Source organism: Toxotes jaculatrix, chromosome 13 (assembly GCF_017976425.1).
Source record: "Toxotes jaculatrix isolate fToxJac2 chromosome 13, fToxJac2.pri, whole genome shotgun sequence".
NCBI classification, from domain to species: Eukaryota; Metazoa; Chordata; class Actinopteri; family Toxotidae; genus Toxotes; species Toxotes jaculatrix.
The window spans coordinates 15,845,281-15,917,369 of NC_054406.1; the positions used below are offsets into that span (position 1 = coordinate 15,845,281).

General features: G+C 41.4%; 4 protein-coding genes across 5 annotated transcripts; 3 read left to right on the forward strand and 1 right to left on the reverse strand.

Moving 5' to 3' along the window:
* Positions 1 to 18,452: 18,452 nt before the first annotated feature.
* On the forward strand, positions 18,453 to 23,472 carry gjb9b (gap junction protein beta 9b). The gene is made up of 3 exons (XM_041053114.1): positions 18,453 to 18,581; positions 21,155 to 21,636; positions 22,165 to 23,472. The coding sequence occupies exons 2-3, from the start codon at positions 21,247 to 21,249 to the stop codon at positions 22,591 to 22,593; spliced, it is 819 nt and encodes a 272-aa protein (XP_040909048.1). The 5' UTR covers positions 18,453 to 18,581; positions 21,155 to 21,246; the 3' UTR covers positions 22,594 to 23,472.
* A 390-nt stretch (positions 23,473 to 23,862) lies between these two features.
* Positions 23,863 to 28,756, forward strand: pef1 (penta-EF-hand domain containing 1). The gene is made up of 5 exons (XM_041053115.1): positions 23,863 to 23,960; positions 24,959 to 25,205; positions 26,711 to 26,866; positions 27,489 to 27,632; positions 27,776 to 28,756. The coding sequence occupies exons 1-5, from the start codon at positions 23,940 to 23,942 to the stop codon at positions 28,003 to 28,005; spliced, it is 798 nt and encodes a 265-aa protein (XP_040909049.1). The 5' UTR covers positions 23,863 to 23,939; the 3' UTR covers positions 28,006 to 28,756.
* Positions 28,757 to 31,372: 2,616 nt separating this feature from the next.
* On the forward strand, positions 31,373 to 33,814 carry smim12 (small integral membrane protein 12). Its single transcript, XM_041052558.1, has 2 exons — positions 31,373 to 31,432; positions 32,712 to 33,814. Exon 2 carries the CDS (start codon positions 32,740 to 32,742, stop codon positions 33,013 to 33,015), a length of 276 nt encoding a protein of 91 aa, XP_040908492.1. The 5' UTR covers positions 31,373 to 31,432; positions 32,712 to 32,739; the 3' UTR covers positions 33,016 to 33,814.
* A 6,487-nt stretch (positions 33,815 to 40,301) lies between these two features.
* gja4 (gap junction protein alpha 4) lies at positions 40,302 to 43,634 on the reverse strand. 2 transcript variants are annotated; one of them, XM_041054120.1, is made up of 2 exons: positions 43,500 to 43,634; positions 40,302 to 41,614 (listed from the first exon to the last, which is right to left on the reverse strand). In XM_041054120.1, the coding sequence occupies exon 2, from the start codon at positions 41,603 to 41,605 to the stop codon at positions 40,460 to 40,462; it is 1,146 nt and encodes a 381-aa protein (XP_040910054.1). In that variant the 5' UTR covers positions 41,606 to 41,614; positions 43,500 to 43,634; the 3' UTR covers positions 40,302 to 40,459. The 2 variants fall into 2 exon arrangements, with proteins under 2 accessions (XP_040910054.1, XP_040910055.1); XM_041054121.1 differs by having other exon boundaries at positions 40,302 to 41,611; positions 43,500 to 43,600.
* Positions 43,635 to 72,089: the final 28,455 nt, after the last annotated feature.

Sequence of the window (72,089 nt, forward strand, 5' to 3'; positions counted from 1 at the left end):
GCCCAGAAGTTTCTAAAATCTGAAACTCACTGTTGATTAAACCATCCCACAATGTACACTCAGTTGCAAGTTTATTAGGTAGATGAAGGTAAAACACAGCAGTACTGCAGAGAAATCCTCCCCTCATGAAGGTTGTGATACAGAGAGGTGTTTCTGTTATTTACCATACCCTCAGTTAAATAAAAGTAGTGGACAAAATAACAGAAACACCAGTCAGCATAGCATAGTATAACTCAACAACATCCCAAAATGCATCCTTTAAAATGATCACACAGGTGAATCGACAGCCTTTTACTGGAGGACTGTTGACTGCACTAGTCTTAGCTAGGCGTACCTAATACCTGAACCACCAACAACATTAAAATGCTGCTAACGTATTAAAACATAAAATAAAATAAATAACTATTCTACAGGAGTACTTTTAACACCTAAGTCCATCTTACTGCTGACTTTACTTTTGTACTTGTACTGAAACACCGTGCAGGCCTTTCACCTCCGATGGATTGGACCTCAGCTGTGGTTGAACTATATAAAACACCTGTGAAACATGGGCGCTTAGGGCCGTAAAGTACATTTGATGGCATGGCTTATCTGTAGCAGTTTTAGTTTTCTCACATTGTTATATGTGTTATGCTGGGGCAGAATTTCTAATACTGGGCCTAAATGCAGGACTCAGAACACAGAGACAGTAGACAGTGCAATACAACAGTATTGAGTAAGACAATAGTCTTCATAGAATCAGAATTTTGACTGAGAGAGATGGGCATGCAGAGGAGCGAGGTTGCTCTTGACTGGGTCTGAAGGAGGAGGATGATGAGGAGGTGAGTCCAATTCCTTCCAGTGATGGTGAAGGACAGAGTGAGGGGTGAACATTTCCAGGAAACCAGGTGAGTAGATGCTTGATCTGCCAGGGGAGGCAAATGATTGGAGATCCAAGGGCACAGGTAAGACAAGAGACATGAGTAATCCAAAGAAACAATAAGACATTGTCAGCACAGGAAAGTAATTTCACAGCTCAGTTGGCCAAGGTTCCTACCATGAATAGGGTCAGACAAACTGGCGATGAGTAGATTGAAGCACTGGTCTTAAATAGATCCAGGAAGAGGGTGGAGAGATGACGGGATTCACAACAGCCATGCAGGTGAGTTGGCAGGAAAAGTTACATCTCCACAATTTGCCCTGACACACACACACACCCACCAACAGACAAAACAGACATGCAAGGACAAACAACACACACCAGGAAAGGGAACACAGCAGACACAAGAAGGGGAGGAGGGAGACCATACCTAAACCTAACAATTTGATAGTTTTTTCTTAAGTAAATAATCTGAAAACTTCTTCCACTGCTGCATGTAACAGAGAGGAGGATCTGTTATGACACTGGGAAGCATCACACACTCTCTGCATCCTCCTGCCTCTCAGCCCCGGACAATTTATGACCAGCCAACCCTGGGCAGCAGGGGGCACTTAGAGGTAAAGTGTCAGCACTGGCTAACAGCTGCACACATATTTATCCAACAGTGGCAATTTATGGGGAGGGAGGCCTGTCACCAGATGTGACCCCATGGGACATGGCCTCAGCGGGGGAAGAAAGCAAGGGGACAGCACGGAGGAGGTACTAGTCGGAGTACAACTGTATGCAAGAGGGAAAGAGGAGGCGGCAAATATCTGGAATGTGAGAAATACGCACAGTCTTGCTTTGTCTTTATCTGTATCTTTTCCTGTCTTTCTCTCATTCTCACAAGCAGACACACACATGCACACAGAACAGTGCAATCTCAATGCACTGGGGCCATCTCACTGCAGGGTCAGGCTGAGAAAAAGACAGAAGCGGAGGAGAAAAAGCAATAAAAGATCCCGATAATGAATCCATGCAACAGAATGATAAATGATCGCAATGAAATCAGAACTGGTTTAATGACAGCATAATGAAGATGGGTGAAATTGAGGGTGCGAGGAAAAAGTTAGAGAACATGAAAGTCAAAGCAGAAACGAAAGCGCCAAATGTAATGAAGGTGGCAGTAGGGAAAATCTATACAAGGCAGAGCGAGGGAGAGATGGAATGTTAGTCCTCTCTGCTGCAATAAGCCTCCAGCGGTGAGGGTAAGAGGCAGAGAGGCCAGTATTCCTGACAGAGCCTTATCTCATCTTCAGCCTGGAATAAAACCCATTTTCCAGCACCGAGACAATAAAGCACAAGGTTACCGAACCTCGCACCCGTGACACCCCTATTTAGAGAGAGGCCTCGGCCCAACATAAAAATGCATAACACCATCACCACGCTGAGAGGTAGTGTATGACACCAGGGCCGAGCTCGCTATGGCCGTGTGTGTATACGTATACGAGCTTCATGATAATGCAACAGAAGTGTGTCAAACTCCCATGTGTAGTAGAGTAGATAAACTCTGTTGGGGCAAGTATGGAGACTCAGAATGCACTCCACTGCGTCACGCTTGCTGCTGTGTTTTTTTTTTGAATATACATGCAAGGGTTAATTTAATTGCCTTGTTCATAACCTTGAAGTAGAGGCGAGTGTGTGTACGTGCATGCATGCACTTAAACAATTGAATGTGCTTGCACACTCACAGCACGCATGTTTGTCTGGTTTCCCATGGGATTTTTCTCCTCGCACATTGACGTGAATGTGACAAGTGGCCCCTCATCATCACTAAGTGGATTGAGCTGTGTGATGGGCATATCAGGCGCCCTCCGGAAAAAATGCCATGCGACTCATACAGTGTAATGTGATTCTCCTCTGTGGTAATGTGTGACAAGTGTTTCCTGTCTGTCCACCCACCTTCACTCCATCCATCCATCCATCCATCCATCCATCCGGGAGCACTGCCTCCCTAAGCTGCGCCCGAGGAGACATGGAAGCAGATATGATAAGAAGATGGAGGGATTGACAGGAGAGAGCAAGAAGAAGGGAGGGATGGGGGGAAAAAAAGACAAGACGCCTCTGTGCATTGCTTCGAGCCAGGAGATGCCCACAAGTCTTCAAGGTTCTTGTCTCATTTGCTCACAAAGAGAAAGCAGAAAAATGAAATGTCTGCAGTGACAGAAAAATAGATTCTGGCAAAGGGAGATGCAAACACAGGGTGGCTTAGGCTAACACTCGCCCAGACCTAACGCCTGCTAGATTTAACTTTTTGTATATCTCTTCTCTCTTTCTCCGTTTCTGTCTCGCACACACACATACATATAAAAAACCCATGACTCAAAAGAGATGTGAAAAAAGGCAGGCACAACACCATGTAGAAAACAAGCCTGCTCTATTTCCTCAGCTATGCTAATTAGGTCAATTAATCCAATGCATGTTTGGCATCATGGAGCAGTTGGTGTAGTTCGCAGAGCATTAACAGCAATGTCATGCTAATTGCGAGTTTGTTGCAAATTTCTGCTCAGACACGACCATTTGGCTCAGTCGTGGGCGCAGCTTAGTCTCCTGCATGGTCTTACCTTTCTCATCAGAGGGAGACATGCAAAACTGGCCTAGGACCAGCCACCACCCATTTGAGGGAAAGGCCTCTCTGGCTTGCTCATTTAAATGAAATAGCAGTACTGAGCCAGGCTCTGGCATTCACAGACTCTTTTAATTGCTTGAAACACTATAAAGCAGGAAAAAAAGAGCTATTTGTCTGGAAAGTATGCTTATCTAATCTCTCTTGAACTATTTTGCTTGAAAATACAGCTCTGGGAAAGCCGAGACAATTAGCACCTTTTAGAACACATTGAAATAGATTTTGGGGAAATTTCAAAAGGCGTTTTGGGATGATGTGATCATTTGAGGATTTTGAGTTAGAACTTGGCACTGCTGTTAAAGGTAGCAAGATCCTTCCCCAACATCTGAAGAAGGAGATTACAGTGGGGGTATCCTTTCATTCAGGGACTACAAATTTTGTTCCAGTCTGAATATCATTATATAACTGTTGTAATGGCCATGTAGCTGCTCTTGAAACTACATTTATTCAAAGAAAGGAGCAAATCCACATGAGCCAGAAAAGCTAAACTGAAAAGAGAATTCTTTCAATGCCAACCTGTTAATTGGTTTGGCGGTGTATCAAAACCATCTCCAATACTCCAATCATTTGACATCAAGGCTACACTGCATCAAGTGCTGTTCGAAATATACAGATTTTTTTTCTCTAGAGTACAAATGGGCAACCCAGCAATCTTGTAAATTGCATACAAGTGGGGAAAAATTGACCAGAGTTGCCCAGGAGTGATGTTTAAAGGTTGGGCAGCTCAGAAACTACAACTCCTACCATACATATGAATTATTAGTACAGTCTATAAAGGTTACTAAACTTTTAGTCATGTTATGTAGGGTAAAATCATTTTGCGATGACAGTGTAAAAAAAACGTTTTTTTGTTTGCACACACATTGGTGTGAAAATGAAAGTGTTTGTGCCACCTTTCTTTTGCATTCCACAAGAATATGCCTCATATCTCTAAAGTAATATAACAGCAATTGAAAAAATTGACTGCTATTATTGTGGGATCCATTCTCTCATTATTGCTGACAAAAACAGCACTTGAATGCTTGATATACTTGTGTTTCCATCATCTGCATTCTGAAGTAGGAGCGTACTTTAAGGCAGCATCACCACAAGGCAGTTTGCAGTGTGAAAAATAGCTATACTCAGCTAGCATTATTTGACAATGATGAAATGTGAGCCCTACATTTTCCTTCAGGTGTTTGAGACAGTGCAGAAAACTGTAAAAGGGTGATGGAGGCTTAACTCCTTCCCCAGCATTAGGGAGTAAGCCCAGCAACTTGGGTGTGTTTCTTTGGTAGTGCACATGAGTGAGTCTTTGTGCAAATGTGTGCACCTTATATATATATATGTGTGTGTGTGTGTGTGTGTGTGTGTGTGTGTGTGTGTGTGTGTGTGTGTGCGTGTGCGGGTACAGAAGCCCTTTATCAGATGCTGGCAGAGTGGAGCACAGGGGGATCGATAGAGCTTTGGCTTGAAACAGGGAGACAGTACCTGGATCTCAGCCGACCTCCACCTTTCCTCTCATTGATCTTCATTACCTCCACAGACTGGAGCTCGAGCAAGAAGGAGCTGAACGCAGTGGCTCGTACACACAGGAACGCATACTGTACACACCACCAAATCTAAGTATACACATATGCACACACAGACCATGTAGTCAATCTTTCTGACTTTGTAGAGCCGTATGTGAACTGAGGCAAGACTCAAGCCACTCATCGTTACAGCAAAATAAAAAAAATACTTTTATTCTTCTATATTCTTCTTTTCTGTGTACATATTGCTATACATCTCATATGTATATTTACACACATGTAGTGTGAAGCTACACTTTTAAGTCCAAACAGATTCGTGGAAAGTTTGAACATTTGCAGGAAGACTGAGCAGTGTGTGCAGTCAAAAGCTCCAAAACCAGGAATTAAGTTAACCTTGAGATGAGTTGGTTTTGTCAGCTGCTGTTTCAAGGTCAAGAAGGAACAGTCAAGCTCTACTTTTGGATGATGGCACATTTGATTAATGACCACTGCAGGCCAGCTTTTAAAGGGGTACTTCAGTGATTTAGTAATGCACTTCAATAAAGTTGATGGACAAGAGACATATTTTTTAAAAAAGAGAGCTCAAAAAGTTGCACTACTCAAACGTAGTACTTTTAGTTCCTGGTATGAGCAAAACAAAACAGTGGATCCTACAGTACACTTCCCACAATGCAATTCAGACTCTGGTGAGGAAGTGATCAGGTCTTTCAAACCCCAGACTCTCAGCATACACCCCTGGGTTCCTGTTAAAAAATTAAAGTCTCAAGATCTTCTAAAGCCACAGAAGACATCACACACCTGTTTCCAAGGTGACAAGGTGAATTCAGCTCATGTGTAAAATTTCCCTTTAATGTACATCTCCAGAGCAGGATGAGAATTAATAATTTTATTAGATATTTAAACCTGCACTTTCATATTTATATGAAAACAGTAGTAAATACTATAAAGATGTGATGTTTACAAGCAACATGGAATCATTTAGTAGTAATTCATAATACAACCAGTTACAATAATGTAGCAATGAACTAATGAGCATATTTTTGACAACAATCTTTTATTTATTTTTTTAAAATTTGGTTTGTATCATTCGTATTCAGTTTTTAGAACTGAATGCCAGATCTTTGCAGGAAAAAGACTGAGAAAAGTAGAATATAAAAACAAACAAAAAGGAAAGAAAATTATAAGCCAAACAAGCAAAAACATGCAATTCATCCACCCACACAGTCCAACCCACCCGCCTTGCCACACTACAAATACTTGGTAGTTTGCCGTCTGTACACAGGCAACAACAGTTTATCTTTCAAATATTTTTACATATGCAATTTGACCAAATCATTTTACATGCTGCATTTTATTGAATCAGCAGCAGCTGCCTTGATAGCAGCACTTGCCTTGTCATTAAGAGCCTTTATTGATGCAACTGACATTTCATTTCAGCTCTGAAAGATTATGAAAAGAGGACGCCCACTGGTTGATGTATAAACTATGCGGGGGTTTATATCTAACAATGAGCATTTTCTTGGCTGCAGCACGGCCCAGGAAAAAGGACCTTCTTTTGATATTTTAACAGTTTAAGGAGTGAATCATCGTTCAGCCACACAACGCTTGGTAAGAAAGGTGCATGAATTCCAACAAACATCTGATAACAACTTGACGCCAAAAGTAATAAACACCTGGACATTCTGCCAAATCAACTTTTGATTACAAAGCGAGCATGTTGGACTTGGACTCATCTTTAACTGACAGGATCTGTGGGTTGATAAACAGTATATGTGGATCATTTAATACTGTAATAGCTGATGACCTCCAGAGAACCTTTTTCTAGTTGTTCTGCCTAATCAACAGAGGACTACACACTTAACAAAAGTTGTTTGCGCATAATCCATTCTATTAATTAGAAAACCACATGACTTTGCAGAAAATGTGCTTTGGACTGATTCCGATGTCATTTGTATCTAGGACTCTTACAAAAATATACAGGTTGATCTGAACAGACTTTGAAATAAAGCTTAAACAAAAAGAAAATATCCATTCATGGTACATTCCAAATGGATGCCTTTTCTACTTTATTATTTCCACAAAAAACAACAACAACAAAATTGAATAGAAACACATTTTAGTCAAGCTCCAACTTCCAATTAAGCTGCTGAAGGTTTTGTCTGTTTAAAGAGAGTAGTATAATTACTTTATTCAATTATTGAGCAGAATGTCCTTAACAATGGCAATAACACAGAAGGAAACAAAAGCTTTTTTTAGTCAAGGAAATTGCTTGAAATACCCATGTAATCCATTAAAGATTTTTAAACACAATCGCAATCCAAGACAATTTACAGTCAACAAAAGCAAACAAGTCAAAACATCTGCTGAAGACGGAAGGTCTGGCGCGTGGATTAGGGACTTTGTTTACACATTGCTGGTGTGTCTCTCTTCACCTTGTCTCCAAGAAGCCAGGCATTTAATGCACGCCAGGGAAAGTGAGTTAAAACAAGGCGAGGAAAAGCAAAGGAAGAGAACGAGTGAATGAAAGGTGGTATATTGAATAACCAAAGCTCTCAGGTTCCATTCTCCCCCTGTGACTTAAGTTAATTCAATTCTCCCTGCTGTCCCATCAAGCCTCGTCTGGAAGTAGACGGCATCAAAGCCGAGCCGGAAAACACTAAATGATTGTAACTCAATTGTTGCTGGGCCATCATTGATTGTTTGCCCGGAAAGATGTTGGAAGAGAGACAAGACACTTATTTTCTCCACCTCTCCCACCCTCTGTAATCACTTTTGTTTGGGATGGATGTGTGTGTTTATGTGCATGTTTGCACCTATTAGGATGAAGAAGCTTCCCTGTGCCAAGCTTTCATCTGCACTCGTAAGGTACAGTATGTGCACTCAAAGCACTAATGACACACAGAGTAATTACGCATAAGGGGATACAATTGCATGAAAAACAGAAAGCTCTTTGGTCACACACCCAAACAGATGGACATTAATTAAGTGCCTAAAACAGGTCATTTAGACTGCCTGTTGAAAAGGTTGTATAATGTCTTCAGTGGCTCTTGAAGGAGCTTTCTTAAGTCTAAAAAAAAACCTTATTACATCATAGTGATATTGTTAGGGTTATCTGGTCTTCAACCTGGAGACGCCACATTTGTAGCAGAAACAAACGATGGGTGAGGAGTTTGAAAGATGTGAGCACTTACTTCGGAACAAGGGTCACATTAAATATACTGTTGAGTTGCATTACAGGGAATGTACAGTAGTAGGGTCTAGTGTTACATGAGATTAAATGTCAGAGTATCTTGGTTTCTACTGCTTCAATTTTACTTTGATTTTCTTTTTCTAAATTGTCTTCTGTAATTACTGGAGGAATTACAGGATGTAGCAATGCTTAAGTACCCCTTTCATCAAATCTACACATGCTATACCAGTGATAAATCCCACCTTACGATATATATTTGCCAATGCTCAAACTGAGTTTTTTTCTGTTTTGAAAAACCAGCAAATTGCAATATATAGTCCTAAGCATCCTCCATCCTTAAAACTCCAGCAAACTAAAGTTTGGTGTACTTGTTCCAGAAAAACAGACAAACAAGAAAGACACAGAGGACAAACTTCACAATGAGGTTGAGCTACTGCTAAATGAGGGTCCTCTAGAGCAAAATGTTTTATCTGGGACTTTCACATGAAAAAAAAAGACAGATGTAATGCTGTGAACACTTTGTCAACTGCAATAAGAAGTGTGGCACAGGTGAAAAAAATGGATTGACCTGAAAGTGATTGCAGGAAAAAAACAGGATTGCAGAACACAAAAGAGATGTCAGTGCCACAGGAGGGGGACAGAGTACCACTTCAGTGTCATCCACAGATGACAAAATAGGACCAATTATTGGTGAGACGTCTCAGAGAGACGACATTCCTGGCAGTGATGGAATGAGAGCACAACTCCATCTGCAATAGAGGAGGCAAGGACCACCAACATGTACTGTACTCAGGTTTTACCTGGCTTACTCAATTCAAAAAGAAATTAAGGTATAGAATCCCAAGAGTTCATCTTTAATATAAAATGGTTACAAACAAAAGTCTTTAAAATGTCCTTCAAAATTTGCTGCACCGCTCCACAACCCATGCCGGCTCAAAAAACTGCTGTGTGTGTGCTGATGGTCTAAAGAAGGCTAACAAAGAAAGGTTGATTTGAAAATAAAATATATATTCCATCCTCAAAGATATGTTTTCTTTCTTAAATAAAGGCCTACGATTTTGAGACTTTTCATGCCAGAACAAGACTATTGCTACTTTTAATTAAGAAACATTGGAAAGCTTATCTCATGTTTAAGTTGTGCTACAACAGAACAACACTGGGGAAAGGTCATGGAAGGTCAGGCATTACAGGAAAACATGCTAAACGTCAGCCTTCTAGGGTTTGCAATCAATATTCATCACGCTGACATGACGTTTGGAGTTTGTACGATAAATCCGAACTTGTGCAGTGACATGAACACACATGTAGCCGATAAACAAACCTGATGGTACATGACACTGTCCACAGCACTAAAGAAGGCTTAGCTTGTTTCCCTGTTGTAGCATATTCCTGAAGAGAGAAGGAGTAAAACAACCCCTGAGGAGCAGACCTGGGAACAACTGAATTAAATTATGTTGTACATGCAATGTGAGTCGTGTTGAGCAAATATATATATCTTTTGTTTACCAAAGAGTAAATTATAGGCAATGATGTATGGAACAATAATGTATGGGATGTTATCCTACTATGTTAATATGAGACCTCACACCTCAGTTGGAACTTTGTATGTTTGCTGCAGAAAAAAATATATATACTGACCTTTTATTTTTTAGTGAAGTTGGCTTTCCCTCCTCCTTTACCTACAATGGGAAGGTTTTATTTTTGATCCAGTGTCTAGTGGCCATTAGCAGAGCTGCAGCTCCAAGTGCTTCAATGTTGTTTTCAGCATTTAGATGAGTCTGTTGGTTTCACAAACAGGAATAGCTCTGTTAACTCTCAAGGATTAGTGATTTCTATCAATTCAGCTATTTTTTCTGTTTATTAATCTTCAGCATCTTAAAATAAGAAAAGTGGGCATACTTATTATGGTCTGTAGGCACTGTCACAACAAGGGCAAGGACTTGGACCCAAACACACAACCCCACAAACGTAATCCAAATAATTTTTATTCTAACAAAGTAGCAAACAAAGATCACCCATAAAGGGGAAAAGGGCACAAAAACAAAAACTACAAAACGTGAACACAAAATCACTCTTAGTGAGGAGAAAGACTGAACAAGGAGCTAAAACCAAGCAAGAAACAAAGTAACAAATAAATACACAACCTGAGTGGGGATACGATGACCAGAGACAAGATGGGAAACAAGAGACAAGGCAAAAGACATGCAACAAGGGCAGGAGACAAAAACAAACTGACAAGAACAAAAGCAGATGACGAGACTTAAATACACAAGGCAATGGGCAACAGGTGAAACCAATTAGGGCGGGGCAGACAATCACAAAGGCGGGAAACAAGACAAAGACAGGAAGTAGAAGAAGACAAGATACACAAGGGCAATAATGATTTCAAAATAAAACAGGAACTAAACTTAACAAACTGAATCTGAAAAGGTCCAAATGTCCACAAAAGAGATTATAACATAACAAAAAAGGGCTCAGAAAACAGCCTCCTTAGGGGCTAGTTATGACAGGCACAGGCTATTCAAGTTTACAAGGTATGATGCCACTTACAGTTTCTTACATGTGAATCTGATATCAGCAAGTTGTTCAAATAAGTCTTAGAGACCAAATAAGAAAAAAAAAAAAAGAATTGTAAATACTAGCTCTACAAGTCATTTGTTCAGTCAGTGAAAAGATTGATAAATAATCTGTCAATTTTGTTAAGGGGTAGGGAATGAAGGATTGCAGTGGCACTCAGAGCAGACATTGTTTAAAAAAAAAAAAAAAAAACCCAAACCATGTAATTCCCAGGCCTTTTTGGCACTTGTTATGTGTGTTATTTATTGGAAATAAATCTGTCCAACAGTACTTGTCTATCACAGAGTTCTGTAGCTTGATGATTTCAAACTGGGTTGAAAGCTCAGATCCTTTGTTTACTTGTTCTCCCAGCTATGTTCTCTCCATGCTGCTTCGTTGCACGTATGGCATCTTGCTGAGTCATTTAGAGCCAAACAGAATCGCTGCTGAAAACTCATTACAAAAAAAAAAAAAGAAAGGCTCACAAAAGATATGAAGAGAGTGGCTGTGTTCATTAGCGAGGAACTTTTAAAAGTCATTGCAAAGTTTTAGCAGTTTATTGCTAAATTTATTCTGACTCCTATGTGACCAACATTCACTCAAATTAAAGCTCAAAGGTTTTTTTTCCATGTCATTTCACGTCTGGGGTAATAAGAGCACTGTATGAAGCCAAAACATTTAGGAATGTGTAGCTGTCCAACATCTATAGTATATTAAGTGCCAATGAAGACTCCAGGTCCACGTGAGCATCAGACTTTAGTTTTTAACATCCATGCTGGATTAATGGATATTTCAAGCTTTCTTTTTTTTGCTACATCCATCTCGTTAGAAAGAGTGAAAAGGTCAGTCTCATGACTCAAATCACTGACATGTTTAATAGTCGTCTGAGCAGGCTGCAGTGAGCCATGTAGAATGGTATCTTTCTGAAACTCGCCATGAATGTGGATCACAGATGTACTTAACTTCGTATGTGGGCTGGGCTGAGTAGAAACACGTTAACAAATTCTCTCCTTCATCTACATCACTAGCACTTCACTACAACTCCTCTTGGCCCTCACCAATCAGTTTAACTTTCACACCATGGTACACTCTCTCACATACTCACACACCATTAGTAGTGCAATCTTTTGTAGACGGTATAATCACCTAACTCCACCGAGCATGTCATTCCAATTGCCATGGTAATTAGAAGGCCTTGCGCTGACTGGCAGGACCTGACTAACAGTAGAGTTTGTGCGTGTGTATGTGTGAAAACATCATTTCTGAAGTTGAAAACCACAGCCAGAATAAAAGATGCAGAACAAAATGTACGATATTGACCAGCTCTGCTTCTTTGCTGTGTCCTTATGATCAAGTCATTTGTCAAATACTTTCCATTTTATGGATCCTAAAACATGAAAAGAGGTTATTTTAAAATTTGCAGAGCTCACAGATAGCAGCAACAAAATCTGCAAGCTGCATTTAGTGTGGCTGTTAAAAAATAGCTTGGGATATTTTAGGCGCTAAACAGGAGTCTACTGAGGTACAAACTTGGCTTTGGCCTCGGCGTCTGATTGGAATTCTTTCCAAAAAGCAAACAAATGAATTCAGAAAAATATAGCCACACTCAGAGATAGCCACAAAAGAATAATTAGACTATTACCCACAAAAGCAAAAAGCCCCGTGTAAATTCACATTACGCCTGTTAAAAGGATATTTTTGTTTTATCACAACTTGAGTCTTGTTTTTGTTGCTTTGGCAGATGACGCCAAAAAACAGGAGCTGTCAGCTGATCAGATATGTTGTTGTATGCAGGCCAATGGTGGAGCTAGATTATCTTAAGTAGATTATCTTTATTTAAAACTCAAAGACAATGGGAGCACAGCCAAAATGTTTGGTATGGTATGTTTGTTGGTATGTTGGTATGATCATCTGCTGCTGTTATGTCCTGCCCTGATTTCCTTATTCATTTATGGTCTAATTTGTAAGTCCAGCATGGCAGAATATGTAATTTCTTCATTTCTGCATGCTGTAACAGATGATATTATTTCAAATGGTGAAAAAGGGCTGTGGTGTTTCCTGTCTTTTAGGGTATGTGTGTTAACACTGAAGTTAAGTGACCTTTCTTGTCGGCCATGTCTTCATCCTCAGAGCTGGTCAAGGGAATTGTTTTTTCCTCTGTCGCTTATTCCACTCCAACCACAAAACTGTGTCTCTAAACAAGACCACATACATCACTCTGCAATCCAACTTGTGCAATGCTGCGTCATGATTGGCAGTCCATGATTAACTTTTGTGCATGCTATAGAAGAACAGAATTCAATTATATCAGATGTTTATGGAACATTTGTTACATTTCTACAAAGAAAAATTATATTGTCATCATTGTAGAGCCCAGTCGTACCCACAGACTGGAAGAAGTAACCCCCACAAGAATGGCAACAACTCTACACAAGATCTACCCACAATCCCATTTGTTGTGCATGCAATCCCATCACTTGGCGTCATCCCATGCTGCATTATTATGCAGGCACAGGCCAAAGGCATCACTCTATCTCCAAGATAATTGAAGATAATTTCTGAATATCATCATGCATTATTTATAATATGAGAGGTTACATAATAACAATGTTCAAATGAATGGTTTAATTGATTTTTTATACACCTCCCATAGAAATTACAAAAACAATTTAAGTTTGAAGAACCTACATTAACAAGGTCAACAATTATATTATGAACATCCAATTAATAATCCTCCAATTATTAATAGTCAATAGAGATCACAGACTGCTTAATCACAAAAAGCCAAATGTTCAGCTCTGGCAGACAACAAAACAATGTAGTATAGTTTTACATGCAGCTCACTGCTCCCTCAAACACCACAATCACTGCAAGGCCCACATACAAAAAGGAAGAGCAGCTCTCTGGAATAGCAAATCTTGACCTACTCAAAGTAGCAGAAAAGACAATAAGTGGCATGTGCTGCCATAGTGTGGAACTTTTCTCTAAATTTATCACACGTGTCATTGCACACAGAGTCGGCCCAACGCATGAGCAAACTAAGCTGCTTAGGGCACCCTCGTGGCCACCAGAGGACCCCCAAGAGTGCATGGAATGTCCAACATGAGAGCTTAAAGCAGAGCCAGGCAGCTCCATGCACTCACTACACAAGTTACGTCTCCAACCTCGTGTCAAAGCAGGTGTCGGTTTTTGTAACTTCCATCAAAGGATGGAACGATCCTTCCGATCATGAAAAGAAAAAAATATATATTAAAGTGAACTGCAGGAACAGCAATCAGGTAAACTTGTGCTCTCTCCTCTTCAAGAATGAATTTAGCAAATTACAGTAACGTTAAGTTGAGGTTCTAGTTTTTAGCACATCACTCTCTAGTCTGTCTGTCTCACTAAGTGTAAGTGGGCAGTGAGACTCATGTTCTGTCTGTGTCTTGCTTGCTGTCCAGGGCTGTGTTCTGTGACTTTATACCTGACGAGAGTGAGAATGAAATACAACTATTTATTGTGTTTGATGAACGCTAATGGCCAACAGTGTTTATAAACTGCAGCTTGGAAAAAATAATGGATATGTGTTCATATGCACATGTACAAAATAAATTTCATGTTTTCCAGTAACACAGATCGTTTTTTGCTATTCCCAGAAAATCCCCCTGACGGTTTGACAAACCTTTCTTTCCACCAGCATCCAGCATGGAGTCAGTATAATGGACAGAGAAAGACAGAGAGGGAGATAGAGGAAGAAGATGGTGACCTCCTCAAGGGGGCATCCTGACATCATCCATAGTGGCGGTGGAGACATGATGCTGTCACAACACACGGCGAGGGGGGTCTGGCTCAGTGTCACCAGCTCTGACACGCTGGGGAATGACCCACGCTGGAGCAATGGCTGTGACAGTAACGGGACAGGTCTCTGGGAAAGGGATGGGTGGTGGGGCTGGGTAAGACAGAAACAGGAGAAGGTGGAGGGGTGAGTGGTGGGAGGGTGTTTTGTTGAGGATGATCAGAGAGACAAGGCACAAGACTAGACAGGATAACTGTGTCAGCATGGATGGAAACAACATTGTGTAGATATTTGAAATAAAAAAGTTTTGACCTGACGAGTGAAAAGCTGTGTAGCATTTTTAAACATCTGGGCATCACTGTCAAATTAATAATGATAGTTTTGCAAAACCAGATGAACAGATGTTGTCTATTTCTCTTGATTATTATTTGCACTTTACCTCAAAGAATAACACCATATTTTCCAAAAACCCTTTGTGGTGTTTGTAGTGAGAGACAGAAGCTTGCAGCCTTCTTGGAGAGAATATTTTTTTGAATTTTTTGAAGCATAAAGCTCTCATTTTCTTTGATTCCCCATGCAGATAATAAACTTGTCACTTGGTTGTATTTCACACGTTCTAATGGGGCTTTGCCACTCATTTAGTTGCCTCAGCATCATGAGGATATGTGTACGCATGCTCAACCAATCAGTCTGAGCCTGTTTAATCTTACGAGACTCTGACATTGCGCAGACTATCCAGGGTGCAGAGGTGTAATCCACCATTTGAAGATATACGGCTAAATGGTGCTTTCCAGAAGCAGTGTGGGGAAAGAGGTGTTGATCCAGTGACTTGCTCATTTGGTTCAGTTCTCTCGTTTCTACAACGTCTGCACTTTCATGGGGAGTTTGGAGAAAGGTTGCTTTTTGGCCTCCTTCACCTAAAATGCTTTTTGCTCTGGTGTTCAGGTAGAAAACATCCAGTGATGTGTTCTCCTACCACACTGTGGGAGCTGATTTTAACTCTTCTGGTCCTAAAAACCTTTGTGAACCTACATTATCAGGCAGGTCTGTCTTGACTTGTTGTCACTAAGTCTGCCATGCTGACTCACAGGAGTAAGTGACTTATGTACCTTTCAGTCTATTTCAGGTATCGTCTAATAAAACAAGATCTAAATCTCACCCCTTCCAGGCAAAACCACAGCACTTCGCCTCCAAAACTTTCTAAAAATTCATTTAGGAAGAGTGATCTTTTCTGTATTCAGACAGGTGCGCTGCAGAATAAGCAATGACTCCAAGAAGGCTGCTTGACTGAAATGTAGCCATACAGTACATTTAAAGTATTGACAGTGTGGGGGAGCTGATTTTGTTACTTAGAGTTCATTTAGGTCAAGAATGAATCAGGCAGATGCCTCCCACCTTCGACCACATCACGAGAACAGCAGTGTCCATTTCACACTATACACTGGTTTGTGTTATGTGGAATTCATAGCTAAGTGGAGGCACAAATAATAGCAGGAGAATGTCTGGTGAGTCTGAACCCTACTAAACCCACTGGCTTTGCATCGGTACATCACATGCCTGTGTGTCGGACCTTTCTGTAATTTGTAATCACTCTAAATGTCTTTGTACAGCTTTGACAGCCGGGATCAGCCAAGATCATTGCTTTTTGGACATGTTGGGCCTTTACATGTTTAAACACTACAATGCAGGAGTCATAAGGAACTTTTTAAGTTGCGTAATTCAGTGGTTTTCATAAAAATCTGGCAATATGAACTTTTTTCCAGTGCAGACCAGGAAACCAGAGATCCCAGAGCTGATCCTGTTGAGACTATGAAAACAAATTCTTTGTGTCTTGCACAAATGGTTACACTCTAGTTGTTTGTGCTAATGTGGCACCACCTGTGCATTTTACCTGCGCTAGAGCGACCAACCGACATCATTTCCTGGTGAAACCACCTACACTATGATGATGAAAAATCTGCAAATACTACACGTTGCAAAAACAGTCATGAGAGCAGATTAGCTGGATTAGAGAGAGATGGAGCAATAAAACTCGGACTCAAGATGTCCTCAAGGTACTGTGGCACAGTTGTGACCAGCTATGAATAAGCAAACATGTTCTCATGTAGTGCTCATTCCAAGCTACTTAGGACTTAATGGATGAAGATATTGGCATTACTCCCAACTCATTCAGAGCAGAGCCATATGAGTTAAATAGGCGCACTCTGATTGGCTGAGCATGTGCATGCATGCGTGCTTAAGTGGGTGGCTAAGTGAAGAGAGTCCTAATGAAGAGCTACAAGTGATCAAACAGCTATAGCTGTGATGTGCAACTTTCACCACAAGGCTGCTGATGCTTTAAATATCAAATCGGTTGGTCAGTACAATTAAATAATCTGTTTTTAGACAACACAAACCAATATAGACTCTCAACTCTGTGGCTTTTCTTGGATGCTGCTTCTTTCTTTCTCACAGATGATGTGGCTGTTTATTTTTAATAGGAGGGATGAGATCCTCTCTCTTTTTATGTACTTAAATTTTTTCCTCTCTGTCTCTCCCTCGTCCCCTCTCGGCTTGACAGGAAAAAAAAAATGTAATAAAACGATGGAGCATCAGCATTCTCTAGAGGCCGGGGGAGGGCATAACATATTCTTTGTAGAAAGGCATTCATCTTTCTGTCTTTCTGATCTTCCTCCTGTCTGCTTCCTCTCAATGCAAGATAGTATAATATTTATTGCTGAATCCAGCCCTGTGCAGACTGAACTATTTTGAGCAAGGTGCAGTCCTTTTAAAAGGATTAAATGGCATTATGCAAAAACAGGTAGCAAATGGAAAAAAACCTGCCTTGTGGGAGGCAGGGTTGTCAAACATTACTTTGTCACACCCTAACTGAACTTAGTAATTACCCTGAGATCTGATGATCTTTTCCTTTGTCTCTCCCTCTGGTTCACACAGTAACAACACTGTTAAAACCTAAAAGTTTTAACATTATCCTATGTTAGTTGTCATCTTTCCCATAAAGTACATTCAGGTATGTGTTCCCAGTGTACGTGTGCATAATTTTACATGCCTGTTGTGTACTTACCACATTTTTTTAAAAATGTTTTGGGCGCTCATGGCATATGCAGCCAGCAAGTGGGTGTGTCAGTATATCACTTGGAAACTAAAAAAAAAAACAAAAAACAAACAAACCAAGAGGCCTGGAGCTATTGAGAGAAATTTCTTACTCCTGTGGAACATGTTGGATTGTTTGCCATGAAGACACATTGATTCTACTCTGTCCTGCAGGGCCTGGCTGTCATGTGAATGTTTATTTTCTCTGTGTGTGTGTGTGTGATACTGTATTTGTTTGATATGTGTTTACTGACATCAATAGGCCCATTACAAGGTTCTCTAAAAACTTTCAATTCTGAAATCTCCTCTGTGTTTTCTTTCATTTATGATTAAAAACTATTTAAACATTTGTCATACTTTCATTTTGGGTAGGCTTTGATGGAGCACCTGAAATCCCTAGATTTTTTTTTATGCCTGTACAATCATCACAGTGCATAGTATCGTGGCAGAAAATGCAGGCTGATGAAGCAGATGCTAAGTGGGGTCTAAAGGTTAAATGCCTGAAACCAGGCTCACTCACATCCTCTCGCTTACTCACAGACTAGACTTTGCTGATTGCAACTGCAACTTTTTTTCTAAATGCCTTTGGTCCACCTGTGTTTATCACATCATTTTCTATTCCCAGCATCCAGTTGTCTGTTGCTTTTCTTTCGATGTTATCTCTCTGTCTTCCCTGAAGCAGGTTCGCTCATGCAAAAAGAAAAAAAAATGTCCGGGTTTGAATTGTCACTGTGTGAGAGCATGCAAGTGTGTCTGTCTGTGAAGCTCCACCCACCCTCCCATTCCTCAACTCCAGTCCACACCTCAGAGTCAACGTCCTCAAAATATGCAGGTGAGGCCAAGTGACTTAGCATCAAAACAAGGCCTGCTGGGACACACTTGCTTGCCAGTCAGGAAACATCTTTATTTTACACTGTTTGCTTGTGTCAAAGGTAAGGAGCTTTATCTTTTGTGTGTATTTATAAGAACTGCTAGATCAGTAATGGTAAAATAGATGTAATATAAATGAATTTCAGTTTAATTTCAGATGAATACTAGAAGAATCCAAGAGGACAAAAGATAGTGGAGGAAAAAAATGGGATGAGAACATCATTCTGTTCCTTTTCTATCATACAACCAGGGAAGATGTTGTATGTCAAGCGAAGAGCTCAGCCCTGACGCACACAAAGGAATTAGATTTGAAAAGGCAGATAACTTGAAGCGATACAAATAAAACCATACATTGATTGCTTGTGCTTTACTCCTCCGCCTGACATGTGTTACCTTGAAAAATGGAACAAAGTCAGGTTGAATATACCAAGGCAAGGTGTGCGAAGGACACAAAAAGAAAGAAAAGAGATCTGGGAAGAAGAAGATTAAAAAAGCCACACACTAGAGAACTTCAGCCCCGCCTTGTTAGCGAGGAGCATTTGACTCATCCAGACAATGGTGGATAGGAAAGTATTTGCAACTAGCTCGACCTGTAGAGCGAGTAACAGTTAAGGATCTGTGACATTTGGACATCCCTACCTAACACCTCATCTGTTTGCATGATGCAGAGAATATTTAAGGTTGTTGACTTCTCTCACACTCTGTAAGACTCTTAATAAAGCCAGGAGCACGCACTGGAGCAGTATATGCATCGCACTGAATAGATATATTGGAATCAAATGAATTACATAACCCGCAGTTTCTCAGCTGAGAAAGCATGATAGGTCTCGTCTGTCACAACAAAGAGAAAGACAAATACGCAGCAAAGAGACAGACGAGGCCGGCTGCAGTAGGCAGGGAAAGCAATGCTGCAATCTCGAGCAAATACGCAAACAAATTGTGGTCCAGCTTTGACATCTCCCTGAGACGAGATGTACTGCTGTCTTTGAGGTTTCCTTTCATATCTGGGCTGGATGTCAGCTCAGAGTTTGAGTATGAGTGTGTATTTTGTATGAAACTGAGAGAGAAGTGACATGCTCTGTATGTGTGTGCAAAAGCAAATCATACTGTGAATACGTTTGTGGAAGACTAAGTGTGTTTGTGTCTAAACATGCAATTTTTGAATTTATCTTTGGTGCCATCTTTTTTTTTTTTTTAAATGACATGCCTGAGGATTCAAACTAAGAACACTCCTTATAGCTTCTTCTCAAGGTAACATTGAGGAACATTATAGTTTCAAAGTCACAGACTGAGACACATTTTAAGATTAATATCGCTGGTTGTATTATCCACTTAGAAGCAGAGATAAAGTGTAGATAACATCAGCAGTGAATGAAAATGTCTTTCAGTAGCTTGTGCTGTGATTCTGAAGGCATTCACTGAGTCAAGTCTTTTTATGCTGTGTAATTTAATAGTCAGGAATGCTGGATGAGAGAGAAAATAGCAACTGATTTGACAGCTCAGTGTGTCTACAGTGATGCCGAAATGCTGAAGGAAAGGGTTTCTGAATTCAAATACTCGGGATTAGACGGGGCAGAATTGAAATGGAACAGTGGACAGCGAGGCTGTTATCCAACTTGTTCCCTGTCAGGCTGCGAGCGTTTGTCAGAATGAGATGTAAATGTAGAAGAGAAGCGTTTCTCTTTGTGCTGTTGAAAAGAAATCCTTGAGCAATCTCAACCCTTATGTAGCATAGCAGACCCTCCTTGTGACTACACTCACATAAGAAAGAAGATGTTTGCATGCCTCACTCAGCAGTCACACCTGTCGCTCCGGACATGCCATTCCAAACTAAATCTGTGAGAACTCAGTAACAATGTCATACACATGCATGCACACACCCACATACGACCGCCACTTCATTAAAACATCCACTAAACTCTAAAGAGAGAGAAATACGAGAAGAGGATCCATTACAGCTTGAACTTTAAAGTCTGTACGCGATCAGACCATTAAATCCACATGGCAGTATTTTAACTGAAATTCCCTTCACAAATGAAATGCTCTCCCTTAAAAGTCCTTTGAAGACAGCAATAGGCTTTTGGGATTACAGAGATGATTGTGACTGCCTGATCAGCCACACTGTTCAAATAGCTGACTAATAGAGTTGAGAGTATTGGTTAGTCCTCACAGTAAAGGGAGGCTCCAATGATGACTCACACATTGTTGTATAATGAGTCAGTATCGAAAAGGTAGCTGTGTGTAAGCAGAAATCGGCTCTGACAGGAAATACGTTTGTGCAACCGGTGTCTGGTTGTTGTTTCCTCAGAGGAGATCAGCATGTTATTGCTTTTCGTTTGAAACTGTTTATTCAGCTTCTCAGGGCTGAGGAATAACACAATAGAATGCAAGTGGCTTTGTGTGATATTACAGTTACAGTCTCACTGATATAAACCCAAAAAATAAAACAGAAATCCGTGGTCCTGGAAATGTAGGAAATAGTAGCATTGCATGTAAAATATATTAAATTACATGTGTTGTTTTCTCTGTATATATGATACAGTACCTCAGTAACTACTGTGTTAGCGTTTAAAGGGGTTTAAAGTGCTTGCTGCTATCCTTTCTCCAATCTACTGTCACTCTTTCATTGCTCAGGGTCAAGACCTCCAAATCCACCTTCACTCCTGAAGAGCTCCTCCATCTTCCTCAGCCTCCTCTGTACCCTCCTCCACCTGTCCATCAGTAGTCATGAACTGGTCGGCTCTAGAGGCGCTCCTCAGTGGGGTCAACAAATACTCCACCGTGTTCGGCCGCGTCTGGCTGTCCATGGTCTTTGTCTTCAGGGTGATGGTGTTCGTGGTGGCAGCACAGCGGGTGTGGGGAGATGAGAGCAAGGACTTTGTCTGCAACACAGCACAGCCAGGGTGCAACAACGTGTGCTACGACTACATCTTCCCCATCTCCCACATCCGCCTGTGGGCCCTGCAGCTCATCTTCGTCACCTGTCCGTCACTGATGGTGGTCGGGCACGTCAAGTATCGGGAGAAGAAGGATATGCAGTACAACGCCTCTCACAAGGGCGCCCATCTCTATGCCAACCCTGGGAAGAAACGGGGGGGGCTGTGGTGGACGTATCTGGTAAGAACAAAGGCTATGAACATTTATTTCTTGTTTTGCTGGAGATGCCACACAAAGAAAAATAAAATAAATCCAGCAGTGCTTTGGCACTGAAGTTAGTCATTGTTTGATATTTCAAAAATTAATTGCCATGGATGAGTGGCTATGTACAAGAGGCTGGCGAAGACATTTGCGTAATTACATATTATTTGTTTTGTCTTGATCACAAGCAAAAACAGCTTTGACATTTTCTTTTGGCTTCTTGGCACTTCTACAGTAACAGGTTTTACCATCCCTCCAAACTGGACTGTAGCTGTCTGAGTTACAATGGTTGCAATGGTTGTTTTTATTTGTCTTTTTATTATAAATCCAGTATTACATCAAAAATGCATAATTTCTCCAGACACCATCAAATTCAAACCAGTATTAACAGAGAAATCACTTGCATATTGGTTGAAGACTGGACAGGCAGATGGACTTTTCTATTGTTTAGTTTAAACTTGATAAAAATGTGTTTCCTGGGTATAACCTTCATTTATCTTCTTACAGGCGAGTCTGGTTTTCAAGGCAGGCTTTGATGCCGGCTTCCTCTACATCCTGTACTACGTCTATGAAGGCTACGACATGCCCCGCCTGTCCAAGTGCTCTCTGGAGCCATGCCCCAACATAGTGGACTGCTACATATCGCGTCCCACCGAGAAAAAGATCTTCACCCTCTTCATGGTGGTCTCTTCTGCTGTCTGCATCTTCATGTGTATCTGTGAGATGGTTTATCTCATCTGCAAACGCATCCAGAAACTCATAAGGAGGAAGGCTGAAGCAGATAGGAAGATGTTCGCTGAGACTCACGAGATGGCACCGCTGTCAAAGCCCAGGTCAGAGATGAGGTCCAAAACGTCAATCAGAGTGGATCCTACAGTATCTATTCAGAACCTCAGTAACATCAAAGCTGAGGAGGGGTCATCTGAGAAAAAATAATGCACACCAAGGCAGCAGCTATGCTGAAAAACTGATTAAAGTACTTAAGGTGCCAGAATACATGGAAAACTGCAGCTGAACACCAAAGAGATGTCCACCGATTCAAGGATTTCTGAGGCAGCGGTTTATAAATATTATCAGGTTAAATTACTTTTTGAAGGAAAGCACAAATTAACTCCCCAAAAAGGAGGATTACAAAGGATGTTAAAGGGATATTTTTTTAGTCTTGGTTTGTATGTGTGTGTGTGTGTGTGTGTGAACATGTGTATAAGCGCATGGATGTGTGCATGTCTGTTTTTTGTGTATTATTATTGGCCAGTAGAAAGCTTAAGCCATTCAAATCAGGTACTTTGTAAATAAGATACGCCTTTATTAGTCCCACAATGGGGAAACTGCATGAATAAAACTGTCAGTATAAAATGCTGAAAGACCCCAAGTGATGTCATTACAGAGTAAACCCTTTCCCTGAACATACACACTGCCCCCTAATGAATAAAAGACGATAAAGCACACAGAGCATTTCATTTAGGGGCGACACAATAAGCTGCAGAAATCAGCTGATGGGTTTTAGTTCTCAGATATGGAAATGTAGTAGGAATGCTCTTTATTATGCTCTTCAAGAGGTACTCTGGCCCTTGTTGACATTTTTCCCCTCATACTATTACTGTTACTATTAAATTGTGATTTTTTAATGAATATTCCCATACATGCACTAATTCATATTACTTAAAAAATGACACCAAATGTGTTTTTATACCCATAAATTAGGCTTTGCTTTTCCTTTTGTTGAAAAAGAATGAAGTAAGATTCTAGAGGATGTATTTGGTTTTACATTTTGTATTTATTGTTGTGATCTATAAAGTTATTTCACCGTTAAAATATTTCAGTGTGAGTTTCTTTTGTATCGTACATGACACAGTGTCTAGCTATGCCAGTGAATGTATGAATGTATTCACTGACACAGCTACTGTATCTTCCTTACTGAGGTGGTATGATAAGATTTTTTTTATTTAAAGAAAAAAATAGATGTGATTAAAATAAATCCCTATAACATGATGAAGTCAAAACTCAAATAGACTCCCGGGAAACCCTGTAACTATCACAGGATTAAGTAGTGAGTGAGTAACTCAAAAAGTATTGGGTTATATTCAACAGAGCCACGGACATTGCGATTGACGCTCATCTGTTCTGTCGTCAACACTTTTCCACTCCGCCGTCCAATCAGGAGCTGGGGACGCGGGTGCGGTTTTGACAGATCTGGAAATGCACCAATAGTTAGCCTGAGCCGGACGCTGCTGTATCCGCCTTCAGGACTGCCTTGTTGAAGGAACTGAAGTCAGTCAAACATGAGTTTCCACTACGGCCAGGTATCGAAATAGTGCTCTTTGTGTTTTGTACACATTGATTATAATAACGTATTAATATAGGTGAATAACTGTATTATCTGTTTTATTGCCTTGATATAACGTAAGTAAGGTTTATGTCATAGGAACACGAGTAACGTTAGCCATTCATTTGTTTACTAGGGCTAACAGGGTGTTGGTACAGTGTTAAGTGTTGTAATCTGTTGGTGGTATTTCACTTTGTTGTAGCGTGTTTTGCTTTATAAACTGACACTGGTTTTTAAATTGTCGTTCAACAGTATGTAAGTGTTATAATATTCCTGTTTTTGAAGTGACAGCAGTCACGGTTTATTTCATATGGAAATCTGTGGAACTGTAGTTCCTTGAGCAAAACAGCGTAGATGTGTCCTGTAGGTGCTGGAAGACGTATTCAGATACCTAACCTGAGCAAAAGTTAAAGTTTTGTCAGAAAAATGTATTTAAAGTGAAAAGGTACCCAAAACTGCCCAGCATTAAATACTTATATTTGAGTGAGTGTTTTGACTTTTTTCATCATATTTGCCTGAAAACAACTGAAATATTTGATCAGTTATCAAAATAGATCAATACTTCTTTGTCAATCAGCTAGTCAGTGAATTCACTAATTGTTATAGCCCTGTTTTTGTGTATAACAAGTTGGTAATATACATAAATATATATGATAACAATACATTCGATTTTTTAAACTACTAACATGTTGTGTTAGTAAAATCTTAATCTGTTTTTAATGTATTTCCCTCTGAAATGTAACACTAGTGGTGTGCAAAATTGTAGTCAATGGAAATACTCAAGTAAAGTGCAAGTTCTCCAGCAGGTACAGCTTGCTTACTTTTCACTGTTGGGTACTTCTATACATTTACCCAAAGTACTCTATATATCTGTGGTACTCTGTGGTAATGTAGTACTTCTACCTGCTGCATGTGCTAAGCTTGTTCATTCCTTGTACTTATTACACAGTCTCAGTGAACTTTGTCTATTTGTAGGGCTATCCAGGAAGAGGCCAACCACCACCAGGTGCTTCATATGGGGGAGGCCATGGTCCCTATGGTGCTCCCCCCTCAGCGCCATACGGAGGAGCCGCAGTTCCACCTGGAGGTTCTTATGGTGGTTATGGACCCCCAGGTCATGGAGGGCAATATGGGCCTGGACCACAGGGTGTCCCCAGTGGGCCTTACGGGGGTTATGGGGGACAGCCTCATGGAGGGCCTTATGGACACCATGCTCCTGCGGGTAACTACAAACTGAGACTGGTGCTGCGTTAGCATCTGCGGCTCCCTTCGCCTATAGGAGTTGGACAGGCATAATCTGAACACGAGGAGACTGCAGATAGACTCTCACTCCCCTTCTTCATGGCTTCTCTCTCGTTTTCATCCTCCCTCACTCTCTGGTGGGATGATGGATAGAGAATGACTTTCGTTCCCAGACAGTCATGTAGAGACAGGGTTCAGTTTGTGCCCCTCAGCAGGATTACATAGCTGGAGTGATGACTCCAGTAATACTGAGTGAGGGCTAAACAGAGTAAGAGACAAATGGGTAAAGAGTGTGATGTGTGCGTATGTGTGATTACACGGTTTCCTGTAGCAGCTCAGCCCAAGTCAGAACCTGATAGCCTGTGTTGCCATCACTCCCCACAGGGACAGAATCCATCAGGGTCTGGCGTGAAGTGTCACCTGTCCCTCTCTCCCCATTCATTTCTCTGACAGTCAGCCCTCCCTCCACTCTGCCCCTCGTCAGACATCATATTTTCTAACCCTCCCCTTTCCTTTTCTCCGTGTATCCAGGAAACGGCCTCTTGCCCCGACATTATCTCCCTCTCGCACTGAGATGACTTTTTCTCAACCTCTGACCCTGCCTTTTCCTTCCCTCATGCCTGATGAAAACATGTATGACTAAGACTGGGGAGGTATTATTTAAGAGAATACCAACTGGTTTTGTAGCTGTAAGGAGATTAATTATTCTTGAGTTTAGCTGCTATCCTTTATTTGAAGGACAGTGGAATTATTAAACATCATTATTATTTATATTATTTTGAAATGTTTTGGTTACTGTTCTTTCTCCTATCCAGGGATTCTTCCAGCAAGTAAAATGTAGATACCTACTTACTTGGGATAGCTCAGACACATTTAAAATGTAACTGGTTGTAGGAATTGTATTTGGCAAGTCAGTTAAATGTAGATTATATTCTGTGTTACAGTCATTATATACCATACTATTTTCCACATCAGCACCTTCTAAACAGCAAAGGCAAAAGACTGAGTCAGGCACAGATGTATTATTTCTTATGATCAAGTTTGTGCTTGACAGAGTCAGCACAGCTTCAACTGTCAGACGGCAGAAGTGTGTGTTCTTCATCTCCCAGAAAATAAACAAGTATTTTGCATCAAAACGAGGCAGACGCTTCATTTCTAAGAATCTTCACCATCTCTTTCTTCTTTTCATTTCTTTTCTTCATCCTTTTACTGCTTCCATTGTTTCATATATTCTTCACTCCTCAAAGCCTGAGAGATTCAGTGAAATAATAACTGGTAGAAATGAGGAGGTTGGAAAACAGTAAAGAGAATAAATCAAACCAGTAGATGCAGACAGATTGAAGAAGAAGAGGGAGAGGAAGACAGTCATGGAAACAAGAGCGTGCAAAGAAAACAATCTTCGAGTGATGGGTATCTTCAAAGTCAGTCTGAACCCTGCTCCTCTCCTCACCATCCTAATATTACTCTTGTTGTCCCTCTCTGTAGGGAATATTCCTCCTGGTGTTCACCCAGAGGCGTATCAGTGGTTCCTGACTGTTGACGCAGATCGCAGCGGCTTCATCAACCTCAAGGAGCTGAAGCAGGCGCTTGTCAACTCCAACTGGTCCGTTTTTAATGACGAGACCTGCCTCATGATGATCAGTAAGTCATACGGCTGCCAAGTGAAATGCTCAGCAGAGTGTGAGGCCGCTCTGCGTTGATGAATTGGTTATGAAAGTTTTGACGGAGTTTCTTGAGGCAGAATGACACAATGTTTAACTGTGTGAAATACTTTCTGAGATGTAAATGGCTCCAGCAAAAGGGGGGCGGGGGAGGTGATTTAGGAAAATCAAATGGATGAAGGAGTGTTGAGAAAAAAAAGATCAGCTGGTTTTATATGTGAGTAGCTTCCTAATCTCCCAAGCCTCCAAACAGAAAGCTCTTCTGTTTCTAAAAGGAGAAATTCAGGCAGCCAGGAATCAGCCTGAAAAACGGCTGAGTCATGTTTGTCTTTTTGCCTGTTAGTTGTGCAAGTATTCCCACATTCCAGTTGCACGGTGACTCATGTGTACTATTACCATAAGGAGAAATGTGTGGCTTCTGTGTGCTACTTTTAGATAGTACGAGGAGATGATCCATGATGATGGACGGTGGGCTTGCTGGAAACGTGCTGAAAGTGCACTTCATATTTGTCCACTGTTTCCAAAGCATGTGCAGGAGCGACTGAAGAAAACCGTCCGACTCGTGTTTTTCTGATCGTGCTGTGTTTTGTGTTTCCTGTTAGACATGTTTGACAAGACACGGTCAGGCCGAATGGACATATTTGGCTTCTCAGCACTGTGGGACTTCATGCAGCGGTGGAGAGCCTTGTTTCAGCAGTATGACAGAGACGGCTCAGGGTCTATCAGTGGCGCCGAGCTACATCAAGGTCCGGGGACAATTGGTCGTTTTAATCTCACACCAGTTTTTCAAAATAAAGACCAAAGTAAAACCCAAGGGGGACAGAGGACAGAGAAAGAAAAATTCACTCCTATCTTGTCTCTCTTTCTTTCACCCTCCTTCTCTCTGCAGCCCTTGCTCAGATGGGCTACAACCTCAGTCCCCAGTTTTCTGAGACGTTGGTGCATCGATTTTCCTTGCGAGGTGCACGACCCGGCATCCAGCTGGACCGCTTCATCCAGGTGTGCACCCAGCTCCAGAGCATGACGCAGGTCTTCAGGGAGAGGGACACAAGCATGACGGGCAACGTCCGCCTCAGCTACGAGGATTTCCTCTCTGGTGCCATCACCAGGCTCATGTGAGCCTCACGCCACTGACAGTCCCCTCTGCACTGTGGATACACAGCATCATTCCACGTTCAGGTCATATTCTGCTCAGTTTTCAGTGCTCCACCATAAGTGCCCCCGCTATGCAGTAAAACAGGCAGTCCACATTATCCCAGGCTTGTTGCTGTAAATAGTTAAAGCTTCTAAAGCTATTATAAATGTAACTATAGCCTTTACTGCATAGTCCTTAACTGTAAACGGGTTAAAGTTACGCTGTGGGTCCTTCGGAACAGTGATACTCTTATCATAGATGCCTTGGTGACAATGATAATTAGAAAGTCTCTTGTTTACTAGCACCAGTATTTGATTAAAGTTATGAATAGTTTAACTTGGATCCAAGAGGGCACCTAGAGTATATGTCTGTATGGCAGTGACGATCCTGAACTGCATATTCATTTTTTGTGAATTTGCTCACATGCAGCATTAACATGCTCCTGTGCCATTTAAACAATACCCTTATAATAAATATATATCTATAACTATAACTATAACTATAGTTATATATGGGGTATTTCCAAGGTCCAAATGGTATTTCCACACAATGGTTGCACATTCTATTCATTATATTGAAAATTGCTTTGTGTTGCAATGTGAATAATGAAGCCAAAAAGTGTCACAGTGATATTTTGAATCTTTAGAAGAAGAAAAAAAAAAGATTTATAATCATTTTGGCTAAATAAGCCGTAGTTTAAAAACATAAATAGATATCTGTGACCAAAATATAAAAGACCCTATAAAACAGGGTTCTCCATTATGTGTGCCACTTTAACTTCATGACTGTGGGGCTAGTACTTCAACAGATACACTCCACTGATGTTTACGTTACACTCTGCCAAAATGGTTCTTAATGCCAGAAACAAATAAATGCCTTATATCACATTTTGTTGTAATCGTTTTCTTAATTGACAACCATTCACACAAATAAAAAAAACACAGTTCCTTACATTTTAAGAGTTTTAATAAATGAACTACTAAACATTGTGTTTGTAACTGAAGGGTGGATAATGTGTAAATGCAGCTGTACCATAGTAATACCAGCACCACTATGCTGTCACAGACCCCGGTTTAAGGTTTCACTTGTTCTAAGAAAGTGAGAAAACAGCAACTGTGAGATATTTCAATTGAGGAAAATAACTCAGAATGGTTATTTTATCCCAGCAGTCATGGCTAGTTGAACTCCAAACCAAACTCATGACCTTTGACCTCAAAAAGCCCAAACTCAGTTCTTCATTTCTCCCTTTGTAAGGCAGATTGGCTGTACAAAAGAGGAAAATAGCCTCTGTCTTCCCTTTCCACATCTGGCGCTTCTTCTTCTCACCATCTGTTATTCTGCTTGATCACAGTCTGTGTCAGGAGGCCTCCTGCTTCTCCTCAGCTCATTCCAAATCACAGGCAATCCATCAAATTCTCTTGTGCATCCTTTTTGGTCATATCCCACATCCATCTCCTCCTTACGCCTCTTCTTCCATCTTAATCTTAGTCATATTACCCCTGTTCTGTCAACGCTTCACCTGAACATGGATGTGGTGAAGAGTCTGGATCGCTTCTGAAAAGACTGACTTCGGGGATTTCCGAGTGTGGTCCAAAAATGCCCTGTGCTTGAAGGTTTCGCCCCACAGAGACCCGTGTAGCAGCCGTTTTCTGGCTTATGTGATTCAGCAGTGGTTTAACCTAAGTCCTGATTGTCATTTCCTGTGTAATGAGGAAATTTCCCACCACTGCCCATGCCTGACATCTGTAATTAACTTGGGCAAACAGAGCAGGTCTACGGGGCTTTGGTTAGTGAGGATGTGGCACTCCACTCTGTCAGCCCCAGTTTGTTATTTGGATTGATAAGATGGTTGTATTTTTAAATAAAAAATCTTGGCTAGCGTAGCTCTAAATCTCATGTACTAATAAACAGAAGCTGATGAAATAATCCTGGCACTGCTAAGGTTGGTGGTGGCAAAGCAGAACTGGCACTAAGTAATGTTGTTTTCCCGCAGGGGATGAGCACATTTCACTTTATCTGACAGGACTGATCAAATGCCAGTTCTGGCAACTACAAGATGGACGGCACAGAGGGAGGAATCATTTTGAAGCATGAAACACAATCACCCACACAGAATCCTGTTAATCACAACCATTTCAGCAGTCACTTGAAGTAATAATAACATAAAAATTTGGAAATAACACCTTTTTTTTTCACTCCCTGCCTCTGCACAAATGACCAATGAGTCAAACGTGGTCATCGCTCCACAACAGGCTGCATTCGCTATAGATCAGCCCTGTGCCCGTTGGTATAGTTGGTATATGAAAAACTTTCAGCATCATTAATCATATAGAGCTTTACAAAGAACGCTTACCGATTCACTAAGCAGAAACTACAGTAGGATATTTTCTTCCCCCTATTGTCAGCTATTCAATTTATGGTTTTCTGTTGGGTAACTTTAACGGACACGGTTATTCTGCATCCCTCATAAGCAGTTAAAGTAAACAAAAGCAAAGCCGTCCTACCAAGCCTCTGAAAGTGTGTCAGTCTTCATATGCCAAGCTGTGCCTTTAAACTAAAAAGAAAACCTATCTTGGCACTCGAGGAGTTTGTCATCGAAGAGGGGTAGCTTGCGCCTTGTCATGACACAATACTGGTGACAGATCTGTCAGCCTTTCATGAGTATTCCTCGAGAGGAGGATTTTGTGCAAGAATGCCATTGAGTGTTTGAACACAGAGAGAGATGGTATTTTTATGTCTCCCAGTCAGTGCCGTGGAAGGGACAAACATCAGTGAATGTTATGTTAGAACACAGCTCCCTTTGACTGTATATTCACAAAATAGAGTCTTCTTAGATTATAAAGTATTTGATACTTCTACAGCTTAATAAGATATTTTTAAATAGAATTAGATTGTTTTCCTGTGGTGGAAAATGTGTTTTCAGTTGTTAAAGGACATACAAATAAGTGAATTTCTTTGTAAATGTTCCACTGCTGTTATATTAACATCAGATGTAACCAGTTTTAGCTGTAGTTTTATTTTCTGTTGCATAGTCAACATTTTAATGGTCTTAAAATGAATGTATATATATGTTAATTTATTGTTTATAAATTATATAAGTATCACCCAATTTATTGTCAGTAATAAATCAGTAATAACAGTATTACTTATTGTTGAATCCACTTTGTGTGTGTAAAGGATATAAAAATGTGAACTATTGTTCTGGAATTCCTCATTTCAAAGCAGTGCAGCGCTTTTGCCACTAGGCGGCGCTGAAACACTGAGACAAACGCATGTGAAGCCTTCTTGGTTACAGCAAAGCGACGCTCATCAGCCAATGATCGTTAACCAGGAAGGTAACGGACCGTCAGGCGGAAGTTGCGTCGGTCCACTGCTGCAACAGCGTGCTAACCATAGGTGCTAACTGTAAAGGTGAGTGAAGACTAATGAATTTAACAGGCGTCGTAATCAGAGTCTTAGCGAGATAAACACACACACTGCCCGCATTTAAACGTTAACATTACTTATTAAGTTCACACACGGTAGCTGGTTACAAGCAGTTTCTTTAAATGACTTTGTAACGTTACACAATTCAAAACTTAGAGTCAGTCTTATAAGAAATGTAAGCTAGGGTCAGCGGTTGAACCGACGCCACGCCAAACTCCATTACAAAATTGGCCATTTAATTTGCCCTGCTTATTTACAAAGCAAATTATATGAGGTTGAACATGAATGCATAACGTTATCGAGTCACGGAGAACCGCTTTTCTATTCGGCATGCATGTCACACACGGACACATGCAAAATACCGTGAAAACCCAACTTTTGGAAGTGATAAACATTATCTTTGCCAGGACAGGACCTAACATTAAAGGCTGATACAATATGATATATCAGCATTAGGTTATGCTGATATTAGGGCCTTTCAGCTTCTCCCATTTGAGAAACTGTCGCTACCTTTTTGGACCATTTTTTGTTTTGTTTGTATGCTATAGCTATTTGTTGTTAGTTGGAGCTAAGAAAAAGTGAAGAGGGCATAGGAAGGACAGATAGGCCAGTGCATTTCACTGAGTGTACATATGGTATGCCTACAAAAATAATGCACATAACGTTACCTGTATGGGTACAGTCCATTTACACATTTTAACATTTTTTTCCACTTGTGATTCAGTGAACAATTAATGCATAAGTAACATTTTCAAAATATAAACAACAGTTTACAAAAGTTCATATAGCTGGCTTTCAAACACCCCACTTAGCACCATGATTTAAAGAAAACACCTCTACACTCTTGTCATGAAGCCTGTTATTACTTAAACTAGTTCTAATTTAACAATTAAAAATGTAAACACTTTATTTTTTTCGTCTGGTTTATCTTTCTTATGGTTTAATGTCTTACACAGCAGACAATGTTATTTTAAATGGTATAGCTGCTTTTATGCTGCCGTCAGTCTGTTACTGAATTCAGTGACATGTTTGCAGCAGAGCATGATTTGCTTTAACTGTCAGAATCACGTTTGAACCACAAGGGGGAACCAGTAGAGAAGAAAAGTTTATTGCATTTTAAATAATCAAATAAGTGAGATAAGATAATGTTTCTAATACTGTATTCTCCTTATTTTTGTAATGAGTGAATGGCTCTTAGCAATTCCCTCCAGTTAAATTACTGCAATTATACACTTATCTTTATTCTCTTTTTTTCCCTGTGGAGCACCTGGGAGCCAAAGCGGTGTGCAATCATGTGGCCTGTAATGTGGGCGGCGTTGCGGACCTATGCTCCCTATGTCACCTTTCCTGCTGCCTTTGTGGTCGGAGCAGTGGGTTACCACCTGGAGTGGTTTATCAGGGGGACCCCCAAACCTCGAGAGGAGGAGAAGGGCATCCTGGAGCTGAGGGAGGAAAGGAAGCTTCAGGAACAAGCGGGTATGGACAGCACGCAGGTGCTTAGCCTGAAAGAGAAACTGGAGTTTACGCCCAAAGCAGCTCTGAACAGGAACCGACCCGAAAAGAGCTAACCATTGCTGGAGTTAGGGTCTCGTGTTTGCCCTTTCTCAGCAGGAGGATAGCTCACTGGGAGCAAATGGGCGGTGAACCAGAAGGCAAAGACACCTATTCTTCCTGTTCAACTCAGCCATACATCCTCACTCCTGGCAACCCACAAGCATCAACTTGCCTGTGTTAATAAATCAGACACTTTCTAGAAGAATGAGGGTAATTAAAAAAAATTGAGTCAGCTATAGTGTATGTGTTCTGTATGTCATTCTCTGACCGTCCACTTGATGTTGCACATGCCTGTTTGTGCCCGGATCAATAACTAAAGCAAGTCACTGTAATTAAAACACACAATTTGGAACTTTTTGTTCGGGCTGTGAACAAGTTTTGGTCCGTCTGTCCTCTGGCTCGACGAAAAGAGGAAGGTTGTGTTGTTTAGATCTAGTTGTGACACAGATTTTATTGTGACATTGTTACTAGAACACACAAATGTCATTTCTTTGTTATTTCTTGCCTACAGATGATTTTCATGTTCCAGTCCTGGAATCTTTCCTTTATGTTAAGAAAGAACGTCTGATTATGAACATAAAAGCGGAGGAAGAAAGACAGGTCTTTGTTGTAGTTCTTTTTATGTCATGTAACCTTTGATGGTATGTGACAAAATAAGCCAGCAATGTGGGAGGTCTCTCTCAAGCTACTTAGTCCTGTTGTCTGGAACATCTACGCAATACTTTCATTTTAGAAAGTCTGGGTTTTTACGCACTGAAAGTTTTATTTGTGTGTGTTGCTGAAAAATGTGAGTAATAAAAAGAAATTCTGTTCATGTTAGCAAGTGTCTGAGTGAAATTTTCTCTAGAGATGAACTTTACCAAGGTAATAAAATTTGCGATTTCAGCTTTAGTCGCTTGTGTATCAGCAGCATTGTTTCACATTCATGTCTGAACAAATATCCCCCTTTATTATGAAACAATAGTGCTGCCTAGGACAGAGAGTAACATCAAAATCCAAGGAAGGAAGTAATGACTCTGCTCATTCAGCTTCAAGGAGGAAATTGTTTCAGAGAAAACACAGCAGACAAAGCGCTGATAAATGGGAAAATCACCAACCTATTCACCTTTGTGGAATTTGACCAGTGGCACAAAGTCAATTGACAAAAAGACCAATCCATGAAATAAGATCAACAATTTATCTTGTGGGCTAAGTGCAGGCTTGTTCCCAGTTAGCTGATTCTTGATCAGAGTTTTTGGGGTGAATCCCCGTACATCGTTGTCACATAGGAAAGACTCTTTTACCAATAGGCATGAAGACTTTAGATGGGAATGTATAGCTTACTGATAAACTATTATAATTTGTTTCTTTACATTTTCACAACAAAGATCTATTTACATATATATGATGGAATACATAACAAAATAAACTAGGTACACTCAAAAGACTGATGGGACCAGAAAACATATCTTTAACCATGATATTAAAACAGGGGTTCATAACTTGAACAGAGACTAATGAACTATACTTGTATCATAAGTGCAGACTGTTTAAAGTTGATAGAAACCCTTCATTTTCTATTGGAATAACTTAGTAAACTAAAGGTAACAGGTACATTTGTCTTTGTGATCAACAAGTTTTTTGATACAGATCCCAGGCTGGTTCAGTTCATTTTGACATGCATCATACCACCAATGTGTTATACGTATGACAACATAGTTATGTGAAAACATTCCTTTTGATAAAGGCATCAGGAGAGCAACGTGAGACCAATGTTTAGTTTATCCTTTTAAGGCCAGCTCGCATCAGTAATCACAGATTTATGTACCAGTCCAACAAAAACAATGATTCACCTTTGCAGCCCACTGACGTTTCCGGTGAGATAGTTGAAGTTAGAGCACTTCATTGATGTTTCCTATGCCCAGTGTAACTTCCCTGTGAGGGCAGAAAGAGGGAACAGTTTCCACACTTTCAATTAAGAAAATCTTATTAAAACAAGATTAGTGATGTGATCGGGAAATAAAGACTTAAATAGGAACTCATCACTGACTGAAGACAGGGAAGGTACCGGTGTCATAAACACTACAGAACAAGAAATCTTTATGAAGAATTTGGACACATGACAACTCACACACACTTACAAAGAACTCTGCTTATTATTATGTTGACACTTTCACTCCAGTCCTGCAGCTTTTCCTGTGTTAAATAATGAAACAGGTCAATCTCTCAAGCTCTCCCAGACCCTTTCTCTTAATGGATGCTAACTTTGCTTTCATGCTGAGATAAGTTCTGCTACATTGCCCTGCCAGCTAGTAAAAATGGGGGACAGATCATAATCATGATTAACATAGGCACCAGAATGGTAATGCTGTTGTGCTATCGGCAGTCATCAGCTTATACTAGGAATGCCTATAGTTTGCTATCGGTGAAATGACCCGCTCCACTCCAGTGACCCGAGTTTGGCTTGTTCAGCGTGGCAATTACTTCAAGCTGGTGGAAGTTTCCATGTGAAAGCAGGGAGGATGGAGAGGTGGAGGTGAGGCTGCAGCTAAATTCTACAGAGAGGGAATTAACAAGGAGTGTGATGTGTTTAGGTGTGTGAAAGGTGTGTGTGTGTGCGTCCTCCTGGGAACAATCAGGGGACAGGTTGGCCGTCTAACAATGGCCCGGCTCCTCACAAGTGGACAGTGCTGTGGGAACCAAGCTTTGAGGCTTATGGGAAAAGAGGGGGTGTTGGGAGGTGCTCCATTGTTCTTGCTGGATGATGGGGATGGTGGGTGCGGGTGATGCTGCCTGTTCTTTTTTTGCTTTTTTAAGGAGGTCCAGTCCAACATCCTGAGTGGACAGGCTGGAGACGGTGTTCCCTCTGCTGCAGGAACAATAGAGCTGTCTGCCTCCTGGAAGGGTACCATTTCCCCCTATTAAACAACCTCTCACACACACAGGCACACACACACATATAGACGCAAATACACAGAATCCAGGTGTATTGCCAACATAATAAAAACATTTGCAGGTTTGTTCCCATGAGGGTTTTTTAAAACAATGAAAAATGGCCACTAAACCTCTCCAACAGCCAGGATGCATAATATAACTGGAATAATCAGATGTTACTCAAAAAACACTTATCAGCCATACTTTGAGTTTAAATAACTGCTGTTTTCAGCAGTTTTCATGTATAACCATGCCCCCTCCTACCCCAGCACCCCACCCTCCTTCCTGCAGACTCAGATTATCTGACCCTGACCTCCTGTCTCCACCATCTAGGCCCAAGCCCCCCAACCTGAAGTGCCAGGGCTTTTTCCAGGGCTCCCTCTGGGAGAAAAAGTCCTTTCAGTCTAACATTGTGGGTTTTTTTTGGTTATGGGCAGGTAGCTGACAGTTGTTTTAGCAGATCTTTATCACTGAAAACTGTTGGAGGAAAGTTTGATGAGAACAGCAAGAATAACCACAAAAGCAAAGTTGCATGCTGCGAAAGCAAAACAAAGAGCTGAAAGATGTAAACACAACAGAGGTGAGGTGGACTGCAGAGCCTGGCGATTTATTCATGTTCATTTATTTGTGGTTTGATCACCAGAGGCAACACCCTTCACATTACACACAGATGTGATGTATTGTTGATAGAAAAATATTGATTGACTTTAAACATCTGGAAGGTCATCCACATCCACTCTGCACTCATTTTTATTACAGTTATAGTACATGTACACAAATCTCTGTGGGCTATAAGTGGTACCAGCACCCTTAATTGACTCCAGCTGCTCAGCAGGCGCTTTCTACCCATTTCCCCCTACTTCACTGGCCTTTGATGGGGCGGCCATGACATTAGGTCTGCAAAACACAAGGGAGCCAGGACAAAACAATGCAACAATGCCCACTGCAGCCTCCATTGTCAAGGTGAACAGCCCCCAACGACCAATCCCTCGGGAGAAACAATAGTGGAACAGGAAACAGATACAGACACACGTCCTGTCCAGGCTTTAAATTTAGGAACTGCTCAAAGCATTTTGGTTTTGTTTTGTTGAGTAGTACAAATGCCCAAATTAAGGACTGGGTGCTTGAACGTGACATTGTTATGGATACAGAGAAAGTCGTGTGTCAGTAATGTGTGTATGTACTTTGAGAGAAACAAAGGGAGTTGACATGTGTACCACTGTACGCCTTTCACACATGTACACGCGCTATAACAGAAACACTAAGCTCTGAAAAGCACTCTTTTCTATGCGAGGTACGTTATTTCCAATTGCACAACAGCAACGACCTCATTCACCCCGTAGCCTGCTATTTTAAGCAGTGCCGGTCCCTTGTTTATTTGTGTGTGTGTGTGTGTGTGTGTGTTTATGAAAGTCTGAGTTTTGTGAAGTGAGGTCACTCTGGTCATTTCTGACTTCTTGAGAGCCCAATTCAGGGGGTTTTCCTACAGGTATGCAAAGCCTTCAGTACTACAGCTGGCAGGAAGTATGACAACAGAGCACTCCACTTTGGCCAGACCTGGCACACAGGTGGAGCCTGATTGAGAGATGGTGGTAAGAAATTTCTTGAAGGAGAGCCGCAGCACCTGCGGGAGCCTGGAGTCTGCTTGATGTCCCTCTGAACTACTTTACAGTCTAAGAGCTTGTGCACAGTAGTGTGTGCGTGTGTCCACTCATTCACCAAATTGCAGTACTGCTCTTCATTGTGTGTGATCAGCACCAACAGAGTGAGGAAATGCATCTGCAGTGACTTCAACAATGACAGGAAACACAGTCAGAATGGCACCTGATCCCAGAGGTTGTGTGTATTAACGGTTAAGGATGACATGTCGCACAGATTGAATTCTTCCCAGCTAATGACTCCCACTGTAAATCATTTATTAGAATAACCTCTGAATGCAGTGTTTGATTTGATTGTGGTGAATTTGGGAAATAGTCTAGACATGAATAATGAGTAATCAAGCTAATGAATGGAGGAACATTTTTATTAATGTCCTATTGTCCTGACAAAGGAACATGTAGCCAAAAACATCACTTTTATCTGCAGCGTTAGGGGGCTTGATAGGAGGGCGGCAATTTCTGTGGAAGGCAGATATTGACTGTAGAGGAAAAATGACTGTCGGAGCAGCAAACAACCTGCACTCACTGTTGTTTTCATCCTGGAGGTTTATATTTGCCTCACTGAACAGGAGGTGAGAGTTTACTCTGCGGAGAGAACAGAGCAGGGCGTTGTGCTTCTCCGGCTTGATCGGGCTATAAGGGAGATGGATGCAAAAAGGGAGCTCCGCTGTTCCGCTGCTGGCTTTGGTTGGCAGCAGAGGGCTGATGCGGGGTCACCGCATGCAATCTGTTTCATGACCCCCTTTCTTTTTTGTGAAAACACACACGTGAACGGTCACGTGGACACATGCACGCAAACGCGCACACATGCGCCCGCCTACCTGGACCGAGATAACAAGACTGCACGGGAATGCCAGCCAAGTTCTCCTGAACAGGCATTGAACTGGGCAGCTTCAGCGGGCTCTGTTTGGATTGTTCTCTCAGCAATATCTGCCAATTTATCCTTGACACAGGGACAGGCTGCTCACAGTAAAAACCACATTCCACTCTGAGGACCGAGAGATAGTCTTCCTGTTGTTAAATCATAAAACATTTAAACAAAGCTGCTGCAAAAGAAAAATCTGATTCTTTTTAAGTTCTGTTTTTCGGCTGCTTGTTACAGTTCCTGTTTGGCCTCAAATAGTTCAAGCTGTTTGCCTTATGAGAACCTGCCTCACTTAAATTTCCCATAAACCCCCTTTCCTGCTATAGATAACTGCTTATCGTCATGGAGACAGTTCAGTAAATTGCTGGAAATGAGTGCCGTATTGCAGAGAGCTGCGGCTACATCTCTGAAAAGACATATGGCTACATTCGTTCAGAGCCTGGGCGAGCACCTTTGTTGAAGGTGCTGAGTTCTGGATTCTATCAATTGCTCTTCACGAAAACCGTGTTAACAGTCAGGACTCCCCAGGGGATATTAAATAGAGCCAGCGTAAAGTGCTGTTCCACCTTGTATGAACTTTTACTGGCATATAATTAATGCCTTTCATCTGTACAGCCAGAGCTACAGATTTGAAAACAGCCATTAAATCAAAGTTATTTCCCTCCATTTTTTTTTCCTTCAGGAGGTTGCGTTCATGATACCCTGTAAGGCTCATCCACTTATCCACACCTTGGCCCTTCTGTTATTCCCACAGCGCTTTCTCTTGAGTGATTTAGTCCCTCTGTATTGTGAAAGTATTTGGATAGTGGGAAGTGTACAATTGAACAAAGAAGCAACACACACTTCAGAGACATCTTCCCCACACAGAAATCTCATCCCTGTATTCAGAAAAAAAAAGGGAATAAAACCATCATGTACACAAGAGATCAACCTCCACAGACTGGAGTCTCTGAACATCTATTGAATCTTTTGTAAAGAGTGCTGATATAGCAGTATGTGAGAAAAAAATTAGAGTATATGATGCTTAATAAATAAATGGACAGTGTCATCATTAACCTATGATAGATTAAACTTTATTTTCTTCAAAATAAATATTAACACTGATATTTTTTCACAATATCTTAAACATTAAATACAGGTGTCCTATAATCGATCATTTCCTTTCACTGAATTTGCACATTTCTGTACCTCAGTCCATTCAGTGTTCAATTGCAGTGGCTCTCTCTCTCTCTCTTTTTCTTCATAGATAAAGTACTACACTTACTGGCAATGATAAGTCATGTACAATCCCAATATTCCCATGGTGTGGCTGTCCTTCTCTTTACCCCTGTCTTCCCGGTCCATAAACCCAACTCAAGTGACCAAATCTCACTGGGTGAAAGGGGAAAAGTACATTGTATGTGTGCATGCATGCGTGCCTGCATCCACGCAGCCATTCTCCTCTTGGGAGCTGAGCAGGACCCAGAGACCAAAACATTCCACAGTGTGGACAGAGTCATGGGGACGGGGGATGGAGGGGGGGGGGGGGCTTCAAACAACTCCAGGGGTTACAGTGCAAATCTCAAAGGAATATGCTTAAATCTGGCTCCCATACACACTCACGCAATATTCCTAGAGCCACCCCCCCCCCCACCCCCCCCACCCTGCAGTGTTTTTTTTCCACTGTCACATTAAGCACTGAAAGCCATTAAACGTAACAAGAAGGCATCTTATGACTGTAATCTTCTCTCGTAGCGGAGTCTCATTTTCTTTGCCTTGGGAAGTGTTCTCAAAATGTTTCATTTTGAATAGGTCCATTTATCTGCTAAATCTCTGTTTGAAGGTCTTCCTGCCTCTGAGGCATCGGGGCTTCACAGTGCAGTGGTTGTTCTTCTTCATTTCCCCCTCATCTGAGCTCTCACCATGCACTCCTGCTACTCAAATGTCATGTGCAGGATAGTTTTTATTAAAAAAAAAAAAACCTGGACTCAGAAAGCAAAGTAGTCATAGTCATAAACAACATATCACAGCCCCCTGAATGTGTCAAACATAATTCTTCTGCTTTGAATGTCCCTTATGGGTTCCCTTACTGTTCTTACCAGTGTGATGTGCGTGTTTTTTATAATGGGCTCTAGGGGAATGTGATGTCCTCATAGCCCCCATGCAGTTCACATAACTAGGAAGCATGTCGCTCCCAGCTTCCTCAGGCCCCCAGTTCACCTCTATAGTCGGTTCCCCGTAGCTCTCACAGGGGTTGGAATAGCATGCAGCCCCTCCCTGCATGGGGAGCTTAACTTGGCTCCCTACCTTGTAAGCATGCGGCACCTCTGTTTGAAGTTCTGGAGACTTTTGTCCAGCTTGTACCTGCTCGGACCGAGGTAGGTAGTCTTGGCGCTGGGTGCGGTAGCGCTTCTCCAGGTGGTGGGAGATGGCGAGCTGAAAGAGGTGGAGGAACTCGATGAGGTTGAGGAGCAGGGAGATGGCAGCGATCACCTGAGTGTAGATGGTGAAGATGGTCTTTTCCGTGGGTCGAGAGACAAAGCAGTCCACCGTGTGAGGACAAGGGAACCGTTTGCACTCAAACTTTGCTGCTATGAAGAAGCCACCGTACAGGATCCACAGCCCTATGATGAAGCCAATTTCTATGAGGACCTTTAACAGGATGCTGAATGCATATGCACACAGCAACCTGCCTTTCAGTTTAGGGGCCTCAGGAGGAGCCTTGTCAACTTTTCTACCGTTCCCACTATCCTCCTGCTTCTCTTTCTCCTTTCCATTGTCTTTAGTCACATGCTTATTGTCCCTTTCTATTACAGTTCCTCCTCTCTTACTTCCACCAACACCTTCCACATCCTTTTCCTCTTCTTTTTTCTTGTCTTCCCTAGCCCTTATAGCCACGTATCCAAAATAGAAGATGGTTGGCGTGGAAACAAAGATGACTTGGAGGACAAAGTAGCGAAAGTGGGAAATGGGGAAGGCCTTGTCATAGCAGACAGCGGTGCAGCCAGGCTGTCGCGTGTTGCAGACAAAGTCAGCTTGCTCATCATCCCAGGCAGATTCGGCGGCAGTTCCCAATACCAGGATACGAAACAGGAAGAGTACGGTAAGCCAGACGCGGCCAATGCCTGTCGAATACTCCTGGCCCTCCTCCAGCAGGTGCTCCAGGAAGGACCAGTCAGCTTTGGACATCCTCTGCTTCTGAGAGGGACAGGTGGTAGATGAAGGTTGAATAGATTGATCAAGGAAAATGAATTTTATTGATTAATTTTTATGAATGAATTTTATGCTGGTGCACAGAAACCTTGAACACTTTTGTAGAATCTTTATTTAGAATACTAAATAAGGACAGGTTCAACATTTTATACACAGTATCTGCTTTTGCAAACAAACATTTGATTCTTCGAGTTTACTTTGGAAGAACTCCCCAGCTCATCACTCTTAAAGATATGGTGAAGCTTCTTTTTGTGAGCTGATGTCAGGTCTGGCCTGATGGAAACAAACGGTAATCTAACAAATCAAGTTCAAATCACCTGTTTAGACCCTCTCCTGCCTGTTCAAATTGTGAACTGCTGTATTTCGTGATTGGACCCCATTACGCCTGCCTGCAGGTCTAGTTGTAGTTATTATCCAGGCCATATAGTTTACCCACCTTTCCATTTGCTGCTACATTGCTGTGCACACTGGCTTGAATTTCTAACTTAACACCTAATTGGTATGTTCTATTTCCTCTACAAAATTCTCAAGGGGTTTCATAAACCCCCAGCTAATGCATAAGTGTTTAATCATTTCTACAAGTTTCTCCAGCCTTTTCAGTATAATGGTCTTTTTCACTAAGGAACATGTGTATACAGTCAGTATGCCCTTATTACTTCTTCCATGAGCTCACACTGTGTGTCCAGGTGGGCTCCAAGTCCTCATCATCAAGATGTGAAAAACAAGGCCCCCATATACTAAAATGAACTAAATCAAAAACACATGGCACTAACATTAAGTCTGTACACTTTCACTATTCACAGTAAAACTGGAGTAAATGTCTCCAAGAGAGGCCACTCACACATAGAAGTGATGTAATGATGTATTGAAGGGGGGTTATTGGAAATTGTTAATGATAAATGTCACGGTCAGTGGCTTCTCAGGAAGCTCAACGTTCATGCGCACATACGCACACACGCATCTGAATAAACATCCTGTGTGGGGGAGTTTGGATCACTCCTGTGACACTTGTCTATTTGTTTAGACTATTTATATTTGTCTGTTATTTTTTCCCCCCTCTGAGAAAGAAAAACAAAAAACTTTTCCTAATGAAAATACAAACTTTTCTGACAGGATGAGACAAGACAATGGGCTGTCAGGGTTTCTGGACCGCTGAACAGGCACAAAATGATCCACATCAGGGAGTATTGTCTTGAGGATTATTGTTATCTCTACAAAACATACCACAGAAAAACAGTTCTCCATACAAGATAGAAAAATAGCTGTATATGTTCTAATATATATATATATTAGAAATCATTAGTTCAACAGACACTTCAAGTCACAGGCTTTTTATAGGACAGTTGAGAGGTGTAGTTTTTAAATCATCTTAATCTTCCTAGGTGTATTATAAGCATACTTTCAGTTTTTATATTGCTCCAAATAAATCTTCTGGGATTTGAAACACATATACGGCAAAACAAATAACAAATAACTATAATAATAATAAAAGTAATCACCATCGAAAGACTAATCTCCTGTGATATAAAAGACATCTTGCTGGAACTGGAAGTTCAGACATTCTGTAATTTGATATAGGAATACAGAACGTTTTTATAAAAATGAGTAAATAATGACAACACAATTACCAAAAGTCCGTTAAAAGTGTTGTAGGATGTGTAGGACACGTGTAGAAATGTTATTCTGCCATCTTGGGGCATTAAAAACTACATCAAACCACGGTGCAATTCGCCCACTGACAACTACTGAAAACTATATATGATTCTGTCCCTACAGAAATATCACACTAAAACAAGCGGCTTAATTTTTTTTTGTCACATCAACAATCCTCATCTGATTTTTCTTCACTTTTTAAAAAAAGTCTTCTCACCTTTCTCTCTCGTGAAGCGGGGTTTGTCTCCTTATTGGCTAACGGGGCTCAGCACTCACTCAGTGTACTTTTTTAATGTCACCCTGTTACCCGTTCCTTCCAGCGGTGATCTGCACAGCTCGACTCGGCTTCACACACACACGCACACACGCACACACAGCTCTGTGAGCCTTCTTTAAAAAGAATCGATGTAATCGGAAAAAGTGGGGCGAACTTTCCCAGGCACTGCTTCATCGGCCCTCCCTCAGTTACTTGGTTCAGGAAATGGCATTGATGAACTCCAAAGGATTTCTGGTTAAGACGTTCGGGCTTAACTTTGTTTAAAGACCACCGATTTGCATTAACTACATGGGGGAATATCGCCTATTTATTTAAAGGTTAGGGGTAAAGAGGCTCGGAAAGAACTCGAGGACAATAGTGGAAAAAGACAGAGGGTCTTAAATGTCATGTTTCTGGGGAGAATAAATGCTTTTCATCCGCAGTCAGCGCAGCACCGTTGGAACAAATAAACGTATTTCAGGCTTCAAAAATCAAATCATGTTCATCATGTCCTATCTTTATCCTTTCAGCGCCATCACCGTTAGTTTTAATTTTTAATTACAGGACTTAGAATTTGCTGATTACACAACTGTCTCACTGCCAACTAGACTCATGTAATTTTCCATTATGCCACGCAACGGCGCCACCCACCTTATTTCCAAGAAGCTTATAAGGCATCTGTGAATCTTATTGTATAAGTTTTGGAATCGATTTGTTTATCTCCGTACGTTTATACCACCTGCATGATTTGCTCAAACTAGCAGCTTGTTGCTGAGCCAGATTCTTCTATAATGCCTGCATCCTGTAAACTGTAAATGTACTGTGGAGGAATTATGTTCAGCACTTTATTGTGCCATTTCCAGGCCCAGTAAAAATCAGGCTGAGATGCAGATTCACTCAAGTGCTGCACTGAAGTACAATTCTGAGGCACAGGTTTAATTTACTTGAGTTCAATGTTCTGCTACTTTAGGAGGAAAACACAGTGCACTTTGACAGCTGTAGTTAGTAATGGCCCATTTCCTTTCAAATTAAGAGTTTATATACAAAACATATCAGTGCATAAAAAATATGATGCAATGCTGTAAACTATCTACACATATATAAGCATATATAAGTTATTAAAATTAGCTCTGCCTTGGTCAACTGCAACTCATTTTTAGTTTGGATACTTTCATTTTGTTGCCAGTAAGCAACTGGCATTAAGTTTAACTTAATGGAGTATTTTTATAGTATGCTACTTTTAGAGTTAATAGTAGCATAGTATTGCTACCATTACTTTTTGCAATGAAGCTGATTATATTAAATGGATTAGGTTGATGTACAGTAATGTACTGTATTTAGTTATTGTATTGGTGTGTGTGCGTGTGTGTGTGTGTGTGTGTGTGTGTGTGTGTGTGTGTGTGTGTGTGTGTGTGTGTGATTTAAGTGTATACTGTGCATTAGTGACACCACAAATTAGTTGAATTTATGATATTTCTGAAGTATAGAAGTAAAGTATACTTAGATAAAAAGTTGAAATAGCACAAGAGTCTGTTTGATAATGCAAACTATCTAGCATCTAACCTTGTTTTTTTTTTTTTTTTTTTTGGAAAGTCTGCTGCCTGAGTAGTTTTTTTTTTAGTCAAGGCCCAGACAGCTGGCTGTGCACAGGTTTTGTTTGCCGATGTGTGGCTTTTGAGAACCTGAACAAGCCCAAGATGTTGCTTTAATTCAGATTCTCTGTACTTACTCTTTGAAAGCCATTGGGAGATAATGCAAAATCTTGAGGCATAACAACATATCAGATAATATAATGCATCTTTTCAAAACAAGCCTTTCTCCTCTGGAATATACAATCAGGGTGTGTGCTGTAAGTAGAAGGTTGCTGGAAGCCTAGATTCCATATCTTAAATCAATTTTGGCACAAGCTGTGCTGCACTCTGCTATGAGCATTAAACCCATTGACTTTCTCGTGTCACCCAGAAATTGAAACTGTGATTGATCGTAAACGAGTGTTTTATTCAAATACATTTACTGCATGAAAACACAAATTTAAACAGCAAGCCATAATACTGTTCAGTACCAAATCACATGTCATAACACAGTCTGTACAGCTGCTACTGGCCACTCCAGTTATCACGTTATGACACCACACTCAGTCACATTCAAGTGTTTGCTGAGAAGTCGTTCCCAATCAGCGCTGTACCATCATGTGTGTCAATACGTAGATTATAGGAAGAGTTAGGAGGCTGGGTCCATCTCCCCGGCTGCAGCACCGAGCGGAGCTTTATAAAAAGCCTGGTAAAGTGACAGTGAATCATCCTGACAGATCAGCTTCTTGCTCTTTTCTTTGGTCATTACATCCTTAGATGAATGGCGAGGAGGGAAGTGAGGACAGCCGACAGAGAGTAATGGCACTGTTTCCATTCAGGAGATGCGTTATGCCTTCCTGTGTTCGGTGTGTTCCTCCCCACCAGTACAGTTATCAATGAAACTAATTGCCAGCTTCAACTTCAATCAATTCCTCACCGCTGGACACATTTTAACATGTACTATTGTATTTTATGATGGATTTAGTCCTGAGTGTACATCAGTGAACTCAATAATGCAGATATGAATGTGGTATAGGAAGACTAATTCAGAGATGGGTGTGAACAACAAATTATGAGTTTGGAGATGAAAGAGTTTTGGGACTTTTTTTTAAACCAACAAGACAAATCATACAGGCAGGTATAGCCTCATGGGTTAAAATGAAACAGAAGCTAAAACAGTAAGATGACCTGATCCATTAACTTGACAGCTTAGGTACCTTTAGAAAAAAGCAAATACTGACAGCCAACAAATCATGCCCATGTTTGTGATTTTTTCTTTCACATGAATAAGTAATGGAGGTAGTATTAAATCAACCTCACCGTGCTTTGCTAAATGATTAACTGCAACCATTGCCTGTAGAAAAACAGGCTGGAACACCTTCTACCCAATCTGTCTTTATCCTCTGATGTAAGGTGGCTCTGTGTAGGAGAAAATTAATTTTTTGAAACTAATGTGTCAAAACCCATCATATTTCTAGCCGCGCTAGTGGCTCGTCAGTCAAATGTTAGAATGCTAATATTAGCTAACTAAGATGGTGAACGTGATAAACATTATATGTTACGCTAACATTATCCTTGTGAGCATATTAGCATGCTGATGTTAGGCTGTAAAGCCAAGCACATCTCCTCCTAAGCACAGGCTCATAGGGGCTGCTAGCGTGGCTGCAGACTTAATCTTCTTTATAGTTAAACTACTACCTCAGCTTTCTGCCTCCCTAGATGATCAGCTGCCTTTGACTTATCTACGAGGAATAAGTTCATTTCAGCCTTCATCCATGGGAGCACTGCACTTCCAGTGATGTACTGCCTCATGTAAAATGGAGGATCAAAAATAGATTTAGCTGCGTATCTTTTAACAGCACTATGTTGCAGAGAGTCGATACAAAAGCCTCTGAGGAGCAGCAAAGTTCTTGTGACATGTCATATCATGTAAAATTAATCCATAAGACTAAGAAAAAAATGTCACTACTTTGTCTAGGGTTACATTACGTGATATAGTACTGAGTGTCTTTATTGTGTGGGTGTGTGTTTGCATGGGGCAGTGGAAAAAGAAAAACGCTCTCGCTCTACCAGGCTGTCACGTTAACAGTAAATTTCCAGCACAGAAAGCCCTGTATGTCTATCAGTGCTGCCTGGTTAGTAAAGATGTCAAACCTACATGAGCTACGGGCTCTGCAGCCCTGCATGTTGTTTGATGAAATTTGCATGACACTCGCAGAGCTGTGTGTGTGTGTGTATATATATATATATATATATATATATATATACACCCACCCTTCTCCTATTGGCCTACTCAGCTAATAGGAGAAGGGTGTGTGATATCAGGGTGATATCACACCACACTGATACGGTTTGTGACATCTCCACTGTGCCAACACAAACTAAATACAGCTATATCCTGTATCTCATACATTCTATATCAGGTTTCTCCTCATTTAATGGACAATTCAAGTCACCACTGGTTTTAGATTCTTTAACAGGTTTTCTGTTACCTTATATCTAAATGACAAACTTATTTTTTTCTCTCCTCACTTGCCAGCCCATGTGTAAACACAGTGTCATGTCTCCCTGGTGAAATCAGGATCCATTTCCAATCAGAATGTTGCCTAGATCCCCCCTGTGGTATACTTACCATGTGTCTCCCAGCCTTATTACGCCTAGGGAACGCTCCCTGACAGGCGCTATTGATCTCAGCCAGCTTGGAGCGACGCCATGAAAGTGCACATTGGCAGCTGATGACAGCTTTATTAGAAAAGGAGGACACGGCGGATCAGCAAGTTTCCCCACATCAAAAGGCCCAAAGGGGATAAACTATGGATAGACCTCATCACATTTGTTTGGGGATCAATTGAGTGGCGTTTTTTAAAAAAATGTGACTAATTTGTTTTGTCCAGAGTAGGTAATGCACTCCGGCCACAGGTAAGCCTAAGCCATCCCAGAGAGAAGCCTGTCCAGTGGGTATGTAACTGGCAGAATTTTTAAGAATGTGATTACTGGCTTGTTTATGAACAATAATGGGAAACACGAGACGTGTGCTGTTGTATTCAGTGTGATCTATGGGCAGGTATGTGCTGATGGGCTGTGTGGTAATGTTCATGCAAAGTTAAATTTGAGAGGATAAGATTAGAATTTGTTTTTGCCATTGACTTTCATTTGTTTTCATAAGATTGATTCTTAAAAGAAATACCTACATTGCTAATACTTGGACTGTGGAACTACATATGAGGGGTTAAAGGGTGTCCAATAACAATCCAGCCAATGTTTCTGGAGAAGAAAATAGTATTTCCAATTTATTTTCTGACCACAGTGATTCAAGACTTCAATCACAAGATTAAAAAAAAAAGGGTTTGAAGGGGGACAATTTAAAAAAAAAAATTCTTCCACAACATAAAATTGCAACCAGTGGGTTGACTTGATTCAAAGTGAGCTGGGGTCAGGGCCTTCTGACACTTGGCTTTGGAGTAATTCGGACGAGTGCTAATGAAGGTACAAACAGATCTGCTGGCAGGCCGTGAAGCAGGTGGCGCAAGGCCAAGCTGTAAACGATTCCACACCAGTGATGAATGCCCTGCCGCATACATGAGGGGTGAGGGCGCGTGTTGTGTCGTGTTGAAAATGCGGATATTACACCTTGACCCAGTGAACCGATAAATATTCATTAGGCAGCCCTCCATCGAGAGAGAGAGGGAGTGTACAGACATCTCAGTGGTCTTGTTATGGAGGAAAATGGTGTGCCATGGCTGAGCTGGAGTGCAGCTGACTAGGAGAGGACGCCACCAACATAATGAGGCTAATATACTAAAGCCTGAATTTTTTTTTTTCTCCTTTACTTTGCATGAGCATTAACACGCTCTGAGTGAGTGCAACACACTCGCCTATAGCAAAGCTCGAGGCCCAGTGCTGCATGTTGATGTACTAAATGTCAGTGTTGGGGGCTGGCATGTTTAATCAACATAACCTTATCTTTCAGCAATCACTTTGGTCTGGTTTGAACAGTTAAAAACACAATGACAAGTCTAAACAGTGGCGTGTTTCAGTGTCACTGACCATGGTGCTGAAACTAAAGCCGGGACATGCAACCAAGCTGCTCCTGTCCCACAATCATAACTGCTAATGATAAATGATCAGGACTATTTTATGCAATTAATGATAAATTAAAATACTAGTGATGACTATAAATAATTTGCATATTATATTCCCATAACAAAAAAGTTTTCCTAACAATTGCAAGATGCTGAATTGTCACCAAAGATGCTGTGGCAGTACATTAAAAATGTTGGTGATTTAGTTTTCAATTGCCAGCAGGTGAAGGAAAACAACAAGCTATGCAGTAAAACGATTAATTTACTTTTTTTTGACCCATAGTCATATTCAGTTTGAAAGTAATTTAATATATCATGAATATTTCTCAGTCCTGAAAGGGGTTTTGCAAATGAAAGGGTTGGAACTGAGTTGAGGTGTTTTTAAGCATTAACCCTGCACCACAGCCCACACTGCCTGTACTGAAAGAGAATAATGGGGAAACTGTCATTTAGCATCTTGCATTTCAACATCTTCCATTTGTTCGTATTCCTCTCTCTCTCTCTCTCTCTCTCTCTCTCTCTCTCTCTCTCTCTCTCTCTCGTTCCTGAAGTTAAAGAACCTTACAAAGGGTGGGTCCTGCTGCACCGACTTGTGAGGAGCCTCTGTCTCTGTGAGCACAGCAGCAGCAGCGCTGAATGCATTTACGCAGCATCATGAGACATGAAGAGCCTGTGAAAATTACCGTCTCCGTTAAGGTGGTACAAAAAAAGAGAGAGGGACAAAATAAGAAATAAAATCTCTCTCTCTCTCTCTCTCTCTCTCTCTCTCTCTCTCTCTCTCTCTCTCTCTCTCTCTCTCTCTCTCTCTCTCTCTCTCTCTCTCTCTCTCTCTCTCTCTCTCTCTCTCTCTCTCTCTCTCTGGCTTCTCTTTCTCTCACCTCCAGACACGTGCACGTCAGCTTTGCCCATTTTCAGCAGCTGATACACTTTGCAGAAACAAGATGTGACCAAACACGTGCCATGCTGTAGCTGACTGCTTGTTGAGAGCCTGATGGAGACTGATACCCTACCGTGTATGGATGTCTCCAACAGCGAAATGAGAAAGATAAATCAAGGTCATTATTTGCACGTACGGGCCCATCTAGTTTTCAATCGTGCAATAAAACACTTTGCGATCGTGAAATGGCCTTAAGGCCTATTGAAAACGAGTCTTTAGTTCCACTGTTTTGCTCTCGCTCCCTCTCTCTCTCCCTCTCTGCTCTGACCCATTTACAGTAGCTACCGTCTAAGTTAAGTGCTCGACGTGATGGCGTATTCAGGATGGGCGGCTACGCTCCTAAGAACATCACGGGTGAAGTCTTCGCCTCAGAATAACCCGCAGCCTCCACTACAGTGATGCTGTGCCTCCCTGTGTACGTGCGCTCATTATTTAGGCTGAAATGAATTTGTGTAGGCTGATTGTGAGCATCACATCAACTTCTTTAGGACCTGGTGGGACACTGTTCTGTCCCTTATTCTGTAGTTTCTTCAAAGACATGTAGAACCTGTCACCCAGTGTCTTAAAAATATATTTTAAATCGGAACAAGGCAGTTTATGGCATTTTGGGAGGATACTGAAGATTTGCCCAATCTGTTGCTATTTCAAACCAAATCAAAGTCATTAATTAGAAACCAAGAAACAAAGTAAAACCCTCTTTTTCATATCATATAGACTAACTTGGGATTTATCTTTTGTAGTGCACTCTAGAAAATCCGTGTCCGCATGCAACCCTTTATTGGAAACACGGGGCAAACAGTGTCTGAATCAAATATAAACATACATCGTTTTTAATTAAATAAAAAAAAAGACATCATGGGTGAATGGTTTACAAGATTGATTCATTTGTTGGCCTTCTCGGTCCCCGCGGTTTTATTTGGCCCCTCCTTGAGCAGCGGAGAGGGGCCGCCGAGGATCTCGTGGACCAATCGGTTGTCAGTGATGTTTCAGTGGGGAGCCCTGCCTATGAACCAGAGGAAGAGAGGGAGAGAGAGCGAGAGAGAGAGAGGGAGAGAGAGAGAGAGAGAGAGAGAGAGAGGCACCGCTGGCAGGCTCTTTCTCCATCCTCCGTTCTCCTCCACACGGCGATCGGGGAGCTGCGGAATAGGCGTGTGTTTGTGTTCCTCCGGCGAAGATTACATGCAGTGAAAACGTCGTGAAGAAAAACTCCACAACAAGGTATGGACACTCGTGAGGCTGTTGGACGGGGTTAAAAAGGCTGAAGGTGCAGGTGCTCCCGTGCAAATGTTGAACACACACTACCCGTGCGTGTCGCGCAAGTAGGCTGCTGTCATGTGGTTCTTGTCTTTGGACTGTGTGTGATGAAGGTAACGGCAGTGTATTGGTTTGCATTGGCGCAGTCTTTCACTAAACAGCAGGGGCTCGGCGGTTTGCTGTCAGCGGGGCTTCCAGCTGTGTCAACTTGACAGGAAGAAAAAAAAGAGAAGTTGCGCCATTTGTGAACGCAGGACGACCCTCCCGCCCCCCTCTCTCACACACACACACACACAAATTGTCTCTGGCTGGTTATTCAGTATACTTATTGAAAGGACTCGGAGATGTTAGTGATCATCGAGTTTCATTCGTGCGTAAATGTTCGCTGACCATGAAAGCGCGCTTGTGCGTGTTTGTGGTGTGTGTTACATGTGTAAGTGGTGTGTGTGTGTGTGTGTGTCCCGGAGAGAAATTCGCACTGGCTGCAGGAGCATCGCGTTCACACTGCATAGCAGAGGCGCACAACGGTTTAATTAATCACACGAGAGCCGCGTACAGCGAGTGTGGCGCTTGGGACAGCGAGGGGAGATGATTCCTCTGGACCACCCCGGCCCAGGAATCCTCCAGGGGGGGCTGCTGATGTCGAAGTGGGAGTCGTTTAGGGTGCTGTATATTTATTACTCTACCTGTGTACACTTGAATGATAAAAAAAAAGGCGGGGGGTCTCCTCTCTAACTCACGTCTGGCGCTTATTTGAAAGATGGTGACTATTCTCCTTCCTAACATCTGGTTTTACATGAATTGTCTGTCACCGCCCCTATCCCTGAATCCCACAGCCTGCAATACAGTCCCTCTTTTCACACCGCCGCTCTATATCTTAAGGCAGTACTTGGAATATTCGGATAATGTGTTTAAAGATCCGATGGATCGATCATGAGTCCACATTACGCAAGCGTAATTTGACTCTCCCTCCTATGATATGTGATGTGAAATTAGATGTAAAAGGATGATTGTGTAAAATGATCGGTTAACCACAGACATTTGAGGTTGAGTTGTGTCAGTCTCCTGCACATGAAGTTAACTGAATGAAGAAAGTGCCTTTCTGATCAGTGGGGATCCAAGCAGCATCTTGCCTAGTGTGAGTGTGCATGTGAGTGTGTGTTGGTGCATCTGTGTGTGTAGGTGGCCGTGTTGCCTTAGTGGAGTATAGAGTTAATGCATTACATGGCTTTGATGTGTGAGATGTACATTAATTAAACACGCACCATGTGCCTCTAAAACCTTATCACATCAAACCAAATATCACTGGCTAACAGAGTGAAGTGTTGGCTGGCTGACCGGATAGGCTACTGTAGTTTTTAGAGTCAGTGTAATAAATTATTAAAGCTACAGTAGGGCAAGAAACTCTCAGCTTCGTAAATAGCACACTGGCTCTGAATACTCAAAACCCTTCTTCCCATGAAATGATTCCAATTACAAGATGATGTTTGTAGTGAGTGAATGCATCATGCCCAGGTGACTCCATCCTCCATCCCTGGTGTCTGTCCTGCTTGCAATTTGTAGAAAGAGTTGTTTTTCACCCTCAATCAATTTTAATTTCACTTTTATGTCTGGAATCTGTTAAATGTGGAAATGAAACTGTGATGAAACAGGAGGTTCTCTTATACCACAGGACATTCTGCTCATTTTGTCCCTTAAATGGAAAAGAGGGGCCAGTCGGACAGGACAGTTACACAGAAAAACCATTGCTGTTACAGTGGAAATAAGGCTTTTTTTTCATACTTTATTAGCTTATTTTCACTATCACAGTATGATGCCTAATATGCCATAAATGTCAAAGAAATTACAGTATTTTTAGTTATAATTTAGATAAAAACTCAACACAAATCATAAAACCACTGCAAATTCTTAAAATGACACTTTGGAACAATTCCAGTCCTCTTCTGTCTAATCAAACAGTCACATTCACCAGAAAATACAGCACATTAAGATAGAAAGATGCTATCAAAATGCCAGCTCTCTGTGCCTTATCAAGTCTCATTCAACCTTAAAATTGATTTCTGTGAACCAAGCACAAAAAGAACTGACTATGTGGGACGCACATTTCTTGCAGTGTGTAGGGCTGAATTTGCCAGGGCTCATTTTGGTGCATCAACACGCCTTGCGCAAATCCCATTATTTCTTTTCACCATCACATAAGAGTCTCGGTAATGATGCTCCGTTTTGATGGGTGCATGAAGATGAAGTGTTCGTCTTGGCGTCTGTTTAAGGTTCCTGCACACTCTGTTCTGTCAGAGGAATTAGCAAAGCAGGAAGCGGGAGAAGCAACACCTTGACGACTCAAGATGGTACATAGAAAGATTCACAATTCTGTACGGTAACTTCAGAAAAAAGCAATTTTTGGGGATAAAATGGCACAATGTCCAATATCTGACAAGATATTATAATCTAGTTAATGTCAACCACCGTATAATTTTTACTGATTGTGCCGAACATTGATTTGATCTTTGCTTGACCAGATCAAGACTATCAGCAAGCATACAGGATATTGATTATCATCAATAAAAATTGTCATTGCCATCCCTAGAACCATGCTAAAAGCTATCTACTCAATTATGCGCTTACAGAAAACCATGACCCCTTCCACACCCAAGTGATGCCAAAAAAGGTTGCTAACATTACTTCTAACACTATTAAATAATTCCAGACTTAAAAGGAAAACTTCATTTGGAGATTATTTCTTACTTAACAAAATACACAAAGCATTGGTGGGAGATGTAATTTGTCAAACCTCTTTGAAATATTAAACAATGACACATATCAGATTGCCTCATCATTAATAGCTGCTTTGGAGCCAAACCTTTCAGGCTCACCGTTACTTCATTCCCTCAATACAAGCCGGCACTGATAGAGTATCCCTTTGCAACAAAGCACTTTGTTACCATCTCTACAGTATATCAAAGCTCGGTGCTGAAATCCTGCAGTAGTGGGGAAGCAATAGTGGTCTGAATGACAAGGTGAAGGGCTTTGAGTGTTTTCGTATTGTGACAGTCGTCTCTGAAGCCGACCACTGCGTGAGAACGCAGGGCAGAGGCGGTGGTGTTATTTGAAAGAGAAGATGTCATTGTTGATACAGTGCATTCATTTGGAATCTAAATGAATGGGCCCTGCATTTGAGAACAGTTTGAGTGTAAGAGTGCACGCACATTCAGGTACACAGACAGCGTCACTCCCTGCTTCACTCTCATCGTGTTTTGTGCTCATCTTTTTGCCTCTCTTTCTCTGTTAAGCCATATCAATGAAGAATATTCAACTCTAGCACATGTTTTTTGGGCTCTCACATACACAAAGAGCAGATCGGCAGCCATGTCTGCACAATATGAACACGTCATGTGCCATCATCTGTGTGTTTTATTATGGTTTGGTTGGAATATGCCGTCTGCTTGATTGAGACTTGGACCAGTCAGCTTTTATAAATACTGGAGCCATTTCTTTGCAGCCATGTAATGGTAACGCATACAGTTAAAACACATCAAAGCACAACAGCAATGACAGAGAGAGAAGTCAGTTTGGAGGATCAGATGCGAAGTGGAGCGATAAGAGGCATGGCCATGGTTTTCGAGTTGAATAATCAGGATGCAGTTTTTTTTCTAGTGTAATATTAGTGTAATATTCAGATTCTGGTTCTGGTTCTGAAGGGGCTAGCATTACTGATTCATGGTCTGATTTGCTTGCTAATATCCCTGTGGTAATTAACAATATAACATTTACCTTTGAGTTAATCAGTAGATGTAACATTAGTCATTTAAACTGTTGCCTGTCCTCCAAATGTGGCTTCCTCATGGAGCCAGACAGAAGGAAGGAGGGGGATTACTGTCATTATGAAATACAGGCTGGTAGAGATGAGATGATTACATGCTGCAGACATTATTGGAGCTAAAATAACCAGGTACATTTGTGGTTTTACTAATGCGAAGTGGCCACTTAGACAGTACTGTCTAAATGTTGCTGTGAATGAAAAAATCTGCTACCTTGGAGCACAATACGTATGCAGAGGCATACTGAAGAGGAATGCTGAAGGAGTTTCATTACTTATGTTCAACTTATACAAATGGAATTAGTCATGTCATTATGTCAAATTGCAGAAAATTTCATTTAGTGGGTCAGACATTTTTTTCATGTCTCTATCTCTGTCTTCGACAAGTGGAAAGAAAGGCTTATACAGTTTTCAAAAACTTAATTTATCTGACTCATCGTGCACAGTATAGGAAACTGCAGTGTCTTATGTGGCTCAGGAGGGAGTTTTCCAAAGCCTCAGAAAGTGACCCTGATGATGTCATTGGGGTTATCTCATCTTGTTGGTGAATACAAATATATGACAAAACAGCCACTGTTAAAAATTAGGCGGCATGGAGATTGACAGACACGGGCATTTACCACCCGGGGAGGGCCTAACAAAAAGATGCTTTCGGTTGAATTGTGGGAAATGTAGGACCCAGTGTTTTTGGGGCTTGACTCTTACTATGGAGTAAAAGCTGAGTTATCTCCGCCTGTGCTGCTTTGATTTAATAACTCCTGAAATTAAATGCATACTCAGGAAGTTTGTTTTTTGGAGATACTTATGCAACCTACATCCACAGCGACCAAGCATAATAATTCATATCAGAATGATCAATATCATATTTCTTTTGGCATTAAACAGAAGTTAAGGCCGTTCCAACTGTGCTCACCACCGCCCTGACATTTTCTATGTGTGTTTGCAGTAATATTAATGCCAATCTTCACTCCTGTGTCAAAGGGGCTTTCTTGTCACCCCTCTCTGTTGGCAGCTCTTTTGGCTCTGGAGTGTTGGTGACAGGACAAACACTAATAAAATAGTGAGGCCTTTATTGTTAATCCAGGTTCGGTGGAGCAAGTGTGTCACACACAGACGTTGTCTCATATCCTTCACACTTCTCCTTTAATTGTCAGCACACCCCCTCACACATTCGTATTCATACGCATACCTCCATTGTCGCCGTGATGGAGCCACTCTTACTGGAGTTAGCACCTTGTTTTGACACATCTCCCCCAGAATGACGAGTATTTAATCACACCCGCTTTTGTTATTGCAGGATAACCAGTCAACCCGAAGTCATAAGCGTACAGTGCACACTCTCAATAGATCTAGAGACCACTCATCATGCTCAAAATGATGTAATGGAGAGAAAGATACCCACCCAACCCCCAGTCCTCCAACACAAACTCTATGTCTGAATCGTCTCGTGGATGGGACCTGAAACAGAGCTCGCAGGCGAGTGGCAAGGTTAAAGAGGCGAGGGTAATTGCTGTAACCTATCTGGGTGGAAAAAATGTTTGCTCGTGTTCCCAGTGTACTCTTCTCTGATGCACTTGGGCATGAAATTGTTCCCCTTTCCACCGTAGCAAGCCCCAAGCCCAAGTCCATTGCCCATCCCTCGCCAGGCGAGTTGGCCTTTCTGCATGTGTGTCTTTGTACACCAGGGTTGTCTGTTTGCCTTCGGCCGCCTGTGTGAGTGTTTATTTGTCTGTTTGTTGATGTGTGTGCATGTGTGTGTTTGTGAGGGGATGGGAGAAGCGGAGGATCGGTGGGTGTTGGGTGTCAGCTGGCCCTCTCCACTCCTCTCTGACTGACGCCCTCTCCACTCCTCTCTGACTGACAGAATAAGTGAGCGAGCGCTGCAATGATTATGGGCTGCATGGAGAACTGCGGCAGAACGATCACTGAGCATTTCATGCTAAAATCAGAGAGAGACAGAAAAACCAAGTATGAGAGAGGCTGATTTGAGAGACTGTGGCTCAAGTGCTTCTGGATAGGGAACATATAGGCTTATATTCATTCACAGATTGAGAGAGGAATGTGTGTTTGTGTGTGCAATTGATGAATTGATGGATTTCTTGAATCATGACCATGACTCACAGCCATTCATTTCATGGGGAGCATTAAAGTTCATCAAGTCATATAGTATAAAAAAATATAACTCCATTCCTGTGTCTGTATATGCTTCTGTATGCATGTGTGTGTGTGTAAGTCCTTGTACCACGATAAAAGCACAAGAGCACAAATCCAACATGCTTTCAGCTGTGTTATGTGTTTGAAAAACGCTGCCCAGGAGATGTGTGTTTGCACTGCATATTCTAACTATAAATTCTATAGTAATTGTCAAGGGGAATACACGCTGTGCTGTCTTTCCCAAGACAATTGTGTGCAGGGGAAACAATATAAGCAGTTGTGAAAAAACATATTCTTTTTCTGCATGACTGTGCTGATAGAACCCACCCATGATAATGTCATAAGGTTCATATTTATCAAGACAGAAATTAATCAGAATGCATCCAAAGAAAAGCCCTCACATCACAAGAAGTGAACAACTCGATGATGTGTTTTACACATTTGCTGACTTTTTCATAAATATATGCAAATGAGATCATGTGAGCTGAGCTGTCGTTGACAGACATGGTCTGTTTCTTTTTAATAACAATTAGCAGCTTATGTTAACCATGGGGCATGTCCAGATGTTTGAGTGGTAGTGTATGTTTTATCCTGCTTTTCGCTTAAAACAAAGTAAATAAGCACTGCTTTTATTACATACATGTGTGAGCTAACCATGACCTCATGGCTTGCTCATGGGCTCAACTCTTTAGTGTTGCCAACTACTTTATTTTCAACAGAAAGTAGCTAAAGTCGACTCAGTGTGACATGATGATAATGGTAATGAGGTTACACGTTAATTTGCACATTTACAATTAACTACTGCTGTTCTGTAAAATTATTAAGCATAATTGATTCTATCTTTATCATTAGCTATTACTGTTTTTCAAGCTGCTGTCACATCAGTATACATCTAAATCTACCTCAAATTTCAAAAGCTTTTCACGTGGGTTATTGTAGAGACTGTAAAGAGGAGCCAAACAATTGGATGAACTCACTTTAATAAACTTTGTGCATTTTGGGAAAATTGATCAAATTGTCAAGTTAAATTTATCTTTAATATAAGTGATAATATATGAGTTGGTAGAGCACGAGACTCAACCTTTGGGGTCGTGGGTTTGAGCCCCACTCTGGGCGGCACCACCTCCCATGGGCCCACCACCTGCCGGAGGTGCCGTAGGACCTCGGTGCATTGTGGACTGGGTGGCAGTCGCCCCCGTGACCTGGGCCTGGACCCAGGTAAGCGGCTGATGATGGCATGACATGACATAACTTTAACAAAAACAAAGAATTAGTAGTTTACTTAGACAAACAGCTAGATACAGCTATAGTAACACCCAGGGCTGGACGTTCCAGTGTGCTTCTTGGCTTTGAAAGCTAGGTTACTAGTACAGATAGTAACCTAATTAGCCAAGCAAGCTAACATTTGAAGTTCACGTTAAAGCAGATAAATACACTTCGTTTCAGTTTTACTGCTGCGTTGTTGCTTTTGGTGAAGCTAAAAACAATAGAAAGAAGCACTGCTGCCATTAAACACGGCCTAATAAGACAGATCACTCACTCAATAACATGTTGCTTGATTCATGGAAAATGAGTTGATTGACTGGATCTGAAATGATCTCTCCCCAGTGGCAAGCAAATGGGAATGACATCAGAAGACTTGATGCTAGATTAAAAGACTTGTTAAACTGGACGATTTTATGATTTGAGCATGACTTTCCCCTCACGTCTGTGCCATAAGAGGAATGTGTTTTACCTGAAGATGATCAGGGGATTGAGAAGCAGGCGGGAGACAGAAGGAATAAAGGACAGTGGGATGATGGCCTAATGGAGTGCATGAGCAATTGTGTCGATGACTCAGGATGAAGGAATGGCAGTCATTTGATGAATGGATGACAGAGGGGAGTGAGGTGGGAGGGAGAGAGAGATGTGAAATGACAGGAGTAGTCTGTAAATGCTACATCATGTGGTGGCTATTCATATCATTTACTGCCCATTCTCTCCTCAGGGTGCATCCTTTCTTTTTAAATTTCTTCATGCCTTTCCTCCTTCCTTTAAATCTCCATTTCAGTTACTCATTCCTTCCTTCATCTTCTCTCTTCTTTTCTGATTCCCTTCCTGCCTTCTATCTTCTTCTGTTTCCCTATTCCCTCTCTTTTGACTCGTATTTCTTGCACTGCTTAGCATTCCTCCCCTTTCATGCTTCCTTCTTCCTTCCTCTTTCTTCCTTCTTCTCCTCTCTCATCACCTCATTTTCTCCACTCCTCCCCCATCTCATCTTCTGCCTATTTCCCTAATGCCCTCTTAATATCTGCCTCCATCACTTTTTACCCTGCCTCCATTTTGTAGCCTTTGTCTCCCATTTTTATTTCACTACATTTGTCTAACCTCTCTCCCTTACTCTAATAGCTGTCATACTTAATTCCTCCCCCTCCTACATCTCTTTGCCACCTCTATCTCTCTCTCCCTCCCCCCCCCCATAATAACATCTCTGCCTCCCCATCTCTCTCCCTCTGCATGTTTTCCTACCTATTTTACATTGAGCAGTCCCTTGCCTCCTCTCCACAGCCCTCTCTATCTCATGTAAGCGGGGCAGGTGGCGGTGCAAGTACACGCTTTCAGTGGGACATGCCTGCACTCAGATTTAAATAGATAATGGCAGAGCCCTAGTGCTTGTTGGGCTTTCTGAATAATGCAGGAGATCCTGAAGGCATTGTTGCCAGGCATCACTGATGGTGACATGCATACGCCAGCTCACAAGCTTGCAATATTGATACCAAGAGAGAGGAAGGGACTCTGTGGCAGTTATTTTTTTTTCTTCACCCCATAAGCCAGCTTTGTTCATTGTACTAAAAGATTATTCTTATGGGTCAACCAATGTATTTCTTCTTTTTGCCAAAACCTTTTTTTGGTTTTATTTTTGAAACACTGATTTGTAACAGTTTTGGAGGACACTGATAAATGATGTCCTGCTTCAGATCAGTCACATGTCCCTCTGGAATTGGAACTGGAGCTGGTTGCTGTGGCACAAAAAAAATGGTGGCCTGAATGGATGTAGCAGGATTTAATTTTCTAAATTTTCTAATAACAGAGATGACAAACCTGTATTTGATATGGATTGGTCAAATCATGGTAATACATGAACATAAATATCTTGTTCCAGTTAGAGAGCTGCTGGAAAAGAGCTTAGATTTCAGCTCGATTCCTTTACGGCTGTCACCTTTTCAAAAAGTCAAGTTCAGACAAACTTGAGCTGGCACGTAATTTGTTCAAACTATTTCAAACACAGTCTGGGTCGCGTTTTCCTGCATATAAATTTTGCCATCGTACCGTGATGGGCTTTTAACAAGCTTCAAGAGTCCTGAGGATGAGTGTGGCAAAATGTAGGCAGTCTGACGAGGTTGTACGGTTGACAGTTTTCCACTCGCTTCTGTCGCCTACGCTACCTCGCTTTGGTGGCAAGCTAGCAGGCGAGTCCTATGATTTTTTTGTCCTTGTAGATTAAGGTAGTTCTTTTTACAAGGACAGCAAACAGCTTTATCAGTACTTTCACACACTACTTGGGGTCGTGATTATCCAATTTGTATGGCGTGTGCTTCAAGAATCCAAATTTAAAATTTGAACAGGTCAAACAAATGTTCAAATTCTGAACAAAAACATGACAGGCCTAAAATCCTCTGGCTGAGTATAGCAGGTGTTAAGGGTTAATTTTTTTTGATAATTCGCTCACATTAATTACCATTAGTGCTTTGTGATGGTAATTCGTACCCTTTGTTTAATCATTTCTGTGCATGGTTTGAGCTTTCAAGTATTGCAGGTGCACATGATTTGTAGAATTGGCACTAAGTGGCAGTTTGTGGTATAAGCCCCATAAGCAGTTGCCTGAGTGCACCAGGGGCACAAGAACAAGGGAAAAAATGCTTAGCACTCCCCACAACCCTTCTTCTCAAAGTCATAACTCAGGTCAAAACATGAATCAGCGTGACCTATTCTCAGAGCTGTAGTTTTTTACTGAGTCTGTTGTAGATAAGCATCCATTAATCAGCTTCATCTATAAATCCATAAATCATAGATAAAGAAGGAGAGTTCACCTAGTGCAACAAACTACATCAACCAGCCACTGCTGGTTTTTATTTCAAATCAAGCACTGGGTAATTTTAGCTATTAACAGATCGTACGTAGAACGCACACATCATATTTTATTAAAAATAAAAGTGAACAATTACTTCACAGTAATTTTTGTCAGTTCACTGTTCTTCTGAACAAAAATTGGTTGGTAGCTTTTAAATATAAAAATGAATGATTCAGATTTTTATTTTTGAAAACTAAAGCTCACAAAGATAAGATCAGCAACACAACAGTCTTTATCTTCTCTTCCCCCATTTCCTCTGACGATGGCAGTGGCACCGATTATTGTCATTTGATCTCATACACTGAAAAAAACGTTTTGTTGAATTTACTTTACTGAATTTAAGTGGTTGCACACAATACATTCATCTAAACCTAGACATATTTTTTAAGTCCTTAGTAATTCTAACTAAACCCATGTTTAATTTACTTAAATTCATTATGTAATTCATATATTGTAGTTAACTAATTTGTTATTGTGCTTTAAATTAAATTGTTTTATGCTACTGTCATGGGGAGACCCCGTGCACTAAAGTAAGGCACATGTGCTACACACTCTTTCTCAGGTAGATTTTATCAGAATGTTAATCCTGGTGTGAAGTGCTGGTGGTGATGTGTGTGGTATGAACATTTGGAGGAGGGGGTGAAGGAGAGAAGTCACACTGTGTATTTGATTTATTGAATTTAAATTGTGTTGACCTGTCTCCTTTGTTGCACTTCTGCCTCTGTCAGACCAGGAACAGCCAAACCTGGGCTGGAACGTTCCATTTGGTTAAATAGGGGGGTTCACATGGGAAGAAACCAAGTGTGGTAGAGTGGGAGGGGTGTTTTGTCTTTTGTGGTGAAATGACCTGTATAAGTATCTTGTTTAAAAAGAAATATGTGTTATTAAAGTAAGTTTAACTGAACTTCGATTTGATAATATGTTATTTAGTATTGGGATTATTGTAAGTGTGCTGGAAGAGATAATTGATATTTCTTGAGAAGGTGCAGTCCACCAGTATAAAAGTGAGGAGGCTGTGGTGGCCGGAGCCTAAAAGAGCGAAGCACAGCTCCTGAACACAGCTCCAGATTGTAGCTCCTGCCATGGGCCCAAACTTTAAGAGTATAGCCAGAAAAGCAGTTTAGAGTGAATTCTTTTGTTCTGTATTATTTTGATTCTTCTTGAGAAGTGCTCTTGAGAGTTTTTTTCCCCCCTTTTTGCTTACTTTTGTCTTTCTGGTTGGCCCAATGTGCATTTTTTACTGTGAAGTTTTTGAACAAGGCTCGAGAATATCTCCAGACTGCCACAACTCATTGTTGTATACTGGGTTTTTCGGCCACCCCCACATCTACATAAGCATTTTGATTGTTTTAATTAAAATTGTGAATTGAATCAGTCAACTTAAAAAATATGTCTAGATTTAGATGCGTGCAACCACTTTCAGTATTAAAATTGAGTAAATTCAACAAAACATTTTTTTCAGTGTACTCTGATGAAACATAATCATAGGGATGATTGTTTAGCTGTGTCTATTTCTCACAAGCCACTGCACTAATGAGTATCAGTGTCATGATCGGTAGTCTTCTGGACTGTTGGGTGATTGGCTGCTCTATCAGAATATTCAGCCATGATTTGCGGGGCCTCCACACAGTTAAGGGAATGATGGAGGCTTGACTTTAAAGAAAACTGTCTCTTTACATATACGGGTAGATTTACAGTGGATTGTGAACTAACTTTTCAAGGTTTTAGGGACAGTCTAGCGAACAGAAAAAGTCAGAAAAAATAAGCTATATCATAAAGGGAGGAATAAGTAGAGCTGTAAAAAAGAAAAATATGCCCCATTGTCTCCTGGTATCCTTGCTGTGAGCTATGCACTGGTGCTTGAGGAAAGGAGGGGAGAAAGAAGATAGAGAGTGTTGTGTATGTGATCTTATCTTGTTATTTTCTCTCTCACTTGTTATTCACTACTTTTTCTGTAAAGCCTTCTCCTGGAGGGAGCTTCTTACTTTTCAAGAATACAGGGTCGGTCCCTCAGGGGGGCATTTTAGGGGAGCTGTTTGTGTGTGGCTGCTTTCGTCTGTCTGTCAGAGAGAAAGAGAAAGAAGGGAGGGAGATGGAAATGGAGGAGAGGAAGGACTAGACGGTGTTTGATCAGTGGGGTGCTGAGTCACACTGGGATGTGATGGAGAGATTGGTGCTTTGCGACAGACAAGAGGGAACGGAGATAAAGAGAGAGGAAGACAAAGAGACAGACTAAATGAGAGTTTTGAGAAGTAAAGCCTCAGTGCGCTCCTTTCTCCTTCAAGGTGTCTCTCACAGAACAAACACACGTGCAGACACATGCGCGGTTTCTCGTCAAGAAGTCTTTTCTCTCTCTTTTCTCCCCTCTCCCCCTGTCTTTCTCTCTCTGCGGGGGTCTGTCTTTGAGTCATAGTATGATCTGTGAGGTAGATGAAGCAAAAATCATGTCATATATTTTGCCTTCCATCAGAGGTGTGGTACAGTGTGTGCGAGAGTGTCGTCTGTCGGCAGTGTTCTTCCCAGAGCTGACAAATGTGGGCCCCTGAAAGCTCCACTTTCACACCTCCAACAATGCTGGGCCTGGGATGACGCTGATTGTAGTGGGATTCATTACTGTGCCACATGCAGTCTCTGTGCATGTCATATGCGTGTGTGATAATCAGATCTGGTAGTGCTCCGTGGCAGTTCCAAGCAATGCTAAGTTTGGGTTTAGGCCAAGACTCTTTTTTTATGTTTTGAATCAGAATTAGTGAAAAAGTGGGGGGAGTCGGGGGAAGATACAGACATAATCAGGGGCGGAGTGGGAATAAAAATGGGCCTGGGACTGTTGACTCACTCTGGCCCATCACAACCCATCTGAAGACAAAAAACATCACATTCACTGGATGTTTCTGTAATAAAATCCTCTAGATCTGAGCTAATCTCACAGACTTTGAGTACTTAAAATAGAATATTCAGACTCCTGATGAAACCAGAGCAGAAAACAGACCTATAAAACATCATCCTGCTCAATAAACCCAGACAAGCTTCCTGTCATCTTCTACCTACTGCTTATGTTGTAAAACCTGACTGGTGTTTGTACTGGACTCACTGGGAACTGTGGTCCTGAACCCACTCTGCTGTTAGATGCACAACTATTTGAAGTAATTTGAATTTAAGCTTCCTTTTTTTCTGAGCTTTTCAGCGAGACTTTTATGTTTTTCAGCTTTGTCATTCATGTAAAACAAGTCAGCAACAGTCCACTGCTGTGTTTAAACAATGATAAAGACACCAGCACATAAACGGCGAGTGTGTGGGTGGAGCTGCAGCATCAAACCCAATGTAGTTAGCTGGGGAAGGAGATGGACGTGAGGGAGATGAGGCCAAATAGACCCAGAGTGGGCCACGCAGCCTACTCCAGGGGGACCGGTCACCACAACGCAGCCACATCTATCTCTCTCCCTCTTGCTCGCTCCCTCTCTTTCTCTCTTTCTTTTGAGCCACTGGCCCAATTTCTGTAGCAGCCCATTGGGAAAAGTCCCAATTCTCCCAGTGGCCACCTCGTCATTGGATATCATTTAGTCATTACAGCAAGACATTTATCAAAGGAAAAAATATATAGATCATATATGACCAGTTAAACAAAACAAATGCTGAAGACATTATGTTGTGTTAATGTTATTATGTGTTAAGTGTTACATAGTGATTATGTGGCCATTAGCTGAAACACTGTAATATTGCCAAATGAATTTCCATATTTTTATCTTAAGCTGGCAAGAAATATGGCATTAGCCGACACCATGTTACAGTAACAACTTGTTCACTGCTAATCAACTCATGACAGACTTACTGCATTTACTCGTCATTTTTTGATATGGCTAAATACTACATTTATTTAATCCCGTTTATTTGAGTTTCCAGCTGAGGGAATCTATTCAATTTGTTTCACTATTAAAAAAAAAAAATAATAATGATGTGACAGTGGAATGAAAAGAGCTTCGAACAGACCACAGATGAAAAGGCAAGTTTGTCATTTATATTTTTCCCTAAGTAAAAAACTTCAGCTCTGCACTGTGCAGTTATAACAGCACTGATAATTTCCAGTCGGGGCCAGTTTGAGTTAAATGTGGCTCATCTGGACGAGGGCCAGAGGCAGCAGCCGCTGCCAGGAGGGAAGCAGGAGGGGTCCACAGCTGTCACACAGCTCTGACCTGACTGGATACACAGGGAGCAAAGGTCCAGCAGCCCGACATGATACTGCGGGGACCCTGACCACTGTCTGGGATGTGACGGCCACAGCTAATGAGGAAACACACTCAAGATGAATAATAATGTAGTGAGAACAGAAGAGGGTAAAGTGCAGAGATTAATAATTATGTTTGGCTTTGACAGAGATATGTGATAACAGTAGTATTAGTAGTAATAATAGTTATAGTACGGGCTGTGGCTGTCTAAAACTTGTGCACCGTAGGTTATAATGTTGTATCTGACCCCTTGCTGTGTAAACATTGGTGGCAAATGTAGTGACACCAGCAGGCGAATAAATAGGCAAGAGACCAGATCCACAGGGGGGGCCCACACACACACACACACACACACACACACACACACACACACACACACACACGCACACACACACACACACACACACACACACACACACACACACGTACACACCTGCCAGTGTGACAGTCAGCTGCACTGGCTGGATCACCAGAGGGCTCCAAGACCGAGGCCATTACAGACCGAGCGCAACCAGAGATTTGGTACCTACAGCACCCATTAATGGAATATACTCACCCTGCCCGCTAGCTCGTGCATATGCATTTCTGTGTAAAAAATCATTTCCAGTTACTGGTTGTACCTTATTAGTTGTGAGGATTTCCTGCTTTGGTTCTCTAAGTTGTGAGACTGCTCAGACAAATAAGCAATCTGTGTGGAAACCTACAGTGGGTATTTTTGACTATTTATCAATCAGAAAAATAATCTTCAGATTAACTGATTGTGGAGTTTATCATGAGTTGCAGCCCAAAAGACAACTCTAGGCCTCAGGCAAGAAGTTGTATTCTTAAGATGGATTTATAGTCGACACAAGAGGTGAACAGGAGTCCCGCTGTAGGTTTTGATTTATAATTTAGAGTCAGTTTTCATCTGCTGATATCACCTCCACAAAGCTAGACACGTGTTGCATATGATCAGACCATGTGCTTTCCATTACTGTACTTTGTGATACATAACGACAGTGAGCTACACACACAGATTTATGGAAACGGAGTGAGAGATTCCTGCCGTGCAGTGGTTGTGTTGATGTTCATTCACTCATACAGAATGATGATCGTAGTAAGCAGAAGGTTTGCAGAGTAATTGCTTTGTGATATGTTAGTTAGTGAAAATGAGGAGTGCTGAGTCTTTTTTTTACTGTCTCCACCATCAGCCACCAGCATGAGATACGTCAGGGAAAACACAAGCAGCCAGTCAAAGTTCTTGCTGTCCCTACGTGGTATCTGTGTTGACTCCTAAATCCTAAATTAAAATCCTAAATCCTAAATCTAAAAAGAAGGTTTGCTTCTTCGAGCGCTTCACGTTTGATTCACTGAACTCTCCTGACTGCAGAATCTTGTTGTAAACCACATGAGGAAATGCGTATTTGTGAGTTTTGATCACTGAGCATACTAATACCTGTTCGTCTCCACTTCCACGGAACTTCATTCACAAAAATGTTACAGTAAAAAGCAGGACGCTAATACTGTGGAGCTTCAGGTCCTGCTGTTGGAAATCATATTTAGCTGTCCCAGCAGTCATATTAGGGAACTCAGTTAGAAAATAGTACAGCTGCCAATGACGTCATCAGAGTAGTCCTGTATTGTGACAGGGGAAAAGCGGGAATGGTCTGACATGAGGTTAGATGTTGAGGCAAAGTGGGCCATGACTTAGATGGGAAGCGATCCAAGGTTGATATGAGTCATGGAGATGGGTGACAGAGTATTATAGAGCTGGTGATGTTACACTGTCAGTTGAGCGCAAGATGTTCCCTGGACAGCGCCTGCATAAAGACCCCGAGGTATGACTCATACAAGACATATTGACCACTCATACGTGTGATCTGAACATCAGTGAAAATTCTAAGAACAAGACAATGGTTGCATGTGTCAGATTCTCTTAAATCACTCGTATGTGTCACACAAGAACAAATATGTTCATATGAATGTTCCAGTGTGTGTAATAATGTGCCTAATGTAATAATGTGTCTAATCTACAGTGCCAGAGCTGATTTCAGTATTTGGTCGGGTTTATACAGATGCAGAAAGACTGACTGTGCTCTCAGTTACAAGCTGAGAGCACATTATTGCCTCATATCAGTAGAATGATATGGTTTATGCACAGAATACATTGGCAACTTGTGAGCTACAACTTTCTGTTCACTCATTCGGTTCAGTGTCAAAAAGCAATTAAATGACCTGGTGAGATTAAATAGTGTTTATTGTGCCCTGTGTTGGATTTAGTTTTGAGTGAAAGCAGCCAGGAATTAAGAGAGTGATGGGATTGTGTTTTGCTGTGTGTGTGTAGAGTGTGTGTGTGTGACTGTCAGCTCACCATGCTACGCCCTGGGCAGTCCAGTGTGACCATTCTCTTTGACAGCTCTTGTGGATTGGTGTGTATGTTTGTGAAGGTACAAGTGTGTGTGTGTGTGTGTGTGTGTGCACTTTGAAAATAAATCCCATAGCTCATATCTATACGTAGCTACCCTTCCAACTTATATGATTTCCCCTGTCACTCACTCTTGACATTTCCTTACTTCACTTTTCTCAGCTCTCCCCTTCTTCCCATTCTCCTCCCTCTTCTCCTTTCCTGCCTCTGGTGTCAGGGTCTCTGCTTCAGCCCATTGGTCTTGGAGGGTTTAGAGGTAGATGGACAAGGTGAAGGTGAAGCCAACAGGGAGTTTAAGAGAGGGAGAAAAGAGAGAGATGTAAGGGTCAGCTGTGATGTAGAGCTTGGAAGATGGAGGATGGGGTCAGCAGAGGGAGGCGGGGTGAATTTGCTGAAAGGGAATGAATCAAGGAAGGAGGAGGATGGTAAGGGTGAGGTTGAGGTGAAAAGGGAGGTTAGGGAAGGAGGGGGAGGGGAGATCATTTAAGGGTAAGGGAGACTGAATGGGAAATCATAAAATAGGGAAGGAGTGTGCAGGGGGGACGGAATAATATTTTTCTGCAGTACCATTTGTGAAAATGATTTCTACAGGAAAATGCATAAACAAAAAATGTTTTTACTGAAAACCACCTCCCTATGGTCAGGGATCATAGATCATTCTGCTCCACCAATGCAAATCAGCTAAAACCTAAAACCACCTTTTTTTTTAAATGTATGTTTAAGCAATGGTCAAATAAATGACACACTGCTCTGTCCAGTCTTTAGGCCAAGCAAGGTAAGACTCGTCCTGACTCCTCCACAGGTTTGAGATTGAGCTCTTCTTACTCTGGAAAAGGAAACTAATGTGTAAATTTGCAAATCTGCAAATTTTGTACTATTCCTTTAAGATCAGCATTAATCCATTGCTCCTGCAAACGTAACCAACATGACTGTCAAACATAATCATGTGGTCATTATGATGACAGTTAGCCTCCATGTGGTTCGTTTATACCCATCTATTGAAACAACACTTTTCAGAGTGTAGGTCATTTGTCCTTGTTTCCACTCTGCCCTTCTCTCTCTCTTTCTCTATTTCTCTCTCCCTCATTTCATATTCTGTGCAGCCATTCAGGTCAGTTCTAATTACTGGGGTCCGATTGGAATTGGCTTTTCAATTTTTGACGGTGCGGTGGTGGAAATCGCAAGGTGCTAGTGCCAGCTTTCTCCCACCCCCACGCCGCTGTTCAGCACCCTCCTAGTATGACTTAATATGCCTGATACATTCACCTCACTGCGCCAACGCTTTCCAATGCAGTGTGACTCTGTATGTTTGTGTGAGTGTGAGCTAGAGAAAGAAAGATGAGGCTATTACTGTAAGTCACTGCAAGGCCTGCCAGTATGTGTGCTGAGAGCAGTATGTTTACACTGTCAGTGTGTGCACACGCGTGTGTGAGTGTGTGCGGCAGAGTCCTGCACTTGGTTGAACAAAATTATGTGTGTAATTATTAAAAATTCATGGGTACGGACAGGGGTAAGAATGAACTAAATGTGGACGGGCAGTGGGTAGAGCAAAACAGAAAACAGAAATGAAAATAAATGCACAGTTTTTTTTTAAACATCTAAACCAGTTTAATTTTATCAACCCTAATTAGCTGCTGTGGTTTATTTTATTTTATTGTGAAAGCGACACAACCTTTCACTCGTCAATGCATCATCAGTCCAGAATGCAGAGAATGCAGCTGACTGATAGCAGCGAGGAGTCACTTTAGATATATGGATAGATGATTACTACAAAATTGCTTATCTTAGTGTCACTGCATTAAGTCAACAACAAGCGGGAGTTGACTGAGTGTTTTGAACATCTGAATGGGACAGTACATTAGCCTACGAAAAACTACAGATAACCTCAGACCAGTATTCATGCAAACTCTGCTTAAATATAATCTGGATGAGTTATAAAGTGAGTGACTGCAGAGCCTACATGTTTAATTAATGGTACGGGCTGGATTTGATTTAGAGATATTTACGGGTAGTGGTTTGGTTCCAATACTGAGCTTTGTGGGGCAGGTTTCTCAGAATTGGTCCCGTGCAGGACTCTGGTGTGTGGGTGAGAGAGAGGTTAAGTGTGCGTGTGTGTGTGTGTGTGTGCATCAGTGTGTTACAGAGAAAAAATGAGGGAGAAAAGCAGAAAGAGAAAAGGAGACATCTCTGGGAAGTCAAAGAGTTATGGGAGTGGCAGAAAGAGCCTGGGTCTCTCTCTTCTGTCTTTCCTTGGGTCCGCAGTGCAGGAGAAGATTAAAGTAGAGACGCTGCTTTTGAAGTTGGGCAATGTAGAAGAAGCAGCAGCTACATACACGCATAGGCACACACACATACAGAGAGACTTCTTCCTTATAGCCTAGTAAAGTAAGAGAATATCAATGCTGCCTCAATGCCTTTGATTCAGACTGCCGTTATGTGATCCCTCACGACGTGTTAACATTCTCTTTCCTCAACCACAAAAAAAAATCGAATCCCATCCCCTATTTAAATGAGAGCAAGGTGATGAAGCAAACTCGATTAAGTCCTGAATGAGTTGTGTTTGTGGCAGTTGTGGGGATTTGGAGCCTGAGTCCACGCAGATACAATAGCAGCCCCGAAGCCCACTCACTATCAAAAACGGAGGTGGAAATTACAGCTGTAAATGTTTGCAGTGGTAGTAAATAAGAGGATTAATCGTCCACTTTTCAACACACACACACAGAGAGACACACACATTCACCCGAGCCCAGTGAAAGAGGCCTAAATATGAGTCTGATGCAGAAATGTCAAGAGGTAATTGTAGGAGTAATACTCAGACTGGTGAAATGTCAGATTCACCATCCCATTAGAGAGTAGACTCCAACCTGCACCCTAATGCCATTCATTACAAGCATATGGACACTTCCCAAACCAATGGTAAACAATGATCATCGACCACTTCATGTTAATGACTGTTTGTGTCACGGCGTCCGTGATGTGCCTATGGGTACCATCTGGGCACCCATCAGGGTGTGCTTCAGGAGTTGGAGGATGTGTGTTCAGGCACGCCTACGCATATTTGTGTGTGTGTGTATAGTCACATCTCGTTCCCAGCTTTCACATCAATCTGCATTTATGGACATCGACATGTGCCGAGCAGTCACGAAGAGTGATCAGGCTTACGCTGTCACTGGGATCGCAGTCAAGTGCCCAAAGTGACAAATCTCAAATAATATTGCTGATGACACTCCAGAAGAGCTGTCCTCAGCTCATAAAGTGATGTCTGTGTGTGTGTGTGTGTGCTATAGGGAGGAGCTGTCCAAAATAACCTCGGAAACGCACAGGCCTCATTATGTGAATATATTGGATTTTAATGTCCTTGTCAAGCCGAATGGCTTCCCCTTTGAATACTCTGGAGGCTGGTACAAGCGCACTCCCTAGCTGCTTTCCTACTTGACCTAAAATTCCCTTTTGCTATATGGAAAAAAAAAATGGTGCTGGCCTTTCTTGTTCTTTGGCTTCATCTTTTTGCATCATTCTCTTACACTGCTCTTCTCTCTCTCTGTAGAAACCTCAAGACAGAGGAAGATTTAGTGGATTTACCTGCTGTATTCACATGTTGCAGTAGGCTGAGTCTCAGTGTGTTAAAAATGTTCATTTTCCTTTTTTTCCCCTTAACTATCTGTCTTTCAATCTAGTTATCTAAGCAACTAACTAGCTAGCTAACTATTTAATTGTATAGGTAGTATCAAACTACCTACTTACTACTTACTGTTTGTAAGTGTAAACTTGGCCCTGTACGTACTGGAGATGTATGCATCACTAAATTAAAACAAGTTTTACAACCCAAATTAGATCTTTCATAGAGATAAGTAATTACTAGGTAAATGCTGCTCTGCTAACTGATAAACTAACATTAGCTTGCTAATGCAAGACCTGTTTAAAGTGAAGAGTAAAATATAATGTGGAATATGGTCTGATAAATTACCATAAACTCAGAAGATTTTGCATTACATTTA

Excerpts from the sequence above, each read along its gene's own strand:
- gjb9b (XM_041053114.1), top strand. The coding sequence starts at position 21,247 with ATGAACTGGTCGGCTCTAGAGGCGCTCCTCAGTGGGGTCAACAAATAC. Across the intron at positions 21,637-22,164 it reads GGCTGTGGTGGACGTATCTG|GCGAGTCTGGTTTTCAAGGC; the intron begins GTAAGAACAAAG and ends ATCTTCTTACAG.
- smim12 (XM_041052558.1), top strand. The coding sequence starts at position 32,740 with ATGTGGCCTGTAATGTGGGCGGCGTTGCGGACCTATGCTCCCTATGTC.
- pef1 (XM_041053115.1), top strand. The coding sequence starts at position 23,940 with ATGAGTTTCCACTACGGCCAG. Across the intron at positions 23,961-24,958 it reads TGAGTTTCCACTACGGCCAG|GGCTATCCAGGAAGAGGCCA; the intron begins GTATCGAAATAG and ends GTCTATTTGTAG. Across the intron at positions 26,867-27,488 it reads GACCTGCCTCATGATGATCA|ACATGTTTGACAAGACACGG; the intron begins GTAAGTCATACG and ends GTTTCCTGTTAG.
- gja4 (XM_041054120.1), bottom strand. The coding sequence starts at position 41,605 with ATGTCCAAAGCTGACTGGTCCTTCCTGGAGCACCTGCTGGAGGAGGGC.